The sequence below is a fragment of the Citrus sinensis genome, chromosome 1, assembly GCF_022201045.2.
Source record: "Citrus sinensis cultivar Valencia sweet orange chromosome 1, DVS_A1.0, whole genome shotgun sequence".
In the NCBI taxonomy this organism is placed as follows: Eukaryota; Viridiplantae; Streptophyta; class Magnoliopsida; order Sapindales; family Rutaceae; genus Citrus; species Citrus sinensis.
The window spans coordinates 18013637-18085725 of record NC_068556.1 but is presented as its reverse complement, the minus strand read 5'-3'; the positions used below and the strand labels follow the sequence as shown (position 1 = coordinate 18085725).

Below are 72089 nucleotides of genomic sequence, written 5' to 3'. Positions count from 1 at the left end.
TGTACATGTCAGTCCCTTGAATCTAAAGAGTATGCAATTCAGGTAATAACTTTGAGAAAAAGATGGGTCATTTAGATGCAATTGTTGCATACTGATTGTTTATATTCATGATTGTGTAATAGTTTTTGAAGAAGGAAGTGAAGAAGTTGAAAAGAATAATGAAGCTTGAGCTTGGAAAGTCAAGTGCATGAGACAAATTATTAATTTTCATTCTACATTGAAGCTTTTTTTAAAATAATTTTTTCACCTTTTTTGATAATTTTTTTTTCCACTTTCAAAATCTATAGAAACTGACCATAATAGGGTTTTGTTACTGATAGATCAGATTTATTGCAAGAGCGTAAATCTTCTGATGGTGCTGTTGCATTTTTTTACAACTTGTATGGGGGACTTATGTCCAAATTTATAGGTTAGTAAATATTTGCTAATTTAGGGCCTTAGTCTTGCTGGTGACTCCAAATATAGCATATTTGCTTATGTACACAGAGTATTGCACTTATGATTATTATCCTTTGCTGAAGTCTCATATTTTGTTAGGCTTCTTAAGCAGATATTGGTTATAGTACTTATGCTTAGTTTTATACAAAGTGATTGTTCAAATATAATATAGAATTTTTTGTTATACCTGTTACTCATTTGATAATTTAATGGTTAAAAAGTTTTTCGTTCATGTAGGATACTGCTTTGTAGGACGAAAATGATGATGGGGGTGGAGAAGATGATTTTGTGTACACATATGGGATGATTTTAGTTTTATAGAGTATTGCACTTGTGATTAAGTGGAAGATGCTTGTGAAATTCAAGACACGAGATCATTTTGTGTACACATATGGGATTCTTGGCCGGCGCCCCCCCTCCCCCCCCAAACAAAAAAAAAAAACCAAAAAATATATATACTATTAAAATTGATCTGTTGTCGTACTTCTTATTGGTGGATGTGATTTCTATCAATCTTTGAAATTAAAGAAGGTACATTTAATGTATTTTGTGTGTCACTATCACTATTTTGTTGATTATGTTGCATTGGTAATACAATTATTCCAAAAAAAAAAGTTTTGGAATAATAATATTAAATAAATAAATTATGTGGGCCATTGAAGAAAAAAAGAAGTATCTTGTAATTCTTTAGGTTAAATTATGGTTGGAATAGTAATGTTTCCGAGGGTAGTTAAGGCCATTTCCAAAGGCAAAACTTGGTTGAACTTATTACGGGTGGGCATATTCCGGTTTGGTTCGGGCTCCGAACCGAACCAAAACCGATCGGGTCTTAAGAGTGGGAACCAAAATCGAAACAAACCAATTCGGTTCTTATATTTGGTTCGATTCGGTTCTTAAATTCAGTTCGATTCGGTTTAGATTTTTCAACTAGTCACGAAAGGGGCGGAGGGGGCGTGGAAAAAAATTAGGTTCCTAATTTTATCAACTTAAAAAAATTAGGTTCCTAATTATATCAACTTCCCAGTGTCTCTTTATATGCTTCAACTGATGTTTCTTCTCCACAACGCACCAAACTCCCTTCCAAACTAACTTCAAATAATGTCATATGTTAACAAATATGCTTCAATCAGTGTCTTTTCGGAATATTCCACATTAATTATCAACTTTGAACACTTAATTACAATCAGAATTAAGGAGACTTGATGTTCCACTTGTCCAACATGGAAAACTTATGACATTTAGAATACTTTCTATTATTCAAACAATCGAATAACTTAATAAACAGACACGGCCCCAACAAAAGAAAGCAACTTTTTTCTACCATTTACAACGCTTAGTTTCTTTATCAAAATATTGGCAACAAAGTTGCTCATAATTCTATTTACACAGCCTAAGTCAGCCCATATTCAACTAATTATATAATTTACACCCAAAAATAATACCCGTTATAACAATAAGGCCAAAACCAAAGTCATAAAAAACATGCATCAAATCTAGGAACTAAACGACGGCGTCACCGTGCTTGAGGGGAGGGGCTGTGCTAGGAAGCCATGCACGCGAGGAAGAGAGGATTTTTGCGCACGTTTATTGTCATAAACATTGGTTTTGAGGCAATGTTTATTGTCAATCAAACATTTGTTTCTAACATTGGGATTACATCCCATAACAGCTGTGCGTTGAAACAAGCCACAGCTTCCCAAACATTCCCAAACATTCACATAATCTATTAGCATGATGCTTCCCAAACATTCACATAAACCAGATTATGGGCTCAGATAGCATCCACACATTATTATTGCCAACTGTGCACAAATGTCAGTTTCATTCGGCATGCCAACACACGGATGTGAGATCAAAATGCATCAAAGCTGTTCAGCAAATTCAAAGACCATGTCATCCATATAAAATTTATAACATGAAAAATTTACCGCAGGCACTTGGCATAACAATCAGAAGCCTGATATTGAACATTTCAACTAATACTGTTATTAGGTTAATAACTCCCTTGACAAATAACACGTCACCAACAATTTTTCTAATTCACAATTGAACTCCACATCTGAGTTTAGGTATCCAGCTCTGATTTTAACCAGAGTATGAGAAACAGATGCTTAGAACTTCATTTCAAAGATCCCTTCGTCAACAAATTCTTATTATTCTACATGATATACAAAAATTCGTTCCTCATATGATCTTTTAACTGAACGAATACAATTATATAACTGGAAGCTGGAGGACAATAAAATTTAATAATTTACAATGCTATGACATTTTAGATATATATATATATGTATAAACATATAAATATACACGCAATTCAAAAATCCATTGACACTTAAGCAGCCAAACACTAAGAAGATTATAATATACTGACAAAATCTATTGCAGCTGTGAAGGTTGAGAGTACGAAAACAATAATCTGGCCATGTTTTTTTTTACCTCATCAATGAAATAATTTAAAAGCAATATACAATTTAGCTATAGCTCACTCCTTCACCATTCACAACCTCACCAATGTGATAGGCTTCGTATCCTCCACGTCCTCCCTCAAGTATTGTGTGGGAGGTCTCTTTGCTAACAACAAGAACCATCCCAATGCCCATGTTAAAAGTTCGCCTCATCTCACTATCTTCTATTCTTCCAGCCTAAAACAGACAGTCAATAGCCAAAATTAAGTGAAAGACGCGTGTAACTACTGAACAACAGAGATGCAACATAATCAAATAATGCATTTATAAAAATCAAGCCTATAAAAACACACTTCATAACTCTCAAAACTTGAACATGATGATCAATCTCGGAAAAATCATTAAACACAGATATAGAATCCAGTAGCACAAAACAGAAAATTGCTTTTCACCTGTTGGATCCATTTGAATACAGCTGGAACTTTCCAAGAGTCCTCATAGATGACGGCACCCAGGCCTTTCGGGAACACTCGTGGTATATTGTCTGTAAAACCACCACCAGTGATGTGTGCTATCCCTTTTACTCCTCCCGTACTAATTATGTCCAGCACCTATTAACCAAAAGATTTATGTTTTAGCATTAGTTAGCATGGCAATGGGCAGCCACCTAGGTTAAATAGAGGTTAATGAAAAAACCTGCTTGACATAGATAACGGTTGGAGCCATCAAAGCTTCACCCAATGTAGTATTTTCACTAGGAAGTTGGTCCTTCAGAGAAAGGCCACTTTGGGCCAAAACCCTGTTAAGAGGCACAAGTTCAAACCTCAGTATTTGATTTTGGTATTCATCAATCTTCATTTGGAAGAAAGCTACTGCAACAAATATACTTTATGTGGTCAATCAAGCCTTTAGGCAAATTTCAACATGAGATAGCAATTATGACCTTCTTACAAGAGAGAAACCGTTGGAATGGACTCCACTAGATGGTAGGCCAATGAGTACATCTCCAGGCACAATGTTTTTCCCGTCAACAACTGAATCCTTTTTAACAATGCCAACTGCAAAACCACTGAGATCATACTCGCCCGCTGCATAAAAATCAGGCATCTCTGCAGTCTGAAAGGCACAGCAGATTCAGCAAGCTTAACTAAACAAGTTGAATAAACAATAGTCAATCTAATTTTGAGAGCAACAAATAAACAAATATCCATATCCCACAATGCTAATATTTCAGAATGATTGTAACAGTTAAAATTAATAAAAAATTACATATTGAACGGATATGTTATTTGGCTACCAGACAACAGCAAGGACAATTGATAAGATGTGATTCTGTTGGACTCTTATGATCTCTTCTTTCCTAATACTAAGAACAGTCCCTTTAGGTGGGAGCCAACATTTGTGGTAGCTCCCTGAGCATTTCAAGACAGGATGAACTTGTCATTACTAAATAAGTATATTCTAATTTAGATTTTCTTTATCTTCAAATGCAGTACTAAAATGACATTTGCATGGAAAAATAAGAACTAAACACTTAATAACAAATATAACTAATAGAATGGATGCAAAAAAAATACACACCTCCCCTCCTAGAAGAACACAATCAGATTGTTGGCAACCATCAACAATACCTTTTATGACCTGAAGAACAAATAAAGAGGATCAACACAAGTTTGCTGCAGCAAAATAATTGACATGGTTCATACATCCCAACAATTATGACTGACACATATACCTTTTCAGCAAGATCAACTTCTAGGTGGCTTGTCGCAAAGTAATCTAGGAAAAACAATGGCTTAGCCCCGGAAGTAACAATATCATTGACGCTCATTGCAACCTAAAAGAGAGTTACATTAGAAACTAATTACATTAGAAACTACTACTAACAGTAACAAGACTTTTTTTTTTTTCCAAAAAAAAAATTCACCAAATCAATCCCAATGGTATCATGGATTCCAGTTTCAAATGCCAGCTTAAGTTTAGTTCCCACGCCATCAGTGCCAGCAACAAGATAAGAATCACCTGCACAAAAGAAATTCATTAGCAAATTAACACAATAACCCAAAAAAAGGATTTCAACAGCTTATTAAGTCACAAGAAATTACTAAATATTAATTTTTCAATCACAAGACAAGTAACCCATTTTAAGAAAAATCCTAGATAATCAGATAAATAAAAAGAATTATATTATTACCCAGAGGGAAAAGACCGCCAAAGCCTCCAATCCCAGGAGCCATCTTAGCAATTCTTCGAACAAGCTCAGACCCAGCATCTATATCTACTCCAGCATCCTTATATGTTAGCCCCTCACTAGTACTACTGCCACTTCCGGACATCGAAAGAACACAGCTATTGACACTAACTCTTCTGGAGGCCATCGAAAGAAAAGGAAGTTTACAATTGAGTAAGACATTGTTGGTTGGATTTAGCTTGCTCGCAAAAAAACGTGATGTTAGTTCAGTGTTTGTTGCGATACTAATCCTCATGGCAGCCATTGAGAATGAATCCTTAAATTGATTTGGAGATATCTTAAGAAAGTCTGATATATATTATAATGCCTAAATTGAGAGTTTAGGGTTTTAGAGAGTTCCTTCTAGGGTAGGTGTCAGTTCCGTTCGGTATCGGAGAAAACCAAAATTTTCAGTCAAGGAAGCGGCAGCAGCAGTGGATTTGAAGGATGTTAGGCTACTGCTTTGAGATAGCAGTTTAGAAGCGACGAATTGATGAGAAGAATAATGAGAAGGGAGTGGCCAGAGGGGAAACGAGAGTTTCAGAAGCAATTTTTATTATTTATTAGAGTAGCAACGGTTCCTTATATAAGCTGAAGAGATCCTATGAAAATAATAATTCCTAATAAAATAATAACTTAATAACTAATCCTTAACGGAAAAGGAAATAATGCAGATCTAAGATTAGGATTCTAACATAATTGACAAAGACCATTTTAGCCTATTCTAATCTAAAATAGGGAATTTTATTCATTGCGATTACAAATCTTACAGTTCAAATAAAATAATTTATTCTGATTCAAATTTTTTATTACGATTCAAATTCATTTCTATTTATGTTTAGTAAACGCACCATTAGAGTGTGTTTGGAACATATTATTGTCTAGTATTATAATATTGTTCGTATTAATTTATTGCTTACCTATGTTTGGACGTTTTGAAAGATAGATTGTGGTCCATCATATAATTCACTACAATGCGCCAACTTTTTTCTTAATTGAAACACTAAATATATTTATATTTAAATTTTTATTATAATAATTATAATAAAAAAAATACATTATATTATAGTATTATCTTATTACATCATATTACATTTATATATTAATAATTAATATAAAAATAATAATTAATAATAAATTTAAATAACGAGAGTAGATCTGAAAATGATAGCAATAATTGAAGAATTATGAAATATTTAAGAATTTATGGAATAAATCAAAGGATTTATCTTTCTAAATTTAGAGAGCAAACATAAGCTTTATTTTATATTTAAGGGATTGTAGCTCTCATAAACAAATATTGAAACATGCATTGTAATTACCTAATATCAATAATAAAAGTCCTCTCAAAATTTCCTACTTCATTTTTATTCATGTCATTTAACAACTTAGTCAATGAATAAAATAATAATAATAATATTTTTTCTTGACATTTCAAGAAACACGAGGATTGAATGACAATAGCCAAAGTAAGTCTATCCCGCCGTTGCATTTACTTTTGTCATTCTTCCTTGGATCTAATCTAATGGTTAGGTCAAAAAAGACAAAAAATGTGGTATTACTGTGGTAATATAGGCAGACTATTTTCGAAATTAAAAAATACCATTCAGATTTTGGTTCATTCCGATTCTGAATTTTTAACCGAAAACGGAATGAGAAAGGTTTGATTTTGATTTTTGGATTGGGATCCCCCTATGTTATGGCTAATATAACATACACCCACACACAATAACAATACCCATTGGTGGAGTCCGCTACTGTTGCTGTGTGTGTGCTAACATAACTTAGCACTGGCCTTCGGATTGGGCTTTAGATAGAAAGCGATGAATATTAGTGTTATACTATTGCGTGTGAATGTGTATGGTAATAACATGAAGCCACATATCAAATTGAGCCACTTGGCAAACTTTTTTAAGTTCTTAAGCAAATAAACCGAACTGCAAATCCGGTTTATTTACTAGCTTACACTGGTTGGGTTCTTGCATTTTATAAACCGAGAAACTAAATCGAATCATTGGTCCGATTTCTTCTGAGAATCCGTTTTTTACCTGCCTTACCAATATTTACACAATATTATAATTTGAACTTAATAGGGATGGCAAAATTCGGCCTTGGTCTCAAGTACGGTGGTGTCCGTATTTAATTTAGACTTGTTTTTAGACATTTGAGGCACATTTTTAAGCTAGGAGTTTATATTTTAAAATACTATATATGTACTTTAAATTTATTTTATAATTTTTAAAATTTTAAATTCATTTTAATGAAACTTGACATCAAAAATATGGATTTTATATATTTAAAATTTTAAATATATGTAAAAGATGGGTCAAATAGATATAATTATTTAAAATAATATATATTTTATAAAATCCAATTCTCGGACCGAACTTCGTGCTTATCAAGTGATATTTGGGATCTATTCGACCTCATTCCTGGACCTGATACTAGCTGAGCAAGTGTCTTCGACATCCCTAATAATATGCATTCACGGTTAACTAAGCTACACTCAATGGACAAGTAATACTCTATTTTATCCTTTCAATAATAATTATTAATTTTTATTCCTTGAAAGGACATTAGACCAAAGTTTAAGAGGTTCTTATTTTTTGTTCCTTCACTTTTTCGAGTTTATATCTAATTTTTATTTGACTAGATGCTTTCATAGAATATGAGTAAATTTATTGTCTGATGAACATATTAATATATTTTCTTCTTTTGAAGTATTTTGTTCTTGAATGATGTTAGAAAAAGTTCATTTTTTATATATATTTTTCACACACCCTTCCCCCTTGGTTAAGATGGAGTTTTGTATTGTTTTCAAACTCTATTTGTATCTCTGTCATTTAGTATAACATGAATTATTGATTCTATTGGAATTATTACTGACACGACTCAAACGTTATTTATAGCTTCTAAATATAAGAGTGTCTTGTCATAATATAACTCAGTGAGTTCAAGATCAATACATGAGAAAAAGATTCAATTTTTTAGTTTCCTTAAATTATCTAAAACTAAAAGTAATTTAAATACAATTTATTTAGTTTAAATGAGAATAAAGAAATAAATTAGTTAGGATTATGGATCCACTTTTAGTAGTGAGCATAATTTAAAAAAATCTTTTTATTATTTTTTGGCCAAAAAGATTAATCACATAATTATCATTGTTTTCCAATCAATCTTATTATGGATTATGTGCGTAGTGTCTCAAAATTCAATTTGTATATAATAATTTAAAATACCATTTTACCATACCTAATACTAAGATATTAAGAATTTATTGTGTCAAACTCTTTTATTTGTCTACAATAAATCAAATTTTCAAAATATAAATATGGATAAAATTAAATAAAAAATAATTTAATTTATAAAATTTAAAATAAAATTTGATTAAATCATATTTTTTCACTAAGAGTTTTATCTCACCCTAACTCTATTATTTAGTTAAACATAATTGAAATAAAGATAATTGTTAAAACCAAATTACACATAATTAGACATAAGATAGCTAAAATTGAAAATAAAACTAAATTTATTGATGAAAATAATTTAAAAAAATCTTAAAAGAGTATTTAGGGGAGATGAGGAGAAGAATTTGGAAAGAAGGAAGTAAAGAGAGGAGTAGAAAAAGGGGTAAAATGATAATTTTATATTAAAATATGTAGAAATACAAGATAAAGTAAGAATTATACAAAATGAAGTTAAATTTTGGATTTAGAGCTATCAAATTAGGCAGATGAGAGTCCTCTATTTATAAATACAATAGATAAATCATGATCATTAGATGAAAACAATTCGAACGCATAAGATTGCACTATATGGCACACTTTGATTGGATGGAACACAACATCAGGGCTATCATTTCATATATGAGCATATATCGCATGTGTGGCTTTCAATCCAATAATCTGCCACCAAGTCACCAATCAACATGAGGTCAGTGGACATTTGTTTCAGTGTGTGTAGGTCTACAATAAGCTCATAGATCGATCGAATAAGATGTCAACACATCATTGATTAATGAAAAGTCAATTAGGCTCCACAAAATCGGCATGCATTCTAGCACACTAGATTTGAACCTTTGTAAATCTTGTTTTATACAATCGGTGTCACTTTTATCCTCGATTTTTGTCGTTCCTTAGCTTTTAGGGCTTCTGGACCTGTTCATGGTGTTGATGCCGCCATCTAGGACCCTGAACATGAGTAAAATTATAATTTTTCCTTTTATACCATTCTTAAGGTTTTTCATTACTCTAAGGTTAAAAATGTTGTCTCTTCTACGGTTTAATTTCTTGTCAATTATGTGGTAGCGTTTACATTTTAGATTAGAGTGAGAATCATGATGAGTAAGATCCTGAGATTGAGAATGTAGAGTGAGAGACACTGAAATGAGAGCATAAAATTAGAATTAAAATCTAATTTATGTCTTTATTTTATCTTGTATTAGGAGTAAACAATTTAAAATTATAATTCCACTGCAATAAATTGCTACACTGATAAGTGAAGTTCATTTACAACACACCACCTCCAGATCACTGCAACTTAACTTTCCACCCACACAGTATCATTTGCTGGAAAGGGTAATTTTTAGAGACCTCCCCTGAGGTTTGGCGTATTAACACTTAGATAAAAAGTATTCACGTAATTACAGAGACATCCCCTGACGTTAGTATCCTGTTAACTTGACTGTTACTGAAATGACAAAAAATCAAAAATGCCCTCGACTGCAAAAATGCTCTGACAGGTACAGCTAGTGTAATGTAATTAGCTACAATTTAGCATTAAACATCACATTAGAGCACTAAAAAGTCTAAAATAACCGTGAAAAGCAAATCATTAACAATACATAATAATAATTAAAAAAATAAAATATAAATTAAGAGAATTTATACTAGCAATGGCTATAAATACAGTCATTATCAGTTTCTCCCACTCCACATTCTTCTTTGACTTTCTTCTCACAATTTTTTCCTTCATCATTTAATACATCTCAAATGCTTAATAGTTAGTAAACTACTTTAATAAGATGATAAACAATCCATAATTCACTATTCAATGCATTCAAAATAGAAAGATAACGAGTAATTTATGAATCATAATGCTTTGCTTTACTTTTTGGCAGTGGCAGCTCTAAATTCAATAACAGTAAATGAACAACGGTTCATTCATTACGAATGTAATTGTAAAGATAGGAATTTATAATTTCCAGATATTGGAATTAGAATAATATTCTTTAGCCATTTACATTGAAGCCAAAGAATAAAAGAAAAAGTCTTCCTCTGATATTTCAAGTTTCAAGCCGCTAGCCATATTAAGAAGCCAGATCAGAACGGAAGAACGAATGCTACTGCCACAACAAAAGTCTGGACCAATTGGGTAATAGCTGCCATGCCAATTTCATGACAAGCAAAAATTAATTATCCTCCCCAGACTAAAACATCAGCGAACCTACCTTTTGAATATAAAATAATAAGTAAATAAATCAAAGATTTCAATTCATTTACATTTGAAATCAACTACAATAGCAAAAAAAAAATTCGTTCAAGATAACTTATCCAACAACTTCAACACATTTTTTCATTTTTAATCATTACAACAATAAATTAAAAAAAGAAAAAAAGAAAAGAAAAAGAGTTTAACATCCAAGGGCTTTCTGCCAAACTAACCTTTTATGGGTTCCAATTCTAGTCATTTAAGACTCTAGCCATCGGCAAAATTCGATTGATGGAACACTTGTGCCACCATCGTAGCTTATCGTGTTGATGCTCAGGTTAAAATTACTTGAAGGTGGCTGAGATTCTATAGTTACAAAAGCTTCTTGAGAGCCTTTCAAGCTTGAAAATGGCTGAGTTTCGTTTAATGAGAGGGAAAATGGAGTTTTAGTTTATCTCATATAATATGCAATGTGGGTAATTAATTGATTATCAGTACCTGAATCTGAGTCATTGATGCAACTTTGGGTTTTGTTTTGAATTTCTTTCATTTTTTTATTTACGAAATCACTAAATTGGCTTGGGTTTAGTAGATGAAAGAGAAGATATATCAAAGTCATTCTTAGAACCAATGGATGATGAAGTGCTGCAGCGATAAACTCTGACAGGTGGTTGCTTTTGATTTTTTCAATTTAAAATATCTTTTTATGAAATTACCCTCATACATTGATAAGATACCAAATGGAATACAAACGGCATGGGAGATTTTTGAAATTACGGTCATACTTTCTATTTAAGTGTCAATACGCTAAAACTCAGGGGAGGTCCCCAAAAATTACCCTTGCTGGAAATTTTGACACGCGGTTGTTGAGGGGGTCCGCTGTAATACAGTGTTGTATCTGATGCAGCCGCTTATTATTATTTTTTCCATTCTACGGACGTAACCGGCCACCGAAATCGAAACAGTCAATTGTTAAAGGTAATTATGATTCAGCTCACTCATTTTTTAGTAATTATCATTCAAACTAGAACACTTCCCAAAGACCACCTTAATTAAAATTGAAAATACATTTTTTTAAGAACATGAAAATATACGTAAAATAAACGAGAATTCTATAATAATGCGAATAATATTTAAATATAAGCTAACAAAATTGATTATAAATGATCTTTTAATATTAGATTATAACATTAATGATATTTTGCATAAAAAATTATCAAAATATTTTTATTTATTTTTTTACTAGTGGAGTGCAATGTGAAGCTCCTTCGTTGGAGAGCTGTCAATTTGTTTTCGGCTAAGGATTTGAAAGAAAATAAAATTACATTTTTTAAGATTATGTGATTGGTGTATGTACCCCGCTGAGACTTTGGGAGAGGACCATTTTACCATTAAATTGATGATGATAACGTGAGTGCCGATGTGATCTCATCCAATGAATTAATCATTAGCTTTTTAGGCCGATGCTGCATTTTGGGAGCTTTAGGCATTTTCCTCCGTCCGTTTCTCATTTTTGGAAAAAGAAAGTAACGGGTAATGCGTGAACTTTAGTATTTTAGTGCTGATTTTTTTTTTAATTTTAATTAAGTAATAAGTCATTGTCTAATAACAATTATTTCTCTCCTTAAATAAAATGGTTGTATGAGCGATTTAAATACGTACATTTAAGACCAAAAGTCAACCGTAGTTAAGAGTGTTATATTCTATGAAAAACAACATACACTCTTTAAAATTGTCTAATGTACTTATAATCCATCAACTCCAAAATACATAAAGAGAACTTAACTATTTGATTCCGTCAGTTAAATGTTTGGATGACAACAAGTAGGGATGGCAAAACCCCGGGCCGGGTATTGCAATGACCGGACCCTGCCCGGATGCAACCGGTCCGGGTTTGGGCTGTGTTTTAATTCGGGTACCCGAATTCTATATTTTTTAAATATTATATGTGTATATATTTTTTATTTTTTGGTAATTTTATAAGTTTTAAATTTATTTCATTAAAATTTGACATGAAAATATAAACTTTAAGTGTTTGAAACTTTATATATGTATAATAAATGAGTCAAATAAATATAAATATTTAAAATAATATATATTTTAAATATTTTTTAATAAAATTCAGGTTCCGAGTTTATCAAATGATGCCTAAGACCGACCCGGCTTCATACCCAGGCCGGGTAATACCCGGCCCACAATGCCCGGGTACGGTTTGGGTCCGGACCGGACAGGTGTTTTCGCCACCTCTAACAACAAGGGGCTATGTGGTACGTTTCGTCCATAAAAAGTGGCGTGATGCCGTTACTTATTATTATTATTATTTTATTTTATTTTCTTCTCTTTTTTAATTAAAGAATTTTGTAATAAAAATTAAAATAAAATAAAAAAGAAAACAAATATGTTATCTCTTAAACTATAACATTAAAGTGTTTAATAAATTTTTACCATAACAATAAATTTTTATTGTTATGGTTTAGAAAATAAGATGATTTAATCTCACACTTACCTGATGAAAAATTTATAATATATTTGTTATTTTGTGAAAATTATTATTTAAAAACCATCTCTATTGCACATTATCATTTTTATTTCATAGTTATAATTTTTTTACCACTTTAACAATAACTTAAAAAATTAGAGCACCTCCATACCAAATAATTCTACCGCTGCTGATGCTCTATTTTAGGATTCTTCATTAGTCATTTTACAGGGAAATTCTCCTGTACTTCAGTTATGTGAACAACCAACTAATAAAATCATGATTGATGATTCTATCGGTTGGCTATCGCTACTTACGATGTAAATAAGTTTTTTCTTCATTGCAATCAGCGTTGATGACAATGCGATGGCTGTTAAGAACCCCACGTATTTTTACCTATTATTTCTTTGTTTAAATAAAATTATGATAAAATCTCCAAAAATTAATAACATAAATTTGGGAGTAATAAAAATTTATTAATTAAGTGAATATTTGAATTGATCAAATTATAATTTAACACCTTGGCGCTAAATCTAGACTGACGGAATATATTATTTAGTCAAGGTATGTGTCAATTCATTTCTAAGTCCTAAAATAGATTAACAAGCATATTAAATTGTATTGCGAACATTTTTATAAAAATAATAGAAAAATATAGTTGAATCAACTAGCTCCCACTAAACGAAAACTTACGGCTTAACACATTTCATTGTGAGCCTATTTCGTTCTTGAATATAAATATATAATGGTTACATGTAATGCCAGGTTGTTGATTGTGGATTCTAAATGATCTGACAGGTAACCTATCCAAATATGATGGAGTTGTTTGAGAGTCTTGGGGTTGATATGGAGATATCAGATATGTCATTTTCATTGAGCTTAGACAAAGGCCAAGGCTGTGAATGGGGTAGCAGAAATGGCTTGTCCAGTTTGTTTGCACAGAAGAAAAATGTGCTCAATCCTTACTTTGGCAAATGCTTCGGGAAATGATAAGTTCAAGGATGATGTCCTCAGGTTTGCTCTTCTCCCTTCACTTACAAAAGCAGCAGAAGAAAAGAAAAGATGCTACCTACAAAAGCAGCAGAAGAAGAGATATGAATCATTGAAGCCATAAATAATGATTTCTTGCAGGTTGCACTGTGGTCTGTGGAGATGGTTCCCGAGAATTTTACAATAGCTGTGTAATGGCACTTCATGCTCCAGATGCTTTAAAAATACTTGGAAACCAAGCAACATTTGATGAAACGAGAACAGGTGGTGCATTCCAGTATGTCTACAGGCACTATCTCCCATTACCAACCTCCACGATTCATCCACTAGGTACCACTTTATTTGAAGGGTGATAGTAAAATGTATAGAGTGTTTGCTAAATCAACTTTGACAGTGAACTGGTAGTCTGGTACTGATAGTGAAATTGATAGAATGATGAATCTCCGTAGCCGATTCTATTGAATGCGCGATCATTCGTTTACTTTCTATTGGCAGTGATATTTTCCTTCATTGTGACAAAAATTCTATGCCCCAAAATCCAGCAGCATGGAGCGCATGGAGCTTTCTTGGTAGTCTGGACAGTAAAGTTTGTCTGACATAGTGGCTAAACGTGCTTCAGGTATGTAATTAATCGTTCCAATGAATGAAGTAAAACCTGAAATAATTCAGAAATGCATTAAACGATTTGGCGACAGTTTTGCACTCTGTGTAGTCTAAAATGTTAATAATTGCCAGCTACATCAATGTTGCCGATGAGTAGGCTGTCTCTGAGTGAATTAATTAATCTCTAAATCTTAACCTTGCAGAATCTTGGTGAAACGAGTCTACCTTATCTCGTAACACTGAATCCTGATCATGCACCAGAACATACTTTGCTCAAGTGGTCAACTGGCCCTCCAGTTCCATTTGTTGCTGCTTCAAAAGCTTCGCTTGAGCTTGGCCATATTCAAGGGAGGAGAGGCATTTGGTTTCGTGGAGCATATCAGGGTGAGCATTCTGATGCATGGAAATTAGACACTATCAATAAATTTTTATCATTCACATTTAGTTTCATTTAGAACCATTTCTTCATATGCAGAACAATATAGTACTACATAACAGCTAAGTTTGAATAGCAAACGTCACGTTTCAATGTTAATTGCGACGTCATTTTTCTGTCCATTGTTCACGGATGTTCGGTTCTTTCCAATAGTAATATGTCTTAGAATTTCTAATGAGCTTAACATTTTTGGGTCATCTCAGTAATTTGTTTCACTTTTGTTTCAGGTTATGGCTTCCATGAGGATGGACTAAAGGTAGCAATTAGTGCCCTTAAATTCACTACTCATACATATTATTCCTGCAGTGAAGTACTAATTACATTTTAGAATACAACGAAAGTTTACAAGTTACTTGTTCATCACGACAATACAGGATCTATCAATTAACTCATGTATGACTTACGGTGAGGAGTGCTTCTTTCCAGGCAGGCATGACCGCGGCGCATGGTGTGCTTGGAAAAAGTTGTACCATCTCTGAAGGAAACAGGGGCTCTAATTTTTGTTGCTAGATTTCTTGGACAGTATATATCTACTGGCAGTATTATGTGAGTTCACTCTTATTTCCATGTCAGTTTGCCTGTTTTCGTTTCTACATACCAACATAGAACTAAAATAATAAATTTGTCATATTCTAGAAATACTGATACAATTTGTTCTTTGGCTTAACAGTTTGCTCGAGGAAGGAGGCACCATGTTTACTTTTGAGGGCACTCGGAAAAATAATCATTTAAAAACTGTTTTGAGAATTCACAGTCCCCAGTTTTACTGGAAGGTAATGCAGTTTTAATTTTTTTCTGACATTATTTTAAGAGAGATCGAAATGCGGGAAAATTGAGTTTTACAGTCTTGTTCATGTTTTTGTTATGCACAAAATTCCAACAAACTGATGAATCCTGGAAGTTGTATTCAGATTATGACACAGGCAGATTTAGGTCTTGCGGACTCATATATCAATGGAGATTTTTCTTTTGTAGATAAATCTGTTTATGCTAAGATTGAGTCCAAAACCAACTTTGTTTCATCAGTAGTACTTCTAGAGATTTTTCCTTGCTGATTTAAATTTCAGATTCTGATTGCCAACAGAGATTTGGATTCTTCAGTCTCTAGGCTAAACCAGAAAAGGTATACTGTAATTCCTGGGGCTCCTGGAATATAATGTTGACAGTTGTTTTCTTAGTCTCATTACATTAAGTAATTCGCCCTGTGTCGGGCTTCAGGGGTTGGTGGTCACCAATTTTATTCACTGCTGGTTTTGCGTCTGCAAAATACTTCTTTCGGCACATTTCAAGGACAAATACTCTCACACAAGCTTGCAGGCACATCTCTCGTCATTATGATCTGGTAAATTCTTTTTTTCCTTCTAAAATAACAAGTAGGATCTCATAACTCTTATTTGATCTTTGTTTTTAGAGCAACGAACTTTTTTGCCTATTCTTGGACGAGTCACTGACTTACTCATGTGCCCTATTTAAGGTTAGAGAAGTGATCTTCTTGGGCAGTATTCTGTGTCTTTCATTTCCCATATATATATGCACACACACACACACACTCTTTCACTCCTAGGAAAAATTGATTGATCACCCATTTCTTTAAAGAGCGAAGATGAAGACTTGAAAGCCTTCTCTTCTGATTGAGAAAGTGAGTATATACAAAACCATTAAATGTTTTATCAACTCTGAATCTACTTAATGCTTATGCATTTTTTCATATGCTTAAAATTATCTAGGCAATGAGTTAGTAATGGGCAAAAAGTTCTTGAGATTGGATGTGGTTGGGGAACCTTATGTTGCGGACCGCCCAAATTCGTAGCCCAATTTGCTCACCAAGAGCCCAACACAAGGCCAAGAGTGCTAGTTTGGCCCAATTCCGGAAAGTTCTAAGCAACTCTAGCACATTGAGCTTGTAAATACTCTAGAATGCTCTATACAATTTCAGCACATGTAAATAGCTAGGAAGTTGTAGAATTCTCTAGAATCTCTAGAGCTTGGCAAGCCTCCCCTATAAATATAGGATGGCATTAGGCATTAGTATTCAACAAACACAACAACAAGCATTGTAAGCAACTCAAGCATTGTAATCTCTCTTTGTGCAATACAAGTTTTCTTATTCGGCTCCATTGCTCTCTTCTCTAGTTCGAGAAGCTCTAGGCTTACTTAGCAATATTCAGCAAAGTTGTCTAAGTGCCGCATGGGTTAGCTGCACAAAATACTCATCCCGTGACAAGTGGCATCAGAGCTAAGGTTTGCACGCACGCAAGTTAGCTCACGAGCAATAGCCAACCCTTCGAACGTAGCACAAGAAGGTGTTGTTGGTGTGGATGTTCTACCAGAACCAAGCCACGGCCGAGAGGGAGAGCGCGCCCAAGGCAAGACTCGTGGCAAGTCCAAGGCCCCATCCGTGGATGCGTTGGAGCCTCGTGTGACTACTCTCGAAATTGCATTGTCCGCCGCTCAAGATAGCCTCGAGGGATTAGAGGAAAGAGTGGACGGTCTCGAGAGGGAATACACCGAGTTCACGGTGGCAACAAAAGCTCTCATCCAAGAGCAAGCGAACACTCTCCGAGGTGAGTTTCATTCTTTCCATGATGAGTTGCTCAAACTTCTTAGCTTTGTTCAGGATGAACTGCGCACTGTCCGTGCGGAAGTGGATAAAGTCCGCTCGGATTGGGCATGGCACAAGCGCACACTCGTCGTAAGTCCAGCTTCCGCAAACTCGAGTGATGCGCGCCGCATTGACGTGCCAAAGCCCGACACATACGATGGCACACGCAACTCCACCATCGTGGACAACTTCCTATTTAGGCTTGATCAATAATTCGATGCCATGGGTGTACGAGATGAGGCATCGAAAGTGGGTACTGTACCCACCTATCTTAGAGGCGCTGCACAACTATGTTTGCATCGCAAGCATGGCGAGATGGGCAAAGACATTTGCACCATCGACACTTGGGCCGACTTCAAGCAAGAACTCCAAAAGCAGTTCGCCCCAAGCAATGCAGAGAAGGAAACGCAAGCGCGCTTACGTCGCCTCAAGCAATCGGGTAGCATTCAGGACTACATCAACGAGTTCACTACCCTTATGTTGGAGATAAGCGACATGTCCGATAAGGATTCGCTCTTCTACTTCCAAAATGGCCTCAAGGATTGGGCCAAGACCGAGCTTGATAGGCGTGGTGTTCAAACACTTGACGACGCCATCGCCGTTGCAGAATCGCTCACCGAATACTTTACCCAATCCAAAGACAAGAAGTCTAGCCAAGGCAAAGGTGGGGGAGAGAGTCGCAAGGACAAGGGCAACAACCGTAAAGATTGGGGGCAGAAAAAGCCGCCTAGCAACAAGAGCGGGCAAGGAAAAACGGAGGGCAAGAAGGAGGCGCCAAAGCCGCAAAGCCCATGCTTCATATGCAACGGCCCACATTGGGTACGCGACTTTCTGGAGAAGAGGTCGCTTAATGCTCTCGCAGCCCAACTCAAGAGCAACCCCACAATGTCCACGGAAGAACCCCAACTCAGCATGAGTTCTCTTCAATGCCTCGGCATACTCAATCACCAACAGCCCACACTCGTCAAGAAAAGGCTCATGTATGTCAGCGAGAAGATAAATGGCCAGTCTGTTCACGCGCTACTAGACACGGGAGCAACGCACAATTTCGTGTCCATAGACGAAGCCAAGCGCTTAGGCCTCAAGGCCACCAAGGAAGGAGGCACAATGAAAGCTGTGAACTCACCCGCCAAGGCAATTGCAGGAATTGCACAAGACGTGCACTTAACACTCGGTACGTGGAGTGAAAATCTTGATTTCTCCATCGTCCCGATGGATGACTTCAAGATGGTCCTCGGCATGGAATTCTTCGACTAAGTCCAAGCCTTCCCACTGCCCGCTACAAACTCCCTAAGCATCCTCGACGGGAGTAAAGCATGCATGGTTCCCACGGAACGAGGCAAGTCCGAGGAGAAGACACTCTCCGCCATGCAATTCAAAAGGACTTTCAATAAGGACCCAAGTTTCTTGGTTTCTATTCGGGAACTAAACGAGGAAGGAAATAGCGGAACCTCGCCAAGCCAAGTCCCTCCGCGAATTCAAGACGTCCTCAATGAATACAAGGACGTGATGCCTCCAGAACTTCCGAAGAAGCTCCCATCTCGATGAAAGGTAGATCATGCAATCGAGCTGGAACAAGGCGCGAAGCCACCAGCCTTGGCGCCCTACCGCATGGCACCACCCGAACTAGAGGAGCTGCTGAGACAACTCAAAAACTTGCTGGACGCAGGCTACATTCGCCCCTCAAAGGCCCCATTCGATGCATCGGTCCTCTTCCAAAAGAAAAATGATGGATCGCTGCGGATGTGCATCGACTATAGAGCGCTCAACAAGATCACCATCACGAACAAGTATCCGATTCCCTTGATTGCGGACTTGTTCAACCAGCTTGGCAAAGCGTGGTACTTCACCAAACTTGATTTGCGCTCTGGGTACTACTAAGTGCGCATCGCCAAGGGAAACGAACCGAAGACAACGTGCACAATAAGGTACGGGTCTTTCGAATTCCTTGTGATGTCTTTTGGCCTTACTAATGCACCCGCTACATTTTGCACACTCAAGAATAAGGTGCTCCAACCATTCCTCGACCGCTTCGTGGTCGTGTACTTGGATGACATAGTGGTGTATAGCACCACACTCGAGGAGTATGCTCAACATTTGCAACAAGTCTTCCAAGTACTCCGAGACAACGAGCTCTTCCTCAAATTGGAGAAGTGCTCGTTTGCCCAACAAGAAGTGGAGTTCCTTGGCCACAAGATTGCGGGCGGGAAATTCATGATGGAGAATGCCAAGGTGAAGGCCACCCTCGAATGGGAACCTCCCTCAAAAGTGCTCGAGCTCCGCTCATTCCTTGGATTGGTGAACTACTACCGCCGCTTCATCAAGGGCTATTCGGTCAAGGCGGCACCCTTGACGGATATGCTCAAGAAAAACAGAACGTGGCATTGGTCCGAAGAATGCCAACACGCATTCGAGGAGTTGAAAAGAGCAATTTCGGAAGAACCCATCATCGTTCTTTCGGACCACACCAAACCTTTCGAAATCCAAACGGATGCCTCAGATTTCGCCATAGGAGGAGTCCTCATGCAAGAAGCCACCCTATAGCGTTCGAGAGTCGAAAGCTAAATAAAACGGAACGCCCCTACACGGTGCAAGAAAAGGAGATGACAACCATAATCCATTGTCTAAAAGTGTGGCGACATTACTTGCTAGGCTCTCACTTCACGATCATAACGGACAACGTAGTGACAAGCTACTTTCAAATGCAAAAGAAGTTGAGTCTAAAGCAAGCATGGTGGCAAGATTTCCTTGCAAAATTCGATTATCAGCTCGAGTACAAACCGTGTAAAGCCAATGTCGTTGCAGATGCTCTAAGCCACAAGGCCGAATTGACAACTCTTAGCATGAGCCAACCAAAGTCCGACCTTGTCTCACGCATCAAGGAAGGCCTCCAACAAGATCTGCTAGCAAATGATTTGCTGGAGATGGTGCTCGAAGGCAAGACAATGCGATTTTGGCAAGAGGAATGCATCCTCATCACCAAAGGAGATAGGCTATTCATGCCAAGGTGGGGAAACTTGAGAAAGAAAGTTATCAAGGAGTGCCACGACTCCAAGTGGGCTGGTCACCCAGGAATCGAGCGCACCACCGCACTAGTTCAAGCCTCGTATTTTTTGGCCACACATGAGGGACAACATCGAGACATATGTATGAACTTGTCTTGTGTGCCAACAAGACAAGGTGGATCATCAACTTCCAGCGGGATTGTTGGAGCCGCTACCACTAGCAACAAGGCCATGAGAAAGTGTCTCCATGGACTTCATCACATCGCTACCCAAATCCGAAGGTTGCGGTAGCATCATGGTCGTTGTCGACCGATACAGCAAGTATGTCACATTCATTGCCGCAGCCATCGATTGCAAAGTTGACGAGGCAACTCACCTATTCCTCAAGTACATTGTGAAGATTTGGGGAGTTCCAAGGAGTATTGTGAGCGACCAAGACTTTCGATTCACTGAGCCTTTTTGGACGGAGCTCTTCAAGATATTGGGGACCGATCTCAAGTTCTCGACAAGCTTCCACCCACAAATGGATGGGCAGACCGAGCGCATTAATGGCCTTCTCGAGATGTACTTGAGGCATTATGTGAGCACTCATCAGTGGGATTGGGCGAAGTTACTCGACATCACCCAATTTTCTTATAACTTACAGCGAAGTGAGGCTACGGGCAAGAGTCCATTCGAGATCATCATGGGATTTTAGCCCATGACCCCCAACGCCATAGCCTTAACTTACGGAGGGAAAAGCCCCGCGGCACACAAGCTCACCCGCGAATGGCATGAGGAAGCAGACATCACACGAGCCTACCTCGACAAAGCAGCGAGGAAAATAAAGAAATGGGCGGATACAAGGAGACGACATGTGGAGTATAAGGAAGGTGATCAAGTCATGATCAAATTCTTACCCCAACAATTCAAGATTTTGCGAAAAGTCCACAAGGGATTAGTGAGGTGCTACGAGGGACCCTTCCGACTTGTTCGACGTATGGGCAACGTCTCATATCAACTCCAACTTCTGCTAAGACTCAAGATCCATCCAGTCTTTCATGTGAGTCTTCTCAAGCCATATCACGAAGACATGGGAGACCCAAGTCGCGGAAAATCGAAGCGCGCGCCAACCGCCGTTGTCACCGCGTTCGACAAAGATGTGGGCTACATCATCGCAAACCCTACGGTTTCGAGGAGGGGCGTGCCAGCACATAGTGAGTACTTTGTGAAGTGAAAAAACCTCCCCGAGAGCGAAGCCACTTGGGAACATGAAGATGATTTGTGGCAATTCGCTGAGCACATCCAACACTTCAAGCACGAGAGCGCAACAAGGACGCCGCGAGCTTAGGTGAGGGAGGATGTTGTGGACCGCCCAAATTCATAGCCCAATTTGCTCACCAAGAGCCCAACACAAGGCCAAGAGTGCTAGCTTAGCCCAATTCCGAAAAGTTCTAGGCAACTCTAGCACATTGAGCTTGTAAATACTCTAGAATTCTCTATACAATTCCAGCACATGTAAATAGCTAGGAAGTTGTAGAATTCTCTAGAATCTCTAGAGCTTGGCAAGCCTCCCCTATAAATATGGGATGGCATTAGGCATTTGCATTCAACAAATACAACAACAAGCATTGTAAGCAACTCAAGCATTGTAATCTCTCTTTGTGCAATACAAGTTTTCTTATTCAACTCCATTGCTCTCTTCTCTAGTTCGAGAAGCTCTAAGCTTACTTAGCAACATTCGGCAAAGTTGTCTAAGTGCCGCACGGGTTAGCTGCGCAAAATACTCATCCCGTGACACTTAGCTATTGAAGTAGTCAAGAGAACTGGATGCAAGTACACAGGTATAACCTTGGCTGAGAAGCAACTGAAATATGCAGGGATTAAAGTGAAGGAAGCCGATCTAGAGGTAACTGTCTTCTGTCTGCCCTTGAGGATGGTTAGTCGTAAAGAAGTCAGGGATGGCAATCAAGTTGAAATTGATAACTCATGTAATCTCATTATTCATAACACCTTAACCATCTTTGCCCTCAGGACCACATCAGATTATATCTCTGCAAGTATCGTCATTAACTGCCTAAAGCCAACAAATATGACAGAATTATTTCTTGGTAAGTACACTTACCACATCAGATTAAGAATATATATAACAATGCATGTGCTGACATGACAAGTTTTTCAATGGCCTTTCTTAGCGAAATGATAGAAGCTTTGGTCATGAATACATGGAGGAGTTTTTTGGTTGTTGCGAATCACTGATAGCGAAAGATGGGCTTTTTGTTCTTCAAGTAATGTCTTTTGGCCAGTTTGCTTGTGCTGCATTGATATTCAGTGATTGGCCGAAAGGCTCTAATTGTTTCGAATGGTAACCTTTTCAGTTTATATCAATACCGGATGAGCGTTATAATGAGTTCAGGCTAAGTTCAGATTTTATGAAGGAATATATTTTCCCAGGTGGATGCTTGCCTTCATTAAGTAGGATAACATCAGCCATGTCTGCAGCATCCAGACTCTGGTATAATTTAGCAGTTAGCACAGTTTAACACTTATTCTTATGTTCTTGTGCAGTTATGTTTTCTTTACTCCTTGTTTACTCCTCAAAATTAACCGAACTTCTGCTAATGTAGCGTGGAGCAAGTGGAAAATATAGGAATCCATTACTACCAAACACTTAGATGTTGGAGAAAGAATTTCATGGAGAATGAGATGTGTCAGTAATCATAATATAAATTACTGTGTTCGGCTTGTCATGTTTTAGCTCTCTTATGTACATTTTGTGGTCTACATAATATAAAAGAACATAAAATATATCCTGATGAGATTAATCTTTTCTCAGCAAAATTCTTGCTCTAGGGTTCAATGACAAAGTTCTTTCGAACATGGGAATATTATTTTGATTATTGTGCTGCCGGTTTTAAGTCTTATACACTGGCAGACTATCACGTCAGTCTTAGGCTTTTGCAATATGCAACTAAATTGTTATGCTTTAATCAATAACATTCAAATTGTAACTCAATATGAAAAAAAAATTCTTTTCGCGTCCTGGCAACGTTGCTGCATTCAGCAATCCATACAAAGGCTTTTCTTCGGCATATTGATTCTGTTCTGTAAATGGAGAGCAAGCTCTCTTTCATACCAGCTTATATTGTTGCTGTGTCATTTCTTACACAATTACTTCAAGTACTTGGTAAGATAGTGATACATTGTTTTCGACAGCATAAATCCCCGAGATAGAATTGCAGATTGACAAATTGAAAGAAACAAAGAAGTGATATTTTTTCATCTTGAGAAATTCTTGTAAACTTTTGCAGTTCCACACCGCACCAGACAGAAATGTTAGCTTACATTGTAATGATTTATGAAAATTAATATTAAGACTGAATTGAGAATACTGATAAAGAGAAATTAAAATTCTGCATTTTGATTACTTTGAAGCAATAAAATTTTTGTCATTCTGAGATTTTTTGTATCAGAAGTGCTCTTAAATACCATGTACATTTTCTTTCATATCTTTTGTTGCATTTTTTTCCCCATCAATTGTAATGCCCTAAAGCAAGGCAAAATGAAAGATAAGCAACTTAATTCATACAACAGCAGCACATATACACTTATTTTTCAAATTTTGTGGTAGGATATAGTAATTTTGTCAAAATAACTTGTAAAAAAATTTATCAAATAACAAAATTAACATTTAACTTTTTAAAATTATTTTTGAACTTCCTAAAAGTAATTCTAAATGGACTCTAAGTGGGTCTTTTATAAAATTTTAATATTTCATTTATCCCCGACATTAAATTATAATAAAAAAATGTTAGGTTAAAAAAAGTAGAAGTTACCTCATAACTTATAAATTAAATAATTTTATTTTGTGCATGCGTCAAATAATCAATTTTTATGTTCAAAAGTAACATGTACCCTTCAACAATCAGGTGTTGTTGTTAATGTTTTAGCACCAGAAATCAAATGGGTAAATTAAAACAATTTCTAAGTGAGACAAGTGTCATTTTCCCTGCTAAATAATACCATATGCCAAATTTTTAAGTGATGATTTCCTTTTGCAAACGGCCCAAATACCAGAACAATTGCTTAAATACTTTATTGATCTTATTATATTTATTTCGTTATACATAACCTTTTTTTTTTTTTTTTGCCAACCGGAGATTTATCAAGATTCGCGTTACCTTGTTTTCTCACCTTCTATTAATAAGGATTCATGCAAAACTTGCCGCTATACATATTTTAACAATAACAGCAACTAGCTATGTTTAACCAGCCTAATTATGTCTCTACTTTATGACTATAAAACATAAATTTATCATGTTAACTTAAAAACTTTGTTCCAATATTGTTCAAAACTTTAATCAAGACTCTCTGTTTATGCCCTTTTTTTTATTGAATTTGTGAAGTTGAAATGATTTTTATGTATCTGGAAGCCTGTAAAACTAATATTTTGGATATTGGAGGAAACTGAAGAGTAAATTTAGGGCTGATTTGGTTGTTCCAGTAGTTTGATGTTGATGAAGGATTTGCAGATAAAGTCATCTGGTGATAAACCAACGCACATTGTTCCGTTTGTCTAGTGATAAGACAACAAATGTTGTTGCATGTGATTCTTCTTCTCCGTTTTCAAACTCTACGAGAAACTTCAATTTGGGTAGGTGTTCAAATCTTGTACAGTTGGTCAAAAAGCATAAGCCATGGGATCTGAGACGATGTTTAAGCAGTATTCACCTAAATAGCAGCAGTTCTCTTTGAATAGCAGATGTTCTGAGTATAACTGTGTATATATATTTTTTTAAAATTACGAAAATAGCATAAGGATTTGGGTTCGTTCCAGTTCTGGATTTTTTAACCGAAAACGGAATGGGGGAGGTTTGATTTTGATTTTCGGATTAGGCTTTAGATAGAAGGCGATGAATATGGGTATATCAGTGTTATCCTATTGTGTGTGAATGCGTATGGTGATAAAATGAAGACACCTATCAAATTGAGCCACTTGGCAAACTTTTTAAGTTCATAAGCAAATAAACCGAACTGCAAATTCGGTTTATTTACTAGATTACACTGCCTCACTAATATTTACGCAATATAATGGTCCGATTTCTAATTTTCTATTGAGAATCCGTTTTTTACCTGCCTCACTAATATTTACTCAATATTATAATTTGAAGTTTTGAACTTCATAGGATAGCAAAATTCGGGCTCGGCCTTAGGTAAGGTGATTTTCGCATTTGGTTTACACCTATTTTTAGGCATTTGGGTCACATTTTTTAAGCTCAGATTTTATATTTTAAAATATTATATATGTATTGTTAATTTATTTTATAATTTTTAAATTTTTTTTAATAAAACTTGACATGAAAAATATGGATTTTAAATATATGTAATAAATAAGTCAAATAAATATAATTATTTAAAATAATATATATTTTATAAAATCTAAATCCGTGACCAAATGTCACGCTTATCAAGTGATGTCTGGGATAAACCGTAATAGAAAAGCCCTTCTTCACTAAGAAATTCACCGCATGCGAGCTCAACTACACTGCATTAGAGAAGACTTAAGAGTTGAGGGATCCTCCTAACAGTTAAAGTTGTCGAAAACCGGAAAGAGAAAGACCTATTACTACATGTTGGCGAAGGCGACCAAGCTACGCAACCAGGTTCGGAAGCCTTTTTGTACATTTACTCCCATTCCTGGGCTTGATACTAGCCAAGCACGTTTCTTTGACATCCCGAATAATATGCACTCATGGTTAACTAAGCTACCTCCAATGGACAAATAATACTTTATTTTATTCTTTCAATGATGAAGGGTTTATATCTAATTTTTATTTAACTAGATACTTTCATAGAATATGAGTAAATTTATTGACATAAACATATTAATATATTTTCTTCTTTCGAATTATTTTGTTATTGAATGATGTTAGAATAAGTTCATTTATATATATATATATATATATATAGTCTACTATCAAAAAAGAAATCCTTTCCATTGTTTTGTGCATTACAAAATTTCAAAGTGATTTATTAAATAAAAAATTCCTACTTAGAATTAATTGCAAAGCTGCAAAACATGTTTTGGAAAAAGATGTTCAAAATATTGCATCAAAACAGTTTTTTGCACGATGGCAAGCCATTTTATATATATATATTCACACGTCCGGTGCAACCAAAGTTTCCAACTTCCCCCATGGTTAAGATTGACTTTTGTTTTGTTTTTAACTTTATTTGTAATTAAGCCAAAGTTTTCACTAAATTATCCTTGTCATTTAGTATAACATGAATTATTAATTCTATTGGAATTATTACTGACGTGACTCAAAAGTTATTTATAATTTCTAAATATAAGAGCATATTGTTATAATATAGTTTGGTGAGTCCAAGATTGATCCATAGATAAAAAATTTAATTTAGTTTCCTTAAATTATTTAAAACTGAAAAAATTTAAATACACATTATTTAGTTTAAAATTTAGATGAAACTATGGAAATAAATTATATAGGATTATGGATCCACTCTTAGTAGTGAATATAATTTTAAAAATTCTTTTTATTATTTTTTGGCCAAAAAGATTCATCACATAAGTTATCATTGTTTTACAATCAATCTTATTGTGGATTATGTACTTAGTGTCTCAAAATTCAATTTTTCTACAATATGTCAAAATACCATTTTAGCATACCTTGTACTAAGATATTAAGAATTTGTTGTGCAAAACTCCTTTGTTTGTCTATAAAAAATCAAAATTTTAAAATATAAAATATGGATAAAATTAAATAAAAATAATTTAATTTATATAACTAAAATTGAATTTGATTAAATCACATTTTTCTACTAAGAGTTTTATCTCACCCTAACTATATTATTTAGTTAAACATAATTGAAATAAAGATTACTATTAAAATTAAATTACACATAATCATAAATAAAATATCTAAAATTGAAAATAAAACTAAATTTTTTGATGAAAATAATTTCAAAATCTTAAAAGAGTATTTAGGGGAGATGAGGGGAAGAATTTGGATAGAAAGAAGAAAGGAGTAGAAAAGGAATAAAATGGTAATTTTATATTAAAATATGTAGAAATACAAAATAGAGCGAGAGTTACACAAAATAGAGTTAAAATTTGAATTCAAAACTATCAAATTAGGCCGAGGGGGTCCTTTATCCATAAATACAATAGATAAATAATGGTTATTAGATGAAAACAATTCAAGTGCATAAAATTGCATCCCATGGCACACTTTAATTAGATGGAACACGACATTAGGGTTGTCATTTCGTATATGTACATGTACGCATGTGCGGTTTTCATTCCAATAATATGCCACCAAGTCACCAATCAACACAAGGTTAGTGGACATTGTTTCAGTGTGTGTAGGTTTATGATAAGCACATAGTTCGGTCGAATAAGATGTCGCCACATCATTGATCAATGAAAAGTCAACTAGGCTTCACAAAATTAGCATGCATTCTACCACACCAAATTTGAATCTCTATAAATATTGTTTTATACAATTGGAGTTCGTTTATTCCTAGTTTCTGTCATTCTTTGGTTTTAAGGGCTTCTGGATCTGTTCATGATTTCGGTATCACCATTTGAGACCTTGAACATGAGTAAAATTATAATTTTGCCCTTTATACCATTCGTAAGGTTTTTAACTATTCTAAGCTTTAAAATGTCGTATGTTCTATGGTTTGATTTCTCAATTAATCGTGAGGTATCATGCACATTTTATATTAAAGTGAAAATCATTGGATTGAGAATGTGGAGTGGGAGACACTGAAATAAGAGTATAAAATCGGAATCAGAATCCAATTTATTATTTACTTTGTCTTAGATTGGGAGTAAATAATTTCAAATTAAAATTTTACTCTTATTTAAATTATTTTATTTTTAATTAAAATTTAATAAAAATATTTGAAATTTAAAAATTTATTTTATTTTATTTATAAATTAATAATAATTAATAATATTTTTAATTATGCAAATCATAACTTTTATTAATTTTAATTTTAATTATGTAAATTAAAAATTATTGATAATAGAAACACAAATAAAACATTATTATTAATAATATAGTACAAAATTAATATTTTCTTAGATGAAACTATTTATTATTATTGATTATTAATATTAAATAAATATAATAATATTATATTTTCAAATAAAGGTAGTATATAGTAATATTATTAATTCTCTATAAATATAATATTATTATTTTTAAGTAATTTTAAATTAGAATCAACGTAAGTTATTATTTTAAACTAAATATAATAATATTAATAAAGTTTAATATAATTACTTTTATTAAATGTAATTACATTGAATTATTATATTTAGTTTTATTAAATATAATTACATTGAATTTAATAAAAAAAATTAGTAAACATTGGAATGGTCAAAATTTGGGCTTGAGCTTAAAAATCTATGCCAGATCAAATTTAGGTCAGGGGCCATTCCTTGCCCGACCCCAACTAATCACTTAATAATAAAAAAAAAGTGTGTTTTTGTTTGGATTTTGTGTTTTTATTTGAATTAGACATGTTTTTGTTTTTGTTTAGTTATTTATATGATTTTATGGCTAAAATATTAAGTAGAGTAATGTTTATGTTTATGTTGTTTTAAATAAGTTTTAATTTTTTTAATTTTAATATATTAAGGGAGATAAATTTAAATTATTAATATTGAAAAATTAAAAAAAATTGGTTGGACTCGGACTTTCTTAACCTGATTAAGGTGAAAAAGTCAAGTTTTTCATCGGGTTCAGTTCCTTGTCTTCATTATTCGGCCCAAACCCGAGCCCGACGCGACCCATTGCCATGCTTATTGCGGGTAGCCTTTACCCCAACGCATCCTGACGAGTAGGTCCCATTCTCCACAATTCGAATCTACTCTCTCCCTCTGAATCCGCTACTGCCAATTCTACCGCAATAAATTGCCACATTGATAAGTGAAGTTCATTTACAACGTACCACCTCCAGATCACTGCAAATTAACGCTCCACCTACGCATAGTATCATTTGCTGGAAGTTTTGACACGCGATTCTTGAGAGGGTCCGCCTGTTGTTGTATCTGATGCAGCCGCTTGTTATTATTTTTTATTCTACGGACATAACCGGCCGCAGGAAACAAAACAGGCAATTGTTAAAGGTAATTCTCATTAAGCTCCCTCATTTTTTAGTAATTATCATTCTAGCTAGAACACTACCCAAGACCCCCTCAATTAAAATTGGAAATACGTTTTTTTTATTACGAACATGAAAATGTACGTAAAATAAACGAGAATTCTATAATAATGCGATTAATATTTGAACATAAGCTAATAAAATTGATTATAAATTATCTTTTAATATTAGATTATAACATTAATGATATTTTGCATAAAAAATTATCGGAATATTTTTATTCTTTTTTAATAGTGCAGTGCAGTCTAAATATCATACCAATAATATTTGTATATTATATAAATATAAATAGGGTTGGCAATGGGACAAGATGAGATGAGATTTACCAATCTCAGTCCCATCCTGTATATGCAAATGGGATGAAAAAAGGTCCAAGTCCCATCCCTATATTTTTTTTGAGACGAAAATATGTCCCAATCACGTCCCAAAAGAGATAGGATCCTGCGGGATCCATCTCAATTGGAAAAATTTTCATTCTTAATTGGTAATGAGACGGGATGGGACGAAATTTGTCAATCTCACTCTCGTCCCGCATATGTAATTGGGATAAAAAAATGTCTCACTCCCGTCCCTAAATTTTTTTATGGGACAAAAATATATCCTAATCCCATCCCAAATGGGATGGGATCCTCCATCGAAAACAATTATCATCCCTAAATATAAAGTACCTAATGTTTGGAATTTTCAAATAACACTCGGGAACAATTTCTTATACAAATTAATTCTTACAAACTTTTATGAAATTAATTACTTTATTTATCCTTTCATGCAGTATTATTTCTATAATTACATTTATTCACTATTTTCAAGCTTCTCATCTCTTTTTGACTGAAATTTATGTTGCGTACTAAACGCAGAAATCATGGCTTTGTATGAGATTTTAAAAATTAAGGCAACTGGGACAAATCCCTCAATTATATGATAATTATGGGTCTTGATTTGCAAAATCATGATTTTCAGAATGTTTTTGTCTTTTAGAGAAATTGTTATGTTCGGGTAACAGCTAAATGAGATGGGACCTTTACAAAGACTTGATTCTATACTACTTAGTAAAGAATCACAAAAAAGATGAATCGTCCATCTCTTAGGACAGCAAGAATATAGGTATTAAGACCTTCTTTTGTTAAGGGTTTTATACCAACTTGTATTAAGCCGATGTGAACATAATTAAAATTCTTATCTTTTAATTTCTTTAAAGAGTGTTCTGAAAATAGGTGAATAGTTTCAAATGATTTTGAAAGGGTTATGTCACGTTCTTCAGTTTTTATGACATAATCATTTTTTAAAAAATCAAGCTTTTTTATTTTGTAAATCATTTCTTTAGAAATCTTTGGTAGTTCCCAATTATCAATTGCTTTATTAAAGTCTTCAATAATAAATTCTTCTGAATTTACCACATTCTTTGAATCACTAGTTCTTCCAGAAGAAGAGCTAGAGAAAGATGATACTCTACAAAGTAGAGAATCCATGGGTAGGGACCTATAATCTAGTTTTAATCCTACAGGTATGGCTACAATCCAAGACTAAGAATTGGTTTTACTACCCTTCAACCAAATCGGGACTTACGACCAAATACTACCAAGGCACCAGAAGTAACGCTCACCACACAAGTAAAATCTTAACTAAACTACAAGTCTTTAAACCATAGAGTCTCTAAACTATCTCACACTATTCTCCCCAGGCTCATATATATATATATATATATATATATGTGAGAATATATATGGTATTGTATTATGTATAAAAATTATATTGAAAATAAGAATCTGAAAAGATATTTTTTCCTTATTTTTCAAAATCTGTGGTAGGATATAGTAATTTTGTCAAAAGTAACTTTTAAAAAATTTTACCAAAAAAATTAACATTTAATTTTTAAAATCACTTTTGAACTTCCCAAAAACAATTCTAAACGGGTCCTAAGTGGGTCTTTTATAAAATTTTAATATTTCATTTATCCCCGACATTAAATTATAATAAAAAAATGTTAGGTTAAAAAAAGTAGAAGTTACCTTGTAACTTATAAATTAAATAATTTTATTTTGTGCATGTGTCAAATAATCAATTTATATGTTCAAAAGTAACATGTACCCTTCAACAATCAGTTGCTTTTGTTAATGTTTTAGCACCAAAAATCAAATGTGGTAAATTAAAACAATTTCTAAGTGAGACAAAAGTGTCATTTTCCCGGCTAAATAATACCATGTGCCAAATTTTTAAGTGATGATTTCCTTTTGCAAACGGCCCAAATACCAGAACAATTGCTGAAATACTTGATTGATTTTATTATATTTATTTCGTTATGCATGATTTTATTATTTTTTTTGCCAACCGGAGATTTATCAAGACTCGCGTTACCTTGTTTTCTCACCTTCTATTAATAAGGATTCATGCAAAACTTGCCGCTATACATATTTTAACAATAACAGCAACTAGCTATGTTTAACCGGCCTAATTATGTCTCTACTTTATGACTGTAAAACATAAATTTATCATGTTAACTTAAAAACTTTGTTCCAATATTGTTCAAAACTTTAATCAAGACTCTCTGTTTATGCCATTTTTTTTTTTATTGAATTTGTGAAGTTGAAATGATTTTTATGTATCTGGAAGCCTGTAAAAACTAATATTTTGGATATTGGAGGAAACTGAAGAGTAAATTTAGGGCTGCTTGTGCTTGTTCCAGTATTATCCTATTGTTATCTTTAATCAAATAATAAAGTAGTTTGATGTTGATGAAGGATTTGCAGATAAAGCGCATCTAGTGATAAACCAACTCACATTGTTCCGTTTGTCTAGTGATAAGCCAACAAATGTGTTGCTTCTTCCCAGTTTTCAAACTTCTACGAGGAATTTCAATTTGGGTAGGTGTTCAAATACAAATGTGTTGCTTCTTTTCAGTTTTCAAACTTCTACGAGGAACTTCAATTTGGGTAGGTGTTCAAATCTTGTGCGGTTGGTCAAAAAAGTATAAGCCATGGGATCTGAGACGTGTATAAGCAATATTCACCTAAATGGCAGCCGCTTTCTATGAATAGCAAACCCTACCAAAGCAATAAAGGCATTGTATGATTTTATTCTCCCAACGATTCCCAGAATGATTATCAGTTGCCGCAAACAATTCAAGATGATTACAAGGATTTCAGATGCTAGGTAGGATTTGTTTTAGGATTTTTTATAGCAATAATGTTAGTTACTTGATGTACGATTTAACATCGTTTTTTTTTTTTAACAAATAAAATTCTTATTACTTATATCCGATAATCAGATAATTAGCAGAATGTACACCAATTAATTTGCAGTCTTTTCTTGGTATTCGGCCGGGGCCATGCATCTGTCATTAAAGCAGTATTCTTGCCTATGAAATGATAGAAGTTTATGAGTGATTTCTGACAAATTAATTTAGAGAAACAATATATTAGGATAAACTTATACATAAGATTTAATGACATAGACAATATCATCAAACATCAGATATAAGATTTATATCATGAATCTAATCGAAAAAAGTTTGTATCTCAACTTTATAAATGCATCATTGCTCTATTTTGGATAAATGTATCGTTACTCTTTCTTGGATAAGACTTTTGCCTATATGAGTTAAAAGACTAATTCCAAAATCTGACAAGAAACTAATAATCGGAAAAAGTTTCTGTGTCTGTGCCTGGAAGGATAACATTGACGCAATGGTTAACAAAAGGTTAGCTAGACGAGATGTGGACGTGGAGAAAGTAACGAGGGCAATTCAAGTGAGCTTTTGGTGCATACACCAGCAACCATCTCAGAGGCCAATTATGGGAAAAGTGGAGCGGATGCTAGAAGGAATTAAGGAAGTTGGGTAATAAAGCCCAACAACACCCAAAACGCGTGGCAGGTTATGTGTACAAAGTAACAATATCTACTTGATTGTTAAGCTCGAACTGTCACAAAAATAAGATATTTCTTTCTAATCCACTTGTTATAAAAATAAGTTATAACTTTCTTGTTTGTCCTGTCCACTCCAGGTCTGTTGATTTTAATAAGTTGCCTTGACAGTTCCAAAACTTAGTTGTTTTACCAGATAGCATGTGTTGCATGCTTATTTAGGTGATCTTTTTATACAAGTAAACTTTTTTTTTTTGTTTTTTTAATACTTAGTTTGAAAGTTTCTTTGTGGACATAATGTAAGTATGTGAAGAAATTTTGCACAGAAACAAATGTCTTTGCCTTTTACTCTACCTATTAGCTTTTAGTCTTTGCTCATCCACAATATTCTGTTTTTATTACTTTTGAGTTTGTTACTTTGAATATTCATTTATTTTAAATCTTCAATTACATTTAAGGAATTTAGAATGCAGATTTATCTCACTATTTTTTTTTCTAGGTTTAAGTAAAATTTGGGGCACATGCTTACTTAGAGTTTACATTATTAATTCTAGTGAAGCTCAAACTCATTAGATTTATGTAAGATAAAGGCAATACTCATATGTAGATTGGCTTATGCATCATTACGGCATGAGAATCCATTAGTGTTGTTCTTTTTTTTTTGAAAAGGAAAATTCTATTAATTTAAGGAAGAAAAAAGGTACATTAAACGTGAAGGGTATGAACCCATCCATACAACATTTTTGAATTTTTCTAAAGCTAGTTTAGCTAAAGAATGGGCAATGACATTGCAAGATCTATGAGTATATTTGATGTTAATTTGTTCAAACTGTTTCATTAAGCTTTGAATTTCTGAAAGTACCCAATAAATCTCGGTTCTACTACACTGCCTGTTGTTTACTAAGTTAACTACTCCTTGAGCGTCTGATTCCACAGTCAAAGCGCGTGCATGTGCATCTCTAGCAATCTGTATGTCCCATTCTATGGCTTCTGCCTCAGCAAAAGAAACATCTCCAAAGAATTTTGAGACTTTAATTGCAGTTGCTATCACCTTCCCGTTCTCATCTCTAATAATAGCTCCCAGCCCTGCAAGGTTTGATTCTGAGTTGGTAGCTGCATCCATATTAACTTTGGCATATCCATTCTGGGGGGGACTCCACGTCTGAGTAAGCATCACCTACTGATTTTCCTTGTGTGCATCACTTGGTTGTTTAACTCTTGTGTAAGCTTCAGTAACGGCTTCAGCTTTGGCAATAAGCACCTGGGGGTTTTCTCTTTTCCCTTGGAAAAGCATTTTGTTTCTTGCGTTCCATGCCACCCAAAAGATTGTTACCATCATTTCTAAGTCAGCTTTTCCTCTTCTTCTGTTCATGTCATGCATCATAGTCAGAATATCTTGCCCAGGCCTTCCTCTGATATCATCTTCCATGTGAGTAAGCTTCCAAATTTTCCTGACAACCTTACACTCCACCAACACATGAAGGACATTCTCCAGCCCTGTTTTGCACGCCTGGCAGGTGGGCTCCTGAATTATTTTCCTCTTCCACAAATTCTCAGTCGATGGAAGGAGATTCTTGGCAGCCCTCCATACAAAAATTTTGATCTTCTCCGGCAAGGCTAGGTTCCAGATTATATTCCATTGGTTTTTCACAGCCTATGAACTTGATGGCATGGCTGGAAATTTCAGCTTGAGTGTTGTTTGATACCCACTCCTTACAGTGTACTGCCCTCTCTTCTCATAGCGCCAAATGATTTCATCTTCCCGCGGCCTTCTCGGCAAATGAATTCTGACTATGCTATCAGCATCCAACCTATCAAAATGATTGTATATCAGCTTCTCATCTTAATGATTCTCCTCGTTTATCAGTTCAGAAACCAGTGCATCAGTTCGCATATTTGGCTTGAACACAGGTTTAAAGGTTAGTGGCTTGGGGATCCAATTGGCCTTATGAATCTCAATCTACTGCCCATTTCCAATCCTCCACCTAGAACCAACATGTATAATCTACTGCCCCCACAAAATGCTTCTCCAAATGAAGGAAGGGTTGGAGCCAAGCTTTGCATTCAAGACGTCTTTATTCTCGAAATACATGGTCTTCAAGACTCTCGCCACCAAAGAATCAGGAAATTTCAAAATCCGCCAACCTTGTTTTGCTAATAATGCCTAGTTGAAGCTGGAAAAATCTCGGAACCCCATTCCTCCCTTCCATTTAGCTTGACTCAGCTTCTCCCACTTCGACCATTGAATATTCCTTCTATCATTCTTTGATCCCCACCAGAAATTAGCAACTGCTCGCTGAATATCATTACACACTCCCATAAGGATCTTGAAGACACTCATTGCATAAGCTGGAATGGCTTGCGCTGCAACTTTGATCAAAATTTCCGCATGAGAAGAGCTTATTATGCCAGCTGATTTCTTGTTGTAAAGCCTTAGCTTAATGTCGTTGAAAAAGCTGCTTCTTTTTCTCCCAACCATAGATGGCAGGCCTAGGTACTTCTCGTGCCTTGAAACGATGTTGAGCCGAAATATGTTCCCAATTGCAGTAGCTTGATCACTCTGGATGTTGCCGCTTAGGAATAGAGAAGATTTCTCAAAATTAAAAATTTGTCCAGAAGCTGTAGAGTAACAATCAAGGATCTTTTTCAAGTTTTGGCAATCGGCAGTTGAGGCTCTACTGAATATGAGGCTGTCATCGGCAAATAATAGGTAGGAAATTCTCAAGTCTCTCCCAAATGACAGCCCATGAATACGCTTTTGTTGTTCTGCCTGCAACAGCAACGAGGAGAAGGCCTCCGCAGTCCGTACATGTGATAAACAAGTATGGGGATAGAGGGCAACCTTGCCTTAGGCCTCTTTGAGGTTTGATTAACCTTCTAATCGAACCATTTATCATTTTAGAAAACGAGACAGAACTTATACATCTCATGATTAAGCTAATCCATTTTTGGGAGAAGCCTAGGCATTTCATGGTTTGCTCAAGGAAGCTCCATTCTAATCTATCATAAGCTTTACTAACATCAAGTTTCAAGGCTACCAAGCCATTTCTTTTTCCTTTGCAGTGCCTAATTTTGTGAAGGCATTCATAGCCAACTATGATATTGTCTGTAATCAACCTATCGAGAATGAAAGCACTTTGCATTGCGGAGATTATTTTGTGCAGGATTTGTTTAAATCTATTAGCAATTGACTTAGCCACAATTCTATAGATAACGTTACAAAGGCTAATAGGCCTAAATTCTGTAACTTTTCTAAGCTTCCCAATTTTTGGCACTAAAGCAATGTAGGTGTGGTTGAGAGGAGTTATTGTACCTTGCTTATTTAGGATGTGAAGGCAAGTAGTGGTAACTCCCTCTTTAACTTGATGCCAATGTTTTTTATAGAACACTGCTGGCAGGCCGTCTGGTCCTGGAGCCTTGGTTGGACACATCTGATTTAAGGCTTCAACCACTTCCTCTGCTGAAAACAGCTTCTCTAGTAGCTCATTCATGTCTTCAGAGACTCTCGGGCTGATTCCTATAAGTGCTGCTGACATCTGATCATGACTTGGCTTCGAGGTTGTAAAGAGTTTTGTGAAATAGTTACAGAACTCATGCTCCACTTCTTCGGCCTTCGCAACCCATTTCCCTGCATCAGTTTCAATTCCCCATATTCTATTCTTCTTCTTTCTGGATGAGACCTTATGATGAAAAAATTTTGTGTTCTTGTCGCCTTCCTTTAGCCAATCCGCTCTTGAGCGCTGTTTCCAGTAGATTTCTTCATCAATGAGAATGTTTTGAATTTGTGGATCAGATGAGATCATTAGTGTTGTTCTTATATAGGAATAAAGTCGATCAGATTCTTTCCGGATCTTAGTCTTCACTCTAGATAATTAATAAGGGCATGTGATTGGAAATTAGTCAGAAGAGAATAATAATATAGCATAAATGTGGTTAATTATGTACACGTGTCAAAAATAACTTGAAAAATTAAAAAATTAATTAAGCTTCAATTAATCATATAATGGTCAAATAGAGGTCACATTGATCGACTTCGCATTGAACAGAGTGCAACTATTCAAACAATTATAGTACGTGTACTGACCATACATACTGTTGGTTTTTTGGAGGGGAGGATTTGGGGTCCGGATTTATATCACCAATTTTAAATAGCAAACAAAGAGCGTGCCACTTCAACTATTCAAAAGCCTTTTGATTTATTTAAAAAAAAAAAACCAACCAAGAAAGATCCAATATTGACTCCTCAAATGTAGGAGAAAAAACAGGAAATATAAGGAGACATGATTAAGAAAAGAAATGTCAAAAGCTTAATTTCTAATTTAATTCTCCAATGGCCTCTTACCCCAAATCTCTTGTTCTTCTCCCTCTTACCTTATGTATTTTCTATATCACTTCACAACTTTGGCATAGGCAATACTATCCTCATTCAAGGCCATTACTCAAATACCCTTTTGATGATGATTCCAATACCAATCAAGACTGTGACGATGGCAGCTGCTTTAAAAGCAGAGACATCCTGGAAAATCCGGATTATGAAGATGAATTTAAAGGCAAATGGGAGCTGGCTTCTGAAAATTCTGGCATATCAGCTATGCATATCATCTTGTTTCCTAATACCAACAAGGCAATTATGCTCGATGCCGTTTCATTAGGCCCATCAAACGTTCGGTTGCCCGTTGGAATCTATCGTCTTAATCCTGGCGCTTGGCAAAAATATGTCGATTATCGGGCTCTTGCTGTTGAATATGACGCCGAATCTGCAGCTATAAGGCCACTCAAGGTACGTGCATTTATCGTAATTTTTTGTTATGTGTTTTTTTTTTTTTTTTAATATTTTGTGTTAATTGTTGCATTTTCAATATCATTCATGCATATGTTTAGATCATCACAGATCCTGACAGACACGTGGAGCTCATCGGGTGGATTATCGGCTAACGGGACGGTCGTGATCTCCGGCGGATGGAGCGGCAGAGGGAGATCTGTTAGATACCTTTCCGGATGCTACCATGCATGTTATTGGAAAGAGCACCATTGGGAACTTTCTGCCAAAAGATGGTACATATATTTTGCCAAATTTATTATATATATAACATTTAGTTTTCTTTATGTACGATCGCAAGCCGTCAGCAGAAGATCTTTAATAGCTCAGCACATCTCAAATTAATATTTATAAATTGGTATTAAGTTATTAATACGTTCAATTCTAACTTTGTATGTATAATGTTACTCATGTATTATTATTTATACAGGTTTTCCACGCAACATATTTTACCAGATGGCAGCTTCATAGTGGTTGGAGGGAGAAGAGAGTTTAGTTACGAATATATCCTCAAGGAGGGAAAAAGAATAATCTATGACCTACCGATTCTTAACGAGACCACTAACCCATCAGAAAATAATTTATACCCGTTTGTTTTCCTGTCAACCGATGGAAATCTCTTCATCTTTGCTAATGACCGTTCGATTCTGCTCAATCCAGAAACCAATGAGATCCTCCACGTATTCCCTATCTTACGCGGTGGGTCACGAAATTACCCGGCGTCTGCCACGTCAGCACTGTTGCCTATAAAGCTCCAAGATCCGAACTCGAATGCGATCCGAGCCGAAGTGCTTATATGTGGGGGTGCAAAGCCTGAGGCGGGCGTGTTAGCGGGCAAGGGTGAGTTCATGAATGCATTGCAAGATTGTGGAAGAATTGAGATAACGAATAAAAGTGCCACTTGGCAGAGGGAGATGATGCCAAGTCCGAGGGTCATGGGTGAAATGTTGCTCCTGCCCACAGGAGATGTTCTCATCATCAATGGCGCCAAAAAGGGCACCGCAGGATGGAACTTTGCGACTGACCCAAATACGACTCCGGTACTTTATGAACCCGATGACCCGATAAACGAACGGTTCTCGGAGCTAACCCCAACAAGTAAGCCGCGAATGTGTCATTCCACGTCAGTAGTACTTCCAGACGGGAAAATTTTAGTCGCGGGAAGCAACCCGCACTCTCGTTATAATTTAACGAGCGGGTCAAAATACCCAACAGAACTTCGAATTGAGAAATTTTATCCGCCATACTTCGACGAATCATTCGCCTCGTATCGCCCATCCATTGTATCAAAATTTAAGGGTAAAATGTTAAAATACGGACAAAATTTTGTTATTCAATTTAAATTGGACGAATTAGAGGTAAGTTTGAATGATTTAAAAGTGACGATGTATGCACCACCATTTACGACGCATGGAGTTTCAATGGGGCAAAGGCTTTTAGTACCAGCCACGAAAGAGCTTATTGATGTAGGGTCAGGAATTTTCCAAGTCAGCGTTATGGCACCACCAACGGCTAAGATTGCTCCTCCGAGTTTCTATCTTCTTTTTGTTGTATATCGCCAAGTACCTAGTCCTGGAACATGGGTGCAAATCGGATGATATATGCCTCTTTTTTTTTTTTCTTGTTTTTTAGGACAATACTTTGAATTAAAATAGTTAATATCCATTACGTTTTTTTTTGCTTACAATGTTCAAAACATTAGAATTTTACCAAGAACAGTACGGATTTTGGTTTGAGAGTGAAAAGTATTATTTTGTGCTAAAATTTGCGTGTTAGATTTTTGAAATTATGCAACTCAAGAGAGGAGATGAGGTGGGTACTTAAAAAATTCTAAGTTTGACGTGCAACCCAAGCAAAGAATATGAACAATTGAATTTAACAATTATACAGTAATTAATTAACAATTGATATAAATAATAAACGACAGGAGAATTTGATTTTATTTTCTTAAAATTACAAAAGGTAGGAAGTGTAAATAGCGAAAATCAAATTTTTTAACATTTATTTCTTCAGGATTTGAGCTCGAGTCACCGACGGCAGCTTGAAAACACTCAATCAAGTCTCCAAAGGTGGCAACAAGATAAATCTTACAAAATAATGAGATAATTTGACAATCTCACCCACGTCTTATCGTCCATATATCTAAACTAATTGAGTTTGAGGATTTTATTGCCACATGAAAGATCTTATATATGTATCCATTGGCTCTTGTTCTAAAAATTGATCTTGAATTGTTTTATGACATTTTTTTTTTCAGATTTTGTACGAGTAATAAAAGATCATTACCCTTATTTTTCTCATCCTCAAATCTTTTTTTTTTTTTTTAAAAGTGTTTTGATATTAGACGGCAGTTATTTTGAGTTGTGAAATGTAGGTAATGAAAGCTCCCACTTCCATTTGCCTCATTTTCAACAGTCTCGAACGTCAAAATCAAAATATTGTAATTTCCTATGTTTTTCTGGACCGTCCAGTCATACTACTACCGTGTCATGATTTCCCTGTTCAATGCATAAAGTTTCCAACCAATTTCCCATGATTCCAAATATATTAAATTAAAACCGAGTTCCTAAATCCAATTTCCCATATTTCTAACCTAATTTGATTATTTTTTTACTCTAATTCAATTATATTAATTAATCATTAATATTTTATACAAAAATATTATATATATATTATTTTTTAATTAATTTTTTAATACAGAACCGATCGATTTTTAATTTTATCTGATTCAAAATTAAAAAGCGATCGATTCACATTTTTTAAAGGCCATTAGATTCTAATTAACTAAACTAAATTGAACTGAATACGAACCCTAACTATAGTTATCAACCTACAAGTTTCTCATCCCAAATCACAAATCACGTTACTAAATAAAAATTTTATGTGACACATTAGCAAACGCCAACATCAAAAAACTGCAAATTCATATTTGATTTCTCCAATGGATGCTTTGTCGCAGACAGTGATGCTGGTATAAAAACAACGTTAGAATTAATGGAAGATACAATTCGTTGAATTGCTTCCCTCATTTTCAATAGTGTAATGTCAAAATAACAGACTCCTAATTCATTTTCAATCGTTCATTTTTAATTTTATTTTTCAAAAATGTTGTATGTTATATTTTTTTTTTCCTGGCAAGGAACTCTAATTGTTTTACAAAGTTAAATGAATTGAAGATGCGTTTAGTCCAAACAATGTGTTCGTTTTGTGGTGGCTAATTGATTTTCCCAAAAGAAAAAAAAAAGCTTTTGACTTACAAATTAAAAACATTTTCAAACCCTTTTGAATTCAACATAAAATTCTATGAACTTTTTTATTAAAAAACTTAATAAATTCTTTTTAAAAGTAGAAAATAAATTTACCTAAAAAAGTTTTATTCCTATATATAAAAAAATGGGTTTTATTCCAAATAACAAAAAAAAAAGATTCAATATATGAATGCAAGATACGATACAACTTGTTCAAAGGCACGCCTCATTTTGAACAAGCCTGCCTCCAGAGGTCAAAAGATTAGAATCTTCTATGTTTCTCTGGACCGTCCAATATTTCTACTACTATTTTGTCATGTTTCTCTTGATGAAAATTTCCAGTTCCCAGCAACTTCCTAAATCAAACGGTCGTGTTCATATGATCAAACGCCTAAACATCATCAAAAGTTGGCAAATCATGGGACCATCTCGAACAAACTTCCAGTAAAATCCCAGATCAAGATTTCTCACCGCACAACGGGGACCATGAATACCAACTGAGGAATAATAACATCCGGATTCCTATTTCGTATAATTCTCAACTGAGGAAATAACTTTTCCATTTGTATCAAATAAGTCCATGTTCCCACTAAAATGATTGAAATATCCTTAGTTCCAATTTTCTTCCACACTCCTCTAGTCTCGTCCCATCCCATGAACAAACGCAAATTGAAGAATTATCTCTTTCAAAATTGATGTGAACAAGAATTGATTTCTTAATATCTCATTTTTATCGTATAATGATAAATTAACAATGTCGTCTTTTGATTTACCAATGTCATCTTTTAACTTACCAGTTGATTTGTCTCTTTAATTTTAATAAAAATAGAGGTAATGAGTTCGAATTTTTATAAAAACTCAATTCTTTTATTTCTTCCTTAATATTTAAAACAGATTTCGAAATTAGTCGCAACACACCTCTATAATATGCTATTAGCATATGTATTTAGATTCTCAATAAACTTCAAATTCTAATTTTGAGGAAACACATTCGCACATGTCGTGTAATGAGGAGGTATCGGCAAGTCACAGGTCTGGGACCTATTTGAAATAAATCGACAAGTTATGTTCCAATTTTAAAATACAGAAAAATGAAAGAAAGGCGCAGAAGTCTATTACAAGAAGCAATACGTGTTCAAGAAAAAATTGAACTAAATTCAAGCCACCAGATTCTGTGGCTGTTAACGCTTCAAACAACTCTCTTCCTCACAGACTTCCATTAAAAAACCAGAGGCTCTCAATTTTCACAAACAAAATATCCTCTCATTTCATCAGCAGCACAACCCCAGAAACCACAAACAAGCTAGCAAACCCTCTGAGCCTCCTTCACTGAAAGCACAAGCTATTTGTGTGTGTGTGTGTGCGCGCGTGCGTGTTGAGCGTTTCAATTATGGCTGCTACATCAGTATGTGCAGCTGGGTTATCATCTTCGTTTCATGGAAGCTGGGGAGCTTCGTTTGCTAATGGTGGTGAAGAATACAGGATGTTGGCAAGATCAGTGCCGAATGTTAGAGTGGCAAGACCCATTAGAATGCAACCGATGATGGGGAACATTAATGAAGGCAAAGGCATTTTTGCTCCTGTTGTTGTTCTCACTCGTAATATCATTGGCAAGAAGAGGTTCAATCAGCTTAGAGGCAAAGCTATTGCCTTGCATTCTCAGGTATGTATCTCTCTCTCTTTTTTTTTTTTTCACTTTCTAATAGTTTTTCTTTTTTTAAAATATTGATTATATCTTCATTATGCGGCTCTTCTTTTTCTACTTTGTTTATAATTTTTAAATTAGTTTTATTTTTATTTTTAAAAATAATTGTTTAGGAGAACAATTAATTAGAGTCATATAGTATGGCCAATCAAATGGATAGATCCTCTTGTGAGATTGTTGATTGCCGGATAAGAATGTTAGAAATAATTATTAAATCTTAAGCAAATGGATTATAAGTGGGCCCGCATTGTCATATGGTAAAAAGTTAATAAAAATTAGTAAAATTTACCCATCCAACAGTATTCAGGTGATATCTCACAGCAATATATATACTGTTAAATAGTCAAAAAATTAACAGAAATTAGTAAAATTGGACCATCTAATGGTGCTCGAATTATGGAATAGAGGTAACAGAGTCACAACCGTTATGAGTACACGAGAGGGCTTTGATCAAAGTTGAGCTTAACTCATCAAAGAAGTCACTGAAAGATTATTATTCAGGAAAAGCATATCCTAATACGTATAGATTTTTTGGTGATTTCACTTCACAAGCAGAAAGCATTTTTCTGGTTCGTGTAACTGCTAATCTGTTATAATGTTAATCTTGACAGGTAATTACTGAATTCTGCAAATCAATAGGAGCTGATGCAAAGCAAAGGCAAGGCCTCATCCGTTTGGCTAAGAAGAATGGAGAAAGACTTGGCTTCCTTGCATGATAAGAAAAACATTTATTGTTTTGTGTTGTTATCACCATGAGATGTTTTAAGTTTATAGTTTTTTCAAGTGCTTTCTAATGTAAACGTACTTTTCTTCAGCTGGGTGCGTCCCAGAAATAGAATGTAACCTAAGATTAATCCATCCTCTTCTACACTTATCATTCTTCAGTTTAGCTGCAGTTCTTTGTCAGGTTTTTCTCACTATGGCGAAAATCAGCAGCAATCGAAAGATCCAAAGTCATAAAGCAACTTTACAGTAATGAATAAAGGGTGTAACTTGTAAAAGTAGAACTAGAATTTGCCTTGATTCAGCAAATAAATCTCAAGAGGCAATACAACCAGAGTCGATCTGAATGAACAATTCAAGATAGAGTTCTATTTGAACAAATCAGAGTAGTACAAAACTACAAACAAACTGGGTCGCAAAAAAATTTCTCAATATCTCCTCTATCAAAACAATAGAAGTCATTGTATTACATGTCTAAAGGCATATGGCAACACATTTGAAGTATCTAGTGTTTAATTGTTTATGGTAAATAGGGCACAAAAAATACAGAAACAGATTCAACGGTCTAAGCCACAATTTGGCAACTACAAGTACAGGCTACTGCGACAAAACGGTCACTTTTGAGTTCACACACTGTATCGACTTTTCACTGATCGATCCCTTCTAGAGTCATCCTGCAATAATGGAAGCAATGAGAGATCCAGCAAGAAAGCATGCATTCAAAATCAGAAAAAGGTGGGGAAAATGAAAAGGAATTTTACGTGGAAGCTGTAAGTGATCCTATCAGTGAGATCGAGGATCTCCTTCCACTTCTTTCCAATGCCCATCTACACCAGGTTTTGAGTAACAGCAATTAAGAAATAACGTTAAGCTTGTCACATCAATACAATCTGTAATCGACAGCACATCACAAACTCACAAAATTATGTAAAGTCTTTTGATGCCACATAGGAAAGAACTCAATGTAACTCAATCTCGGTTCACAACAATATATGCAAACACTATATGCATACCTCATAAAACATGCCATCTAAGAAAAGTCATTTGAGGAACTTTAAGACATTGTACTCATGCTATGTAACTCACAACACGGCAAATAATGATAAAATCCTTCAAATGAAGGCTACCACCATTTCCTGGTGGCACAAGAACCATTCCCACAGAACACCAAAAAAGAACTCCCCTAACACCCGCAATTTCAACATATACGAATTCATCAAGGTCAAACTTGTGATACTTGAGAGTTGGAAAATATTAACCTCCAATATATTGTAGGATTTTATAGGAGGTTTTACTTTTATAATTTGAGTATTATGTACCAAAAAAAAAAAAAAAGTAATCTGGGCCTTCAAATGTTGGGCAGCCATCTAGGCAACTTAATTTAGAACAGGCAGTAGAAAGAACAAATGAGAACTATCTTGCCTTGAGCTAGGAATAGAGAATTTCAGAAATAGTGAGGATAAGGAATTTACCCATGACCTAAGTTTTATTTGGCATTGAATCATAGAAAGAACTTAATATTATGTTTTATTTTCTCTCCACCTAGAAAGTATCCCTTCTCAACTTCCTCTAATGCATTCTTCTCCTTGTTACATTGCATGTAAAGCTCCAAATATTGGTGTGTCATTGCATCTTCAGTATGTTGTAAATCTACAATGAAAACTCCATGGTTATCCTATTCATAACTTAAACAGTAGCTAATCAGATGGTGAACTCTTTCAGAATTTTTGCATCCATGAGGCTTAAAATTTGTTCCAAAATCGAAAACTTGGTTCAGTTAAGCAAAAAGCGGAGAATATTTTAAAATTGACACCTAAGCTCAAGCACTGAAAAGAGATTGTAGTACAGTATATAAAAACAAATCAGAACAGATAACAATTAATGCATACTTCGAGGGGCTAAAAATATGATTTATGAATCCACAGAACTGTAAATGAATCACATTCAATAAAAAGAAAAAAAGGAATATTAAGTGCCAATATAGAAAGAAATCATACCTGAGCAGCTTCATTTGCTGCTGTCTTGGTCCATAAGGCAAGTTTGTCCTGCCTCTGGCGTACACTAGCAACAACCCCACAAATCTCATCCGCCTCATCAAATTGCTCTCCAATCAGGGCCATCATCTGCACAACAAACAACAGTTGAATTGATTGCCAAAAATGCTATGGAATCCATAAGCAACAAAAACCAACTGCCCACATGTTTTCAAATCAAAACTTCTACAAACAGAAATCAAGCGAGCATGTAAGAACTATACTGTTTCAAGCCACATGGTATCAAGGTTAGCCTTCCTGTTGCTAGTGACCGACCACTTTCCTCCATTCGCACACTCAGGATCTTCCCACTTTGGTTCTATCCCAGTTTTGAACAAATGGAAATCCGCATTCATTGGCAACCGGCTTGGCTTGAATATCTGTTCATACAAACTGAAAAGGGAAAAAAATCAACCAAATGATCAAGAACATATAACCAGATTAAACATTAAAATGAATCAAACTCAACTACCTATTTCTTTTTTGGAAAACGTATATGATCTAACTAATATCAAAACCAATTGATTTGGGTTAAAACAAAAAAAAAAAAAAACTAAAACAAATGTGTGTCTAAAGCTGGATCAAACAAATTCATGAAGAGCACAATAATAACTATTATAAAGATGTTAATAAAATTTCACTAGATCTCCAGACACAAGATTCTCCAGGATTCAAAAGTTCACATTACTTTGCTTTAAATTTCTTATCAACCAAGCGAGAAGAATCAATCATAAAGCTCAGTTAATTCAATGCAAACCCATCTCATTAATTAGATCAATAAACCTAACAACACAAAGAAAAGAAAATCCAAACATTTACAAATATTGATCAGAAAAAAGATATTAAAGCAGAAAGAAACAAACCCAGTTGAAAATAACATATAACAGAGCCATATCGAGGGTATGTGTGTTAGTAGCGTACCACCAAAATTCTTCGACAGTGTCGAAGGTGTAGACTTTGCGCATGGAGGAGCCCCACGCGGCGCCCTGTTTGGGCTTTGATATGTTGTCGAACCAAAACGTCCATTTTCTCTCGAGCTTGTGCGGCTGTGATTGCGGCGGCACCTCCGCCGCCGCCGTCGCGCTTGCCTCCTCACTTGTTGCCATATCTCTCTCTTCTTTGTTTCTATTAATTATATTTTTTTCCCCCTGATAGATCTATTAATTATATATTTATATTATTGATGAAAGAACAGAGAGTCGTTTCTATGTCTCTCTTAATATGGAGAATTTTTATGGACCCAGTTTGGGTGGCCCATTTCTTTTAGAAGCCCATTGAATTTCTTGGACTTGTTTAATTTGTTAAGCAATTAGTTTAGATAAGTTTGTACTTTGTAGTTTGTACTTTGTCAAGAGTCTAAACTACTTTCTTCCATCAACTCTTTTTTAATTTTTTTTCTTTTTTCCATTTCTCAAAATAACAACAACATCAACGTCATATTATCATCATTAATAACAATAATAATAATGTGAATTATTTATCAATTAGGAGCAAAATAATATAGTAAGAGAAAGAGAAAGAGAAAAAGCAAATAAGAGATATGACGTTTAGAGAGAAATTTTATTAAATTTCAAGTGTATACTAACAAAGAGATGGGCTCTCATTTTATAGTCTTATAACTATACAAGTGAAATAAATGATTAATAAATAAATATATAATTAGTCATAACTTCTTATGAGATATTGGAGTCATAAGTATTGAAGAGTTGTTTAGTACAGAGATAAAGAGTTACTTTGATGAACACTCATATCATTATAATTATTTAATAACACTTTCTCGTGATTGTTCATTTTACAAAAAATATACCTTGTTAAAATCCTAATAAGAACTTGTTAGAAAAAAGATTAATTAAAGAAAAAGAGTACATTATTCATTTATATCTTATGCAAGTTCGAACTACCTCATTCAAACCTTACTAGAAAATTTTGATAGGACAAAAGCTTAGTGAAGGAAAAAGAGTACAGTGCGTGTATATAGTTCTCCACATTAATAACTCTCCTTTTTAAATACGTTCCCTCTCAAAATGACATGGGTGCTTTAAAGATCAATCATAATTTGTTATAATTAACAACAATTTGGTGAAACAATGTGCAAGATCAACACCATTCTTTGAAAGTTTGAAAACATTTAATAAATTGGAGATATCATCATCTTGAATTTGAAGAATATCGCCATGCATATATCTTCGTAATTTTGTTAATCTTCTCAAATAAAACCAAGCTTTAACATTCATATTAAGGAAAAAGAATGATATAATTTTCACACTATTTTGACATTTTCAAATTTATGCTGAAAAAAAAAATTATTTTGCAATGATACAATTTTTCCATTGCCTTTATATGCGCAAGTTGGAACGAAATATGGTAATTCAGAACCAAAACATATATATTATATTTTAAAATAGAACAATTTTTTAATATAAATATTTTTTATAATATTAGTATTTCACTTGATAAATTTCAATCCATAAATTGAAAGAAGTTCTTTCATTTCAAGATCTTCACCTTAAATTTTATTTTTGTAAGAAATAGGTTCATAAGCTCTTTAGGAGTCTTTTCATGATGAGATCATCAATACATTTTGCAAAGATTACAAATTTAATATTTAATAAAATCACATAGTAGAGTGGATAATGACATATCCACTTATAATAAATTTTCACTCAAAATATTATATTGTATAAGTCTAGATTGTTATAATATACATAAGTATGATTATAGAATTGTCAAGAATATATAAGATGCAAGCTTTTTGATTTAGTAATTCAGGTATTTGTTTCAAGCATTTTATCCTTCAAGAATAAGTACATAGAATTTTCAATTTACTTTGGACACACTATAGTTCAAGTTTATATTTTATTAATAAATTTTACGACTTCGGACATAAGGACTACAAGTCAAAAATCCCTCAAAATTTACTAATCAATTGTATGTCCTCTAGCGTATGGACTATAAGTTCAAATCTTTTATAATTTTGGCCAATCATATAATTTGATAATCTTCATATTTTTTTATTTGTGATCCAAAAATTTTTATTATAACCAATTTTTTTCACAAAAATCTTATGTCAATTTCAATTTTTTCTCTTATACTAAAGGCCCATTTGGTATTGTTTTTAGGAGGCTTAAAAGTGATTTTAAAAATTTTAAAAATAATTTTAGTGTTTGGTAAAAAAAAATCAAAATCATTTTTGTCAAAATTAGCCCTTTCCCCGTATAGTTGATTTTAAAGGTAGGAAAATAGTATCTTTTAGATTCTGATTTTGAAAATCAATTTTATCTTTTAATATAATTTCATAAATATCCTTACAATTATTATATAAACCCAAAATTATCCTTATTCAAATTAGAAACAAAATCAATAATTTAGTAATTTTTTATTATAATTCATATATTCTTTTTTACCCTATTTCTTCTTCTATTGTTTGCTTTCTTTTTTCTTTTTTTGTAGCTCATTACTTTTTTTTATGTTTATTTATTGGAGTACCTCATTATACTTTGATTGATGTTATTTTAATGAAACTGTAATTGATTTTTTAATTATCAATTGTTTTAAGATTAAACAAAAAAAGAAATAAAATCAATATAGTAAAAATTTTATTTTTAGCTAAAATTATTATAACACACAATTAAAAATATTGTATGTACATGTTTTTGTGTGTAAGTAAAATATATTATGCATTATGTACATTTTAGTCATTTATTTTCTCACAGCAGTTTAACAGTAAAATTTTATTAAACACATATAACTGCTTTCAAAACTCATAGTACTTCTGAAAATAAAATTTACCAAACGCTTAATTAATTATCTTCATAGTTGATTATTTTTACAACACAACTAACAATAATTATTTTAAAGGCTACAACATTCCCAAATCAACCCTACTTACCAACATTAATTAAATATTTCTCATTTTCAATATACGTGCCCAATTGAGATCTTTCAAACCTTCTAATATATATGCCTTTACAAAGGCTAAAGATCGCTCTTTCTTAATATGCATGATTGACTTTTATAGGGCAAGTTGAATCTCTTTATTATCGACCTTTTCAAGTGTTTTTGGAATTCATTTACTAGTTGATACATTATGTCTTCTTAGGGACCATATATTCAATAATTTAATCTAGGTAAAATATTTTGCTACATATGCAAACATGATCTCTTTAGAAGCACCAAATTATTTCACTTTAACCTCCTAGGAATTAAATTTTTGAATCAATGGATCTATCACATGCTTCAGGCGTTCATATATTTATTTCTCTCACCATTTCTTCCTTCAGGGACATCATATATATCAACCCTCAATCATATTCTTTTTGTGAATTATTTTTCAATTTCTAGACCTATTGAACTTCTAATTCATCACAAATTATTTCAATTTTTAAATTGTTCCACTTCGGCTAGTGCAATCTATATATTGCAATCATTAATGCTTAAATGGTGATTATTGTAATGTTGATAGCTTTAGTCATGGCATATCTAGCACTAATCTCACAATTATCAAAGAAATATTTGCTTTAAGAAATGAAAATATATCATCAGTTAGATGAGATTAGTTATTTACATCAAAAACTTAATATTTTGTTCATATATAAAGAGAAACAATGGCTTCAATATACACGATAACAATCTCAATTTGCTACTGCAGGAGCATAAATGAGCTATAAAATATCTACACATGCCACATGTTTTCTTTATATATAATCTTGATGATTTTCTCCTCATATGCATATAAAAGCAAGAAAATCATATATGAACTTTTGTCGATATTTTGATGGTCACATATTTCTTTTAAATTATTTTACCGAAATAAATTACCTATTAGGATATTCAACTTTCACTCCTTCAAGGAGATAAAATAAATCGTTGTGTTAATTCAATGACCTCGCCTGGCCCTTTGGCAAAAGCTTAAAGGGATTGATTCTGATGACATCCGTGAGACCGCTTACGAGGTCTTTTTCACTTCATGCAGGTCTTCTCCAGGGTTTGGTGGACACAATGCTATAACCTTTTATTCCTCACATGACAATAATAATAATAACGGTGGTGGTGACGAGGGAGAAGGAGGAGGCTGTGGTACCGAGTCTGGGTCACCGACCGCTAGGTTTAACGGCGTCATACTAATTCCAATTTCTATTTTGAGCATGCAACAAATGCCATTCAATTTGCCTGCCAACATGTATCAGAAGTTGCTGCCTACCGTCTAATCTTTCTTGATTCAAACTTCATATTGTATAAAAGTCTTTTAAGTCGGTGATGTTGCAAATGCAAGAGTCAGGCCTACATTGCGAACTCTTAGACATAACCTCATTCTTTTGAATGCCATTCTTACGGATAAAGCTCAGGCTTTAGCTATAAAAGAAGTTATGAAGGCATCTTTCAAAGCATTCCTTATGGTTTTGCTTGCTAGGGGAAGCTCCCCATTCTTTTATCGTTCCGATCATCAAATGATTAAGGAGGATTTTGACAGCTTGAAGAGGGTCTTCTGCATAGGACTGATAGTCGAAGATGTGATGGATCGCGAGGCTGAGACCATTGAAGGGGTGATAGGTTTGATGGGGCAACAAATTGAAAAACTAATAGAAGATTTCATAATTCTTTTCTGTGAAACAAGTGGTATCAGAGTTGGAGGAACATGTCAAAAGTTACCAATGCCACCAACAACATGAAGGTGGAACAGAGCAGATCCTAGCACTACACTGAGGGTGTTGTGTCACATGAACGACCGAACTGCAAATCAGTTTCTGAAGAAATCTTTCCAGTTAGCAAAGAGATGAAGGTAAATCTTGTCTTGTACATTTGAAGCAGAGAGAGTAAATTTGTGTTTCACAATAATATTGATCACTTCTAGCCATGTAGCTGAAAATAGAACTTGAAGATACCATAGGGGGTTCTTGTATCTAAATTCTGTTCACTCAAATTCTATATGAAGATGTTGCCGAGGGCTGAGAGAGTATTATAGTCTTTTTGGACTTCAATTTTTTTCTTTTATTTTTTCCCTAGCACTGGGCATTGTTTGATCTTAGTGTGAATCTTCTTGGAGTATTTTATCATAGAGAGTGTGCATAATATATCTTCGCTGATAACTTTTTTCTTTTTATTTTTAATCATTGTTTATCTTGTCTATAGGATGAATATTTTCATAATCTAAAACTCACATTGAATGTTTTCAGAAACAAAAAACTGACATTGTTGTCTATTGAGCTATTACTCTGGGATTAAAAAAGAACTTAGAGCGAAATCCATTTATATTAGTCAATCGTTTTTAATCTGCCATTCATAGTTTTGTTCAAAGCAGTGCAGGTTTAATGGTTTTTATTTTGAAAAATACATTTTCAACATTTTTCCTCAAATTTCAACTCTCCAATAAAGTCATTATTGAAACAAATAATTGAAATCCTTCATACAACTCTATACCTATGGACTAGAGTGTTATGAATTCAAAACTTTGTGAGTGTGTTTGCTTCTTTGACGCAACGGTTTGCTAGATGTCGGTCTAATTTGCGTTCTCACGAAGAGAAAAAGGTATAACAAATTCTGAATTAGAATTTAAAACGAGAAAACTCAAATTTTGATTAAAGATTAGATGATTTTTACAATGGATTTAGCACATATTTATAGTACTCATACTCAACTCCATCTACTGCATTCCACTCAATAAAAGACATCAGCTGTAATCCACTAATAACACTCAATAAAACACACCAATTGTAATCCACTAATAACACTCATCACACCAACTGTAATTCACTATTTGGGCCCTCATGTCTTATGTTGTATCAATTTCTCCCTCTCTTAAAGACAACTCATCCTCGAGTTAGTCAAGGAATTTGTTCTGGACCATGATACTCTTACAAATCTTGAACATTGAAAGTGTTAGAAATGGCATAGTGTTCAAGGAGATCGATGATATAGGCATTATCATTAATCTTTTAAAGGATGCGAAAGTGACCAATTTTCTTCTGCTTGAGCTTACTGTATTCTCCTGCGGGAACTCGTTCTTTGCACAGATGTACCATGACATAATCACCCACTTTATATGACTTGAATCTTCTGTGCTTGTCAGCAATGGCCTTGTATTTTGCGGTAGATTCTTCTAACTTCTTTTTTACCTCTCCATGTACATCGATCACTTTATCGATTAAATGATCAGCAATGACACTTATTCCATGAAGCTTTGGTAAAAGGAACCAAGTCTAAAGTGTGCAATGGAGGACGAATATAAAAAACTTCAAATGGAGATTTACTACTAGAACGATTAGGCACATTATTGTAAGTAAATTGAGCTTATGGTAAACCATTCTCCCATTGTCTTGGGTTTTCTTTAACCAAGCATCGCAAGATATTACCTAGTGTGCGATTAGTGAATTCAGTCTGCCTATCTGTTTGTGGATGACAAGTGTTACTAAATTATAAAGTTGTATCAAGTCTTTTCCATAAAGTACGCCAAAAATAACTCAGAAATTTGTTATCTCGATCAGAAACTATTATCTTTGGTGATTCATGTAGACAAACAATTTCTCGAAAGAATAGTTGTGCAATGTAGGTAGCATCTGAAGTTTTCATGTATGGAATAAAATGAGCCATTTTAGAAAAATGATCTACCACAACAAAGATAGAATCTGAACCTTCATGTGTTCATGGTAATCCTAAAATAAAATCCATGGACAAGTCTTCCCAATGTGCATTTGGAATAGGAAGTGGCATGTATAACCCAATATTCTGAGCTTGTCCTTTTACAGTCTAGCATGTATAACAACATTTGACAAATTTCTCAATATCACGTTTGAGATGAGGCCAGAAATATCGAGCTTCTACCAATGAAATGGTTTTGTCACGTCCCATATGATCTCATAAACCTCCAATGTGTAGCTCTTGAATGATGTGTTCTCTTAGTGATCCTTGTGGAATACATAGACGATCTTCAAAGAAATAAAAATCCATCATGTAATTGGTGTTTACTTGCAACTCTGCTAGTGCACTTTTGCCATTCTTCATGAAAATCCTCGTCATCTGCATACAAATTTTTCAAATAATCAAAACCAATTATTTCATTATAAACACTAGTCAATAACATAACTTGAGAACTTAGTGCATCAGCGACTTTGTTCAATTGGCTTGACTTGTGTTTGAGAGTGAAAGTGAACTTTTAAATGTAGGCAATTCATCTCGCATGCATTCGATTGGCTTTAGAAGAACTGTTGAGATACTTGAGAGCTTGATGATCTGTGTTTATGATGAATTCTTTTTTAATTAGATATGGCTCCCATTCTTGCAAAGTGCGAACAATTGCATATAATTCTTGTTCATATGTTGACCATTTCTTTCTGGCTTCGCTGAGCTTCACACTGAAAAAAGCAATTGGCTTCATTTCTTAAGATAGAACAGCTCCAATTCCCACTCCAAAAGCATCACAATCGACTTCAAAAATATTGTTAGAGTCAGGAAGTGTAAGCACAGGTGCATTTGTAAGCTTCTCCTTCAAGACCGTAAAGCTTTGTTCTGCTATTTTTGTCCAAACAAATTATTTTTACTTCAAACAGGTTGTAAGTAGTGTAGCTATGGTGCTGTAGTCCTTCACAAATCGTCTGTAAAAGGTTGCGAGGCCATGAAAACTTCGAACATCTGAAATTATCTTCGGTGTCGGCCATTCTCGAAAAGCTTTCGCATTTTCTTGATCGACTTTAATTCCGTCTGAACTTACAAGAAAGCCCAAAAAAATTAAGTTGTCTTTCATAAAGCTACAGTTTTTAAGATTGGCATACAACTTGTTCTTTCATAACATCTCAAATACTTCTTTCAAATGTTAAATATGATCTTCCTCGCTATGGCTGTAAATTAAGATGTCATCAAAATAAACAACAACAAATTTTCCAATGAAAGGTTGAAATACCTAATTCATTAACCTCATAAAAGTGCTTGGAGCATTCGATAGACCAAAGGGCATAACTAGTCACTCGTACATACCCTCATAAGTTTTAAATATTGTTTTCCACTCATCACCAGGGCAAATCCGAATTTGATGGTACCCACTCCACTAAAAAAATCTTAGAAAATAATTTTGACCCTCCTAATCTGTCAAGCATGTCATCTAATCGAGGAATAGGAAAACGATATTGTATCGTAATCTTGTTGATGGCTTGACTATCTATGCACATCCTCCAGCTTCCATCTTTCTTTGGAGTTAGGAGTGTGGGTACAGCTACAGGGCTCATACTTTCTCGAACCAGACCTTTCTTGAGAAGATCTTCAACTTGCTCATGCAGAATCTCATATTCTTTAGGGCTCATGTGGTAGTGTGGTAAGTATGGTAAGCTTGCTCCAAGAATAAGATCAATGTGGTGTTGGATATCTCTAAGTGGAGGTAATCCGATTGGTAATTCATCGGGAACAACATCAGTGAATTCTGCCAATAAAGTTTGGATTGAGTCTGGTACGCTTTGTGAGATAAGAGCACCAAAAGAAGGTTGTTCCTAGTCTTTGAGCATGTTGGAGTGTTAGACTGCTTTATTGGGGCAAGAATAAACTTCATGTTGTCTTTATAAAATGTATAAGTGTTATTTTTGCCATTATGCACTATATTTAAATCAAATTGCCAAGGACGACCAAACAACATATGACAAGCATCCATATTAACAACATCATACATTACCTTGTCTTTATACTTACCAATAGAGAAAGGAACACGACATTGTTCGGTCACCTTTGTCTCGCCGACATCTTTAATCCACCCAATGCGGTATGGAGTTGGGTGTGGTTGAGTTGGTAATTGCAATTTATCTACCATGGTCTTGGATACTATGTTCTCGCTGCTTTCGCTATCAATGATAAGATCACATACCCGTTGGTTGACCGTGCACCGTGTTTTGAAGATGTTATGTCATTGAATGCTTTCATCCTTCTTCGGGGTATACATTAATCGTCTTATTACTACTGATACTCATTCATCTTCATAAGTGAACTCCTCTGATTCGTCTTCTTTTTCATATTCATCATCCTCCGGATACTCATCTTCTTCAATGTCATCATCATGTGTGCCCAAGTTAATTGGTTTACTTTGTCGACACTGATTAGAGTAATGACCCGTCTGACCACAACGATAACATTTGTTTCCCCTTGGGACTGCATAAGAATTGGTGGATTTGGATTTGTTCACTGGTTCATTTTGTAATCGTCCTGCCGATTGATTCTAGGAGAAATTTGGCCTAGGTACTTCTTCACGTGGTCTGGCTATTGTCTTTCCTTTATTCCAGTCAGGCTTTTGTGGTGGTATAGAAGATTGTGAAGAAACCTGAATACGGGTGCCTCTTTTGTTGAGTTGTGCTTCAATCTTCAAGGCCAGTTGTATTGCACTAGACAAAGTGTGATATGACTGCTTGAATACTTCATTTTGAATATCAGTGCGAAGTCCATCAATGAACCTCAAAATCTTTTGATTTTCAGTCTCGCGAACATCCACGCAAGCAGCAAGTTTGTGAAATTCTGTAACATACTCATGTACTGTTCGGTTGGTTTGCTGACAATGTTGATACCGACTGAAAAGTGTCTGCTCATAATCTGGAGGAAGAAAATGCTCAATCATTAATTTTCTCATGTGTTGCCAAGTTCGAACTTTGTGCTTTGCTTGTCGAATTCGTGTTGTTTGTAATTGATCCCACCAAGTAAGCGCACCTCCTTTGAGTCGATAGGCCACCAATTTGACTTTCATGTGCTCCTTAGTCCCCCAGTAGTTAAAGAATTTTTCAACTTCAGCTAGCCAATCAAGAAATTCATCAATCATGAATAGGCCATCAAATTGTGGAATTTCAATTTTCATTCGGTAGTCAATTTGCCGAGGCCCTTGGTTATTTTCTGGTGGCACCGGTCCTTCATCATCTTCACTAGAATCTTCGTTGAAAAGTTGATTCCGATGAAGTCTGAAATTTCCTTGAGGAATATTGGGCTGTCTTGGTTCTGCTCCAACTTCAACTCAACTTTGTTGTTGGAAATTATTGTTTTGCCCGCCAAGGAAGTGTTAAGTCAAATTCGTAAGCGCGACTTCTAAATTCTGTAATCTAGTTTCAAGTACAACAACTGATTCTCTTGCTGTGAATGTACCCATAGCTTGGTTAGATTCTTCGTCTGACATTTTTCTTTTTTTTTTCTTTGCTTCTTTTTTTTTTACTTCTTTTTTTTTCACAATTGAAGTAAATAAACAAATATACATACGAAACAAAACTAACACAATTCTGATTTTTTTTTAAATTATAGAATAAACTACCCAAAAAATAACTCTTTTTTTTCACTCGCAATTATTCCTCCTAAATTCTATCTCTTCTCCGAACAAAAAATCTAAACCCTCTTTTTTTTTTTTTTTACTCAAAATTGATAAAAAAATTCGCACTTTTTTTTTAAGATTCACACCTCTCACTTTTTTTTTTTAGTTCGTGTAACAACAAAATACACAAGGCACTTATTATTATTTTTTTTTCAAAACTCACTACCCCTTTTTTTTTTCTTTTAATTCCCTGCACATGCACACCTTACAAGATGCACATACCCACGTTTTTTTTTTTTTAATTCCCTGCACATGCACAACACCTTTTTTTTTTTTACAAAACTCACGGCCCTCTCTCTTTGTTTTTTTTCTTTTAAACACTCCCACCTTTTTTTTATATTCCCTAGCACAAAGACAAAGTACAACACACTAACACCTCTTTTTTTTTCTTTTTAACTCCTACTCTTTTTTTTTTTAATACCCACTCACCTTTTTTTAATATTTTCTCATTATCTCTTTTCTCCTTTTTTTTTTTTAATACTCCCTTCACGGAGCACAAAACAACTTTTTTTTTTTTTTTCAACACACTTTTTTTTTTCAAGGCACAAGACACGAGCCTCAAACTTGTCACTTCTCCAGTTCTCCTCACGTCTCTCTTCTCTCTCTCTTTTTTTTTTTTTTTAATATTCCCTTCACAAAGCACAACACACTCATGCCAACCTTTCGTTTCTTTCTTTTTTTTAAACACTCACACTTTTTTTTTTTCAATGCAAACTTCACAAAATACACGTACTCACTTTTTTTTTTTAAATACTATGTACCCTGCTCAACACACTCACGCCCCCCCTTTTTTTTTTTTTCCCTCAAACTTTTCACTCTTTCTCACGCCTCATGCACAAAACACAAAACTCACTCCCACAATTTTTTTTTTTAACTCACTTCTTCCTGCTCTCACCTCACGGCTTCTTAATTCTTCACTAGGCTTTTTTCTTTTCCTCCTTCAGTTCGTCCTCTTCTGCTAACTTCTTTCTTTCTTTCTTATTTTTTTTTCCCAAAACCTACAAAGAACTTGCTTGATTTGGTGACTGGAGACTGGAAATGGGATCAGAGTTGGTGGATATATGGTGGCTGGAGATACGAAGAACGTGTCGGTGGCTGTGACTTGAAAGAGTCTTGGCGGTTTGTAGGCAAAATCGACTAGAAGATGATGTTGGTTTGATGTGTTGTGGTGGTGATTTTGGTTGATGAACGGAAATGATTTTTTTTTTTGTATTTTGTTTTTGTTTTTTGAAATAGAGATGGATAGTAGTGGAGATAGGTGGTTTGGATATTTGCGAAGTGGTGGTAAGTACAGTGGCGGCGGCTAGGTCTAGGATTTCAATTTGATTTTTTTTTTGTTTAATGGAAAATGGTGATGGAGAATGGATACATATGGCTACCAGGAAAACTCCGTCTGATACAGAGGAAGGCTCTGATACTAATTGACGCAGCGGTTTGTTAGATGTCGCTAACAAATTTTGAATTAGTATTTGAAACGAGAAAACTCAAATTTTGATTGCAGATCGAATGATTTTTACAATGAATTTAGCATATATTTATAGTACTCGTACTCAGCTCCACCTACTACATTACACTCAATAAAACATGTCAACTGTAATCCACTAATAACACTCAACACACCCGCTGTAATCCACTAATAACACTCAATAAAACACTGTAATCCACTAATAACACTCATCACACCAACTGTAATCTACTATTTGGGCCCTCATGTTTTATGCTGCATCATTCTTGACAAGTTTAATTCTCTGTTCAATCTCCATTAACCTAGAACTAAGCTAGAAACGAGTGTTGAAGCATCAGGTCAGTTCTTGGTTATAATTGCAGCCTGGCCTGAAAACGAGCTTCTGTTCTGATTCTCATGTGAATCAACTACCTAATCAGCCAGCCACAGTTGCTTCCTGTGCAGATGCCCTCAATCTCATCACCTTCAATTCTTCAATAAGCACCTCCATTGAGTCCGAAACTTCAGTCTTGTACACATAGAATTTTGCCATAACCAAGAAGAAAACGAAGTTCAAGACATTCAATATTGCGAAAAAGGCATAGTAATAGTCCAAATGAGAAACATTAAGGTTGTTCAGAATCCACCCTTTGCGGCCGTGCCTTTTAGTTTTGTCAGAAACCGTTGAAAGCAGAAAGCTACTTAGGAAATTTCCAACTCCTAAAGTAGTCATTGAATAAGAAGTTCCAAGACTCTTCATGCTCTCTGGTGCCTAATCATAAAAGAACTCAATCTTAGCTACCTCCAAGAATGCATCAGCTGTTCCCATAAGCACAAATTGAGGAAGCAAAATGAATATCGTTAAAGGTGTCCTTTTTCAACTATACCATGGTCCTTGGCCACACTTAGTCTATATCTCTCTGTAAAAGAAGCAATAACCATAATTATAATATGAATGACTAGGCCAATTCCCATTCTTTGAGGAAGAGTGATCCCTCTCGGATTCTTAGTCCACATTCGCGTAATCCTGACAAAGTATCGGTCATATAAGATGACACAAACAAGCATTGATAAGGTTACAAATCCTGTTAAACTTGCAGGGGGGATCTTGAAGCTGCTACCAATAGCTCTATCAAGGGTAGTGCCTTGCTTTACAAAAAGGGTGTTGATTTGAGCAACCATTGTGCTGGGAACAAACATGGCAACCAAGATTGGGATCATTGCTAACATTTGCTTGGTTTCCTCTACTTGAGTCACTGAGCATAACATCCATGGATTTGTTGAACCTGTTTTGACTGCAGCTTTGTTAAAGAACCTGCACGCAAGAACAAACATGAAGATACAATTAAACAAAATGTGCCCGTGAGTCTGCCACACATTCAATGGGAACAAAAAGTAAATAAGTAAATAAAGATATTCAACTAAGACACTAACCTCAAATTTTGGGTGGAACCAATCCTGTACTTCCCTTTTTGTGCATAAGCTTCCAAGTCAAGTTCATAAAGTTCTCTGGGGTCAATAGGGAGAGGCACATTCCATTTTCTTATGGTAGCAACAATGACCTTTGCCATCCTTGTGAATGGGCTTCCAGCAGGCTTCTTGTGCCTGTAGAAGGGTGTGCCCGCCAAGAAAATCACAATGGATATGGCAAGACCGAGTGTCGGAAGCCCATAACCCAAGGCCCAGCCCACATCATCTTGTATGTAGACAAGCGCTGTATTGCCTAAGAGTGTCCCAAGGAAGATACTAAACATCCACCAGTTGAAGAAGGAGAGCTTTTGGGCCTTCTCCTTGGGCTCAAAATCATCAAATTGGTCCGCGGCGATCGTCAAGATGTTGGGCTTGGTTCCTCCGGTTCCCACAGCTAACGTGTAGAGTGCAGCAAAGAAAGTACCCAATTGTAATGTTGAAGCCTTCCTGCAGCCTCTGTTAATATCTTTGCATGGAGGAGGTTTCAATCCAGCCAGTGACACTGATAGTGTTAGTACAATCATCCCCTGTAACCAGGAAAAAGAAAATATCATGAGTGGATTTGCATGTTTTAAAAAAAAAACCTAAATTATCTTACAAATTAATAAAATAATCGTGACCATAATAAATAAACATACATACCATGACGTAAAAAAAGGAAGCAATGACGAAGGTCCAGTAGCGGCCCAGATGGGCCTCCGCAAGCCCAGCGCCCAAAATTGGAGTGACCCAAATGGTGCCACCCCAGTTGGTGACACTGTTAGCTGACTTCACAGTGCCGTGATGCAGCTTGTCTGTCAAATACATCACCAAATTTGACGATATCCCATGAAAGGCCATTCGTTCAAACACCTCGTATACTGCAAATAATGACAGCAAAAAGAAACGTGACTACAAGTCGTGATTTGATTTGGAGAGATGGATGGGAAAGGACCGCTTTTTGGTGACCACTCATGGGTTATTTGACAACTACGAAGTTTTGGATTAAGGCTTGATTTTTACTGTTTAAAGAATCACTTTATAAAAGTTTTAAGAAGATAAATACGAGTGTAGCTATAGATTTAGCAGATGTACACAAAGAGATCATACGGGGAGGAGGAAAACGAAAAAGGGTTCCAAAGAAACATGGAAGATGGAACAAAGGCATATGCTGTTGCAAGATGAGACAAAAGTGTAACAAAAGAAATTGTTGAAAATTGATTAAAAAAAAGAGGAAAAAAGAAAGGTAGCTTCAAATTTGGTGGCTTAACCATCAAATTTGTTGACCAAATTTGTTGATCAAATTTGATGGCTAAGCCACCAATTTTGATCAAGGTTGGTGGGCTTGATTTTAGGCAAAATCTTGCCTATAAAAGGAAGCTCTCATTTGAGAGCTTGGTATCCTAAATCCCAGAGAAAGAATTCAAGTTTTGGTGAGAAATTAAGAGAGAAATATTCTTAAGCATGTAGTTATATTGAAGGAGCATTTGGCTCCTCAATATGGGTATTACGGGTTTACTTTGTTAAGGGATATTTCTCAGGATTATGTATTTGGGGCTTGGGTGAGAGAAAATTATTTCTGAGAGTGGTTGTAATAATTTTCCACATAGTGATTATTTTTCTCTAGTTGTCTCTCGACAACGGCAGTGGATTTTCTCCGGATTTAGAGTTTTCCACGTAAATCTTGTGTTGTGTGATTGGTGTATTCTCCATTTAATTTTTCTATTAATTTGTTGCTTGATAAATTGCTTGGAGTGATCTTGGGAGGAAGCTCAATTTCCTAACAGTGGTATCAGAGCCATTGATTGAAGTTTTGGTGTCGGGGTACTATTCACGTATACGGTACTGTTCACGTGAAGCAGTGGGAGCCAATCCAAATAATCTGTGGTGAAGAGAATAGGAAGCAAATATGTCAGCAGCTGGTGTTTTTCAAACTTGGTTGAAGTTTGATGTTGTTGAAAAATTAATGGGAGAATGATTTTATTGGCTTGTGGAGAATTCAAGTCAAAGGTGTATCCAATCTGGTATGCAGAAAGATTTGAAGGTATGGACAATTTTGGCACCTCAAGAAAATTGTCAAGAAGGCGGAGTGGGCTCGGCAAATTACTCCAGAATCAGTAAAGGAGATATTGATATTCTCGCAGATGGTGAGTTTCCTTTTAATAGGAGACTGGGTTAGTTCTTTTGGCATGTAGATCTCCAAGTTGCCATGAAAGAGAACATGTTATGATCAGCGGGGTCCACAAGTTTGCACGCGGGCATTGGCTTGGTATAAATGCAAGGTGTGTGGTGGAAAAGTTTATGTCATGGCTGAACAATTCTCAAGGAAACCAAGCATGAGAATTGCACCATAAATTTCAACATGATATTTTGACATGTATCGAGAAAAATCTTAGAATGGTTGATTCTAAGTGGTATACTCTTTATGGTGGAGTATGATAATTCTCTATGTTGAGAATTATGACTGTTGGTGAAGACAGTGTGTTTGTAGTAGTGGCTATGAATTTTTTTTTAATCAAGGTGGAGATTGTTGAAAATTGATTAAAAAAAAAGAGGAAAAAAGAAAGGTAGCTTCAAATTTGGTGGCTTAACCATCAAATTTGTTGACCAAATTTGTTGATCAAATTTGATGGCTAAGCCACCAATTTTGATCAAGGTTGGTGGGCTTGATTTTAGGCAAAATCTTGCCTATAAAAGGAAGCTCTCATTTGAGAGCTTGGTATCCTAAATCCCAGAGAAAGAATCCAAGTTTTGGTGAGAAATTAAGAGAGAGAAATATTCTTAAGTATGTAGTTATATTGAAGGAGCATTTAGCTCCTCAATATAGGTATTACGGGTTTACTTTGTTAAGAGATATTTCTCAAGATTATGTATTTGGGGCTTGGGTGAGAGAAAATTATTTCTGAGAGTGGTTGTAATAATTTTCCACATAGTGATTATTTTTCTCTGGTTGTCTCTCGACAACGGCCGTGGATTTTCTCCGAATTTGGAGTTTTCCACGTAAATCTTGTGTTGTGTGATTGGTGTATTCTCCATTTAATTTTTCTATTAATTTGTTGCTTGATAAATTGCTTGGAGTGATCTTGGGAGGAAGCTCAATTTCCTAACAGAAATGAGCTAGCAAAACGGCCATGAATAGAAATAATAACTACTCATACACATATAGAATTAAACAGATAGAAGAAATTCAAATATCGTACCAACAAGAAAGGAGCAAGCTCGCCATCCCCCGCGCTTGGATCTGCGAACAGGGTTGCCTTTGAGGTCCGCAGTGCCATCTTGTGTATAGTCGTCTATATTTCCTTCCATATTTTTATTTAATTATTTGCTGCTGCTCCTCTTTTCTTCTTGTTCGTCAGTTTAAGTTGAGTGTCCATAGATGTATAATATCGTCAAATTTATAGACACTCAATTTCTCTTCGCCGGGAAGGATAATTAGTAGTAAATTTACCCATATGCCATCACGATTCTTGCTTTGACTCTTTTTTTCTTTTTTTGGGATAAGAATTCTTCCTTTGACTTGTATTCAGTATCCCGCCATTTTTCTAAAGCTAACAATCGAAAGCGGTGGGTTCTTCTCATGATTGTACCACAGTACCACACAATCCTTTTTATTTATTTATTTATTAAATTTATTTAGACAATTATCATTATAGAAAGATGTCACAGTGAGGCAGTCAATAATATATAAGAAAATTTGATTTTAAATAGCATCTCAAAATAAATGTCAAGTTAAAGAACAAAAAAAAAAAAAAGTGTTTATCAAATATTTGTGTGTCGTGCTTTTGAAAGTTAAGTAGTAGCAAGTAAGTTACAAACGTGTCACACAACCCAATTTTATTGGATATATTGCTTGTTAGTTGTTGTATATGTCACGAATTATATGATCTCACAGAATCTTTTGACTCTTGAATGATCTATGATAAACAAAATTTGCAACATGCATGTTGAAAGATAAACAAAATTGTGCGTCGCCTTGATTTTCCACGACTCTTTCACTCTTCTTTTGACTAGTAATATAAGTCGTAAGAAACAGCTAGCAGGGGCTTCTAGTTCTAGTTGAACGAGAATGGTAACCGCGGGCAAGTTTGAGTATATGTAACTTGCGACAATAGTAAGTCTTTGTAGCTCAACTTTTCAAAGCCAAAAAGACGTGTTCTCACTCACTATTTTGTTAAGTGTAATTATTACTTTATAATCTTGATTACTCAGTCAAGATTAATATTCCTTTTAACTTATTGCAACGCTCAAATGCCATGCAGGCAGAAGAGTCTACGTGTTAGGTGACCTGCATTGAGCATTAACACCTTGAGCAAACTCTATATATATAAAGCTAACATTTCTGAGCCAATAAGATTCAAAACTAATTATCGTATGATTTTATAAGATAACGTAACATTATTCACGACATCAGCTAGGATACGATTAAACTGTATATCCAAGGCTTGTTTTACAAGATCATCATCATTGGGTTCGTCAATTACTGATATCTCTCGTTTAACTCGTGCAGAAACAGTTTCAGACTTTCAGTAGAGACTTAGAAACCTAGAGTCAACGCATGGGTCAAACTTAGTTTAATAATTTTCTTCTGGCGTAGGGACATATGAGCAGCATGGCCCAAAATTCTTTGTGGAATAAATTTTGCAAATTAAATCAATCGATGACCTCACAACTGGTGATTATAATTAAGACAAATTAAGCCAGCTTCCTCTTGGAGGTCATTGACCAACGCTCAAGTCATTGAACAGTTTCAAATATTCGCCGAATTTTCAAAATTATGAAACCAGGTGGTGGTTGGTGTCAGATTAGATTATTTCTACACCAACCACCATAAGTACCGAAAATTTGTATAATGTTTTCTATAACCAAAATAAAAATTATTTTCATTATCGTGTTTGTTATTTAATCTCTCCATTGAACCATATGAATGAGGATTATCTTATGTCTTTTTTCTAAATAAATTAATATTAACGCCAAGTATTATGAATGAGGATTACGTCGCGAATTATATTTTCTCATGTACGATAAAAAGAAAACTAACGTGATTATCGGCTGTGAAAAATGGGGGACCGAGGAGTGCTAGCAACAGTCGCTTATGCGAGCGACTGTTGCACTCGCTGATTCCTTGAATGACATGTGTTTTAGAGTGTGAACAAATGTGTCAGTTCCTTAAATTAGAAAAGTACATATTTTGTTTTTTTACACCCTCCACTTAAGCTACAAAATTACAACGCTACCCTTGTCTTCTTATCAATCACGGTTACGCTGGTTGATGACCATAACAGCTCATCAATTTTGGTTCCTTGATTGAATTATGCTTTCTTTTGCAGTTTTGTTTTCATTTTTTTAATTAATTATTACACTTATTAGTTTTCACCCAAAAAAAAATTTCTCTAAATTATCTCAAATTCTTACCAAAGCCCCAATCCACATTCTTTTTGCCTTATTTTCATTAAAGCATTTAACAATTTAAATTTTTTAAAATAAGAAAAATTATTATAAGATTATGATATGTCTAAAAATTTATTTAATATTATAGAGGTGGATAAATTTTACTCGATGAGAATGCATTTCTACAACTATTTTGTAACTCTCTGTAAAATATTATTAAGAAATTGTTTAATTCAAAAGAGACTTACTTTTTATTCTATGTATAAAAATAGAGAAAAAACATGTGAGAGAAGAAAGTTTTGAGGGACTAAATGATAAGGACAATCACTATCATTTTTTTTAAGCTAATACTCTCCTTATCATTTAGTCTCTTAAAAATTTCTTCTCTTACTTACTATTTTTATATTTTTATATATGAAAGAAAAGTAAGTCTCTTTTGAATTAAATACAATCTCGCAAAATCTATCCCTAATTAATCATTGTTAGGACCTTTGTAATATTAAATAATTTTTTTGACATATCATAATCTTATAATAATTTTATCTTATTTTAAAAAATTTAAATTGTTATATGCTTTAATGAAAATAATGATTAAAAAAAGAATGAAGGTTGGGGCTTTGGTCAGAATCTGAGATCATTTATAATTTTTTTTGTGAAAACTAATCAATGTAAAAGTAATGAACAAAAAAATGAAAAACAAAACTACAAAAGATAGAAGGATAAGTCAATCAACGAACCAAAGTTGATGTATTGATGAGCTGTTGTGGTCATCAGCGTAACTGTGAATGCTCAGAAAACAAGGGTAGTGTTGTAATTTTTGAAGCTCAAGTGGAGGGTGTAAAAAAATAAAATATAAGTGCTTTTCTAATTTAATGAACTGACACATTTGTTCACACTCTAAGACACGTGTCGTCCAGAGGAGCAGCGAGTGCAACAGTCGCTCGCATAAGCGATTGTTGCTAGCACTCCTCATGGGGGACCACCCCAGGAGATGACAAATTGACAATCGACAAGAATCAAAATGCATTTATTGCAATTTGTTTTCAACAAACCATCTTTATTAGACGATGTCTAATTTACATTTAATGGAAGATACACTTTTTCACATTAACAGTTCGTGAATTTTACACATATACTGTTTATATAAGAGGTGTATCTTATATTATATGTAAGATAGGGGATACTCTCAGGCCTTATTTCATAACTGGAGTAAGAATTTTTTCTAGATTTTAGATTAAAAAAATATAATACGTCACGAATTATATTCCTGCCGACTGACGCAGGCTACGGATGCACAAATATAATACGTCGCGAATTATATTATCTCGCTTCTCACGTACGATCTTTGACTCTTGAATGATCGTGTGCGTCGCCTTGATTTTCCACGACTCTTTCACTCTTCTTTTGACTAGTAATATAAGTCGTCAGAAACAGCAGGGGCTTCTAGTTCTAGTTGAATGAGAACGGTAAACGCGGGCCAACAAAGATGCAATTGAAATTGAGATTTTCCATTAAAAATAGGACGTTACCACTGACGTAATGTGTGTGTTTATTTAGTTTAACTCTGGCATCAATTATTTGAAATTGCTGTGATGCTGGTTTGTTCAAACGAACTAAATATCCAGGTCTAGAATGGGTTGGATATATTTAAAAATATTTTTAAAAAAATTAACTTTCTTAATACACATGAAAATACTCAAATCCTCAATCCAACCTCAAAAATAAGGTGAAGAGGTTCCCATCTCTGCGAGAAATGGTTGCCGAGTTTTGTATTTTAATTGATGTGATATAAATTACAAAATTACCATTTTAATAACACAATATAACTATTATGTATATTTTTTTTTAAATTTTAGATATTTTTATTCAGAATTTGATGATACATTTTCAACGTTGAAAATGCGGGAGAGAATAACACTGTAGAACACCACGTGAAACAACTTGCATTAAAATTATGATATGAACAGAATTATCAAAATTCAAAACGGGGCATTTTAGGTATTATGATATAAATATATTTTGATTGTACCAACTGGCTGCATTATTTAGTCCTTAAAAAGTGAATGCATGCATAATTTGTAAAAGTATTCTAACATCAACTATTTAAAATTGTTGTGAATGCTCGTTAATTCAAATGATAAAATCTTTTAAATAGAGATAACAGGTCCAAACTGATTATTTATAATTTTTATATTTAATTTATGATAGATTTTTTAGTTTTTTTATGAATACTTTTTCTAGATTTTAGATTGAAAAAGTGCTAATAAAGAGATCACATCCATATGTGAACATAAAGCACTTTTTTATATAAAAAATATAGAATCAACCTATACTTTTTTATCTCTAAAAATAGAATCAACCTACACTTTTTTATCCCAAAAAATAAAATCAATCTATGTTTATAATATATTATGAGATGTGGCATTTGTGTCACAAATGATGGTGTGATGTAATTTAATCACGTTTAAAAATTTATAAAAATTGGTCACATTCACTATTTGAATATTTTATTTTCATATCAGATGTAGATTACATCACATAATGAGCATTTTCATTTTATTTTAAAGGGAAAAAAATAATACTAAACATCCCAAAACTTCCACTACAATATTCATTTCAAAATAAGGTGTGGTACTCGTCAAGCGATGACAAATCTTTCATAGTTTTTAAAGTAATTTATTTTAATATTTAATGATTTACATGATCCGTGCTACGTACCTCTTATATATAGTACAATGAATTTTTTCCTAGATAAGCACTATTGTTTATTTCAACTTTTGGACCAATTAAATGAATTAAAATTGGATTGATGCTCCTCATTGATTGGGATGGAGTTCAAGTTTCAAGATTCTTCCGAATCAACTACGTTTCTAAAAATATGTTGAAAATCAAACCAACCACTTATTTTTTTAGTCGATCGATCATGAGTGGCAACCAATGATATTTTAGTCTACCAAATTGTTTACGCTTTTAGAAATACGTTGAACGATCAAACCAACCATTTTAATTTACTTAGAATAAAAGCTTGAGTACCGAGTCCAATAGTCCAATATTAAATGTCACTTATTATTAAACGATGAATACAAAATTAGTTATTATTCTATTATATCATTAATAAATGAATGCCACATCAATTTTGATTGAAATCAAGACTCAAATATTAATATTCTTGACATTACTGTTTTATTTATTTAAAGAGAAGAAAAGAATAAGCAATACAAATAATGATATATACGTAAAACACACACATATATATAAGGATGGATCAGCAGTTCCCTACAAATATTCTCAATTTTACACTAATTAATATCCATTAGATTTTAATTAAATCAATAGATGAGATTTATTAAAATTAAATATTCAAGATTTTTTAATATCTTTTCTCTCCACATAGACCCTACCTCAAATCTTTCTCCCTCTTTTATTTTTTCTCTTCATTCTCGTGATGTTGTTGAGTGTTAGAAAATGCATATTTATAAAGGAGAAAACCGTCATTTTACATTTCAAGTCTTACTAACAACCCTTACTTTTATGTATTTAACATTCTTATGATTTAATTACGTGTGTTTTATTTTAATTAAGTAATTTATGTATTTTAGGGGCATTATAGTCATTTCACAATAAAGGAGAGATCAGACGGCAAAACGGACATCACTTTTGAACTCAGGACGGTCGAAAACCTTAGGAGGAGCATAAAAGGAAAAATGGCACTATTCACATGTACGGTACTATTCACGTGTACGATACTGTATACGTTACTGTTCACGACACTGTTCACATAGACGGATGATGACGTGGCATTGACCGATGATGTGGCATTGACTGATGAGGTGTCACGATCCTGTTGGACTAAAATTCTTATGTACTGTTGATGGTGACGTGGCAGCATATCAGTGGACGAAAAATCTCGCGTACGGTGCATGCATCACACAGGATTATTTTCAACCAAACCGCGTTACTGTTCATCCGGGTCAAACCGCGTTACTGTTCAAAGTCGGGTCAAACCGTGTTACTGTTCATCCGCGTGGTCAAACCGTGGACTGTTGACTGATGACGTGGCGCAATCCTGAGCGTCCAAACTATTTTTAATCCGATGGCCATGATTTACTCCATGTATCTATAAAAAGGGGGCCTCCCCCCCCTAATTTGATATCTCTGAATCCATTTTTGGGATCCATTTTCTGTAATTCCCTCTCCATCTTGTATTTTCTTCGTATTTTAATAAATTTTCATTTTGCCCCTAGTTCAATTATGAGTGGCTAATTTTCTTTCAAGCTTGGGTTGAAGGTGAAGTCTCAACATGTGTCATGGGCTTAATTTGGTAAATTTATTTTCTCTTCCCCTCTAGTTTTTGTGGATGTTTTGACTTCTCGTCGACAAATAATACTAATCTTGTCTAGTACCGCCTTGGTTACACCGGCCCTCTAGTACAAGGTTATTATTATTTGGCACGATAAGCCCTTAGCACCATATTGATTAGAGCGTGGTTCATGAGGTGTGGATTCCCCCCTCATGATTTAATTGGCATTAATACGGATTATTTAGCCCATGATGCATGTTGATATGGATCCAGATACCCAAGTACGTCATTTCAATAGATCTTCGCTTCAATTTATTCTCGTCATTTCAATTCCAATTTCAGAATTTATTATCGCCATTTTAATTTAAGTTTTAGCATATTCCAAATCATTTCCACCAAAAAATCCAACCACTCATTTACAAAATTAATTCTATACACAATTAAAATCCACCTCCTCGTGGGATCGACACTCGTCACCATTAGTCTATACTACAATAGATTCGTGCGCTTGCGAGTACATTAAAATTTGCACAACAAGTTTTTGGCGCCGTTGCCGGGGAGGTAAGTAATTTTAATTCATAGAATTAATTTTTGTGAATAATTTCTTTTATTTGTTTTCTTGTATTTTTTTTATTATTAAAAAAAAAAGAAAAAAAAAAGTGAATATACATTTAAAGGTTAGTATTTCTTTTCTTTTTCTCTTCTTTAAAATTTTGTAATTTAATTTTCCATTTATTTTTCTTTGTAATTTTTTTTTTGTTTATCTTATTAATTTAATTTTTAGTTAATTTCTTTCACGTATTTATTTTTGTGTATTTTTATAGAAAGGTTGTAATAGCGCAATAAGGTTAGTATCGTAATTTCTCCCTCTTCTTTATTTTTATTTGTTTTGTTCCCATCTTTATTTTTTGTTTTGTTTGCATCTTTATTTTTATTTTATTTATTTTGCATGCATGGTCGTAGGTCATTATTACCTAATCTTGAACCTATAGACCTTGAATTAGAAAAAACACTTCGCACACACAAACACGTTAAAAATAAAATGGATTTACAAGCACCACAGGAGAGGCCATTTAAGGACTATTTTAGTCCCTTAGCTAATTTGAGCACATCATGCATAAGATACCCAAATGTAGCTGCTAGGAGCTTTGAACTAAAACCTAGTGTGCTAAATTGTCTCCCCACATTCTATGGCTTAGAAAATGAGGACCCATATAATCATTTGAATGATTTTCATGCTATTTGTCAAACATTTAAATATGAGAATTTTTCAGACGATGATGTTAAACTCAGATTATTCCCATTTTCTTTAAAGGATAGAGCTCGTTCATGGCTTAATACATTGCCTGCTAATAGCATTTCATCATGGGAACAAATGGTAACAAAATTTTTGAATAAATATTTCCCAGTGCATAAAACCAATGCTATTCGCAGGGAAATCTCGGAGTTTACCCAAAGAGAGGACGAGCAGTTTTTCGAAACATGGGAGCGATTCAATGGGCTACTCTTGAAGTGTCCACATCATGGGTACGAGAAATGGCACCAATGTCAATACTTTTTGGAGGGATTACTACCAAATGTGCAAGAATGGCTAATGGCAACAAGTGGAGGAGAGCTAATGTCAAAAAGTGCATCAGAAATTTGGGAATTCTTCCAGCGACAAGCGGATAATTCCCAACAACGGAGTCGATCACTCAGGAATACTAGAAGGATTAAAGGAGTGAATGAGGTTCACATTGGCGAGTCAACTTCGGGAATCAAAGAAGTCAAGGAGATGGTTGAAGGTCTTGCTCGACAAATAGCATCATTATCGATTGCTAAATCAACAGAACCACATGACCATGACTCATACTCAGATCAAGCCAATGCCATAGGTGTAATGAGAAAGCCATCAAATTACAACCCATACTCCAACACATATAACCCTGGATGGAGAGACCACCCCAATTTTTCATGGTCTCAAGGACTCCAACAGAATGGACCAGCAGCTCCAGCTCCACCAAT

The 72089-nt window shown here is 34.5% G+C and overlaps 4 protein-coding genes, 1 long non-coding RNA gene and 2 pseudogenes across 6 annotated transcripts in view; 4 read left to right on the top strand and 3 right to left on the bottom strand.

The window, feature by feature from the left end:
- The window catches only part of LOC102611334 (uncharacterized), a 2957-nt gene extending 1974 nt beyond the window's left edge, over positions 1 to 983 (top strand). The window contains exons 3-4 of one of the 2 annotated variants that reach the window (XR_008055644.1): positions 1 to 42; positions 676 to 983. The exon at positions 1 to 42 is cut by the window's left edge and continues 148 nt beyond it. This is a non-coding gene — a long non-coding RNA (uncharacterized LOC102611334). Of the gene's footprint in view, positions 43 to 122; positions 239 to 675 lie in introns of those variants that run through there. The other variant, XR_003061999.2, reaches the window with a different exon arrangement.
- A 1814-nt stretch (positions 984 to 2797) lies between these two features.
- Positions 2798 to 5635, bottom strand: LOC127902964 (phosphoribosylformylglycinamidine cyclo-ligase, chloroplastic/mitochondrial-like). Its single transcript, XM_052443098.1, has 8 exons — positions 5041 to 5635; positions 4774 to 4868; positions 4582 to 4683; positions 4428 to 4487; positions 3790 to 3962; positions 3543 to 3645; positions 3299 to 3457; positions 2798 to 3083 (listed from the first exon to the last, which is right to left on the bottom strand). The coding sequence occupies exons 1-8, from the start codon at positions 5339 to 5341 to the stop codon at positions 2913 to 2915; spliced, it is 1164 nt and encodes a 387-aa protein (XP_052299058.1). The 5' UTR covers positions 5342 to 5635; the 3' UTR covers positions 2798 to 2912.
- An 8166-nt stretch (positions 5636 to 13801) lies between these two features.
- On the top strand, positions 13802 to 23305 carry LOC127903664 (uncharacterized; annotated as a pseudogene).
- Positions 23306 to 37986: 14681 nt separating this feature from the next.
- Positions 37987 to 40073, top strand: LOC107178454 (aldehyde oxidase GLOX1-like). Its single transcript, XM_015533694.2, has 4 exons — positions 37987 to 38436; positions 38548 to 38711; positions 38906 to 39573; positions 39832 to 40073. Exons 1-4 carry the CDS (start codon positions 37987 to 37989, stop codon positions 40071 to 40073), a joined length of 1524 nt encoding a protein of 507 aa, XP_015389180.2.
- A 2815-nt stretch (positions 40074 to 42888) lies between these two features.
- LOC102610738 (protein PROTON GRADIENT REGULATION 5, chloroplastic) lies at positions 42889 to 44300 on the top strand. Its single transcript, XM_006489596.3, has 2 exons — positions 42889 to 43386; positions 44040 to 44300. Exons 1-2 carry the CDS (start codon positions 43114 to 43116, stop codon positions 44142 to 44144), a joined length of 378 nt encoding a protein of 125 aa, XP_006489659.2. The 5' UTR covers positions 42889 to 43113; the 3' UTR covers positions 44145 to 44300.
- A 264-nt stretch (positions 44301 to 44564) lies between these two features.
- On the bottom strand, positions 44565 to 47365 carry LOC102610440 (eukaryotic translation initiation factor). Its single transcript, XM_006489595.4, has 5 exons — positions 47106 to 47365; positions 46409 to 46577; positions 46149 to 46274; positions 44913 to 44978; positions 44565 to 44825 (listed from the first exon to the last, which is right to left on the bottom strand). The coding sequence occupies exons 1-5, from the start codon at positions 47288 to 47290 to the stop codon at positions 44778 to 44780; spliced, it is 594 nt and encodes a 197-aa protein (XP_006489658.2). The 5' UTR covers positions 47291 to 47365; the 3' UTR covers positions 44565 to 44777.
- Positions 47366 to 59404: 12039 nt separating this feature from the next.
- Positions 59405 to 64090, bottom strand: LOC102610124 (protein NRT1/ PTR FAMILY 5.2-like; annotated as a pseudogene).
- Between the last annotated feature and the right edge of the window lie 7999 nt (positions 64091 to 72089).

Coding starts and splice junctions, on each gene's coding strand:
- LOC102610738 (XM_006489596.3), top strand. CDS start 43,114: ATGGCTGCTACATCAGTATGTGCAGCTGGGTTATCATCTTCGTTTCAT. Junction 43,387..44,039: donor CTATTGCCTTGCATTCTCAG/GTATGTATCTCT, acceptor TAATCTTGACAG/GTAATTACTGAATTCTGCAA.
- LOC127902964 (XM_052443098.1), bottom strand. CDS start 5,341: ATGGCTGCCATGAGGATTAGTATCGCAACAAACACTGAACTAACATCA. Junction 4,684..4,773: donor ATACCATTGGGATTGATTTG/GTGAATTTTTTT, acceptor ACTCTCTTTTAG/GTTGCAATGAGCGTCAATGA. Junction 3,084..3,298: donor TATTCAAATGGATCCAACAG/GTGAAAAGCAAT, acceptor TGTCTGTTTTAG/GCTGGAAGAATAGAAGATAG.
- LOC107178454 (XM_015533694.2), top strand. CDS start 37,987: ATGGCCTCTTACCCCAAATCTCTTGTTCTTCTCCCTCTTACCTTATGT. Junction 38,437..38,547: donor CAGCTATAAGGCCACTCAAG/GTACGTGCATTT, acceptor AGATCATCACAG/ATCCTGACAGACACGTGGAG. Junction 39,574..39,831: donor CTCGGAGCTAACCCCAACAA/GTAAGCCGCGAA, acceptor TGGACGAATTAG/AGGTAAGTTTGAATGATTTA.
- LOC102610440 (XM_006489595.4), bottom strand. CDS start 47,290: ATGGCAACAAGTGAGGAGGCAAGCGCGACGGCGGCGGCGGAGGTGCCG. Junction 46,578..47,105: donor ACTGTCGAAGAATTTTGGTG/GTACGCTACTAA, acceptor TTCCCTTTTCAG/TTTGTATGAACAGATATTCA. Junction 44,979..46,148: donor CAGCAAATGAAGCTGCTCAG/GTATGATTTCTT, acceptor AACCTGGTGTAG/ATGGGCATTGGAAAGAAGTG.